This window comes from Pollicipes pollicipes, unplaced genomic scaffold (genome assembly GCF_011947565.3).
Source record: "Pollicipes pollicipes isolate AB1234 unplaced genomic scaffold, Ppol_2.1 Scaffold_4881;HRSCAF=5763_pilon_pilon_pilon, whole genome shotgun sequence".
NCBI classification, from domain to species: Eukaryota; Metazoa; Arthropoda; class Thecostraca; order Pollicipedomorpha; family Pollicipedidae; genus Pollicipes; species Pollicipes pollicipes.
In genome coordinates this window covers 48,608,235-48,678,780 of record NW_023596576.1, presented here as the reverse complement: position 1 = coordinate 48,678,780, position 70,546 = coordinate 48,608,235, and the positions used below count along the sequence as shown (strand labels likewise).

Here is a 70,546-nt window from a genome sequence, read left to right as displayed (position 1 = left end):
GAAGGTGTCACACCGTCTGCAGCGGAATAGCCAGGAACATGCCGATGCCTTTCAAGAAAGCTGTAGAAAAATAGTTGAAATGACTCCAAGAGCAAGGCATCAATCATCAAAGTACGTGACAGCCAAGCGACTGGTGTGCTCCTTTTATTTCGTCATGGCACCAGTTAAACAATCGGACGGATTAGTGGTAATTGTCATGAATTATAACGCTCTGAATCGTCGTCAATCGTCGTCGTGTCGTCAGAGAAAAGTGATGAAGAAACACGATGCAATATAATGAAGAGTCCCTGTGGGAGGCCGTTCCTTAGATAATGGGTGTCAGAAGCGGTGGAGCCGCATCTCACACGACATGATATCGTGCCAGAAAGCAATCCAATGAGAAAATGAGCAAAATAAATGGTCTCTTAACCCCAGCTGATGGAGCGTGAAAATAAATGCAGGTATAAAGTAAATGTTGTAGGCACGGCTAATATGCGGGAAAACGGCAGTCGTATGACGTAGAAGTTTAAAGCAGCGTCGAGGGTTAGTCTCAAGTCGTGCGATATCTTCTGTTGTACTTACATTGCGCCAAAATCTGCATAGCTTTCTGAAATAAGACTGTCATTTTCCACTAGCCATGCTATTCGCTTGACCACAGTCAGCTCAATAAACTTTCTCAGGCAAATCGTATGCCAGTGGAGAGATAATTTGAGGGATTTTGCGTGTACTTAACCGGCTTAGGGAGGGGAATAACGAACGTGTTTTCCGTGCCTCGGAAAAGACGTGGTCCAGAGCCAGATCATCAAACACAGCAGAATGAAGGTGAGCATGTTGTCCGAAAGATAACGGAAAAAGAATGGTATAATTGATGAATTGCCTGCCGAGGTGTTGCGGGCAGTGTTAAGTTGCCTGGGGAGTTCCCTATCGGAAAGGGTAACTTATATTTCTGCATTGTCGAAAACAAGCAGTTAGGGTAAGAAAGGAAAAACGGACTTCCACAAGATCCAGAAATTCTGCTTGGTACTTCCGGATCCCGCTTGGTAATTTACGGAAGAGCCAAACTGAGCAAGGTTCTCAGCAAGATTATTGGTGATATGAGGCGTTGCCAAAATAATCGGTGATTGATGCGTGAAGTGGACAATGAAAAGAAGGGTTTGCCGGAGAGTGCTGGAACCAGTCCCCCATAGTTGGCTCACGGGAGTAGCAGAAGTGAACTGCTGAATAAACTGTCAATAATGACTTTTGGCATTCCTTACAATTCGCCGTGCTTCGAGCATGTCCAATCACATCGGGCAGGGCTGTTGTTGCCATTGAGGCTGAACGACTTGCCCACCTGCTGAGACTATATGGCGTCGCCTGCCTCTCACCCTGGCAGGAATGGCGGGCACCGCGGGGAATCGAGCCTCTGGTTTCCCAGACGCGTGAACTACTACACTATCGGCGCCACTTTCGGCAAGATGTGTTTCGCCGTAATGCCTCTGAAAGAAGAGGAAGGCGCGTTTCCGACGTGCAATAACATTTTTTCCTTTAATGGTACTGTCCCACGGTACTGGGACGCGCCGCGATGCAGGTTAAGTCAGTAGGATTGTCGAGGTCGCTGCAGCATGAATAATATGGGCAATAAGGTTAACACTCTGCTCTGGTGATTCGTAACGATCGTGGTTGACCGAACAAAGTTCCTGAAACTCGGCCCAGGCTGCTTTTAGTGAATTCCAGCGAGATATGAATCACGAAGCTGCTTCAGCGGCTGGATCAAAAGCGGTGCAAAGTTTCGAACTGGGAACTGGTCACTGTCGTGCATATCTCCCTCAGCAGCCCAATCAAAGAGTCTCCATTGAGGGAGAGCACGGTGACACGTCGGTGGTGGCTTCTGTGCCCCCGCGTGAGTGGTGGTAAAGATATTTCCCTTTGTTTAGCATAACTACGTTTTGAGGCAATAAAATCGTTAACCAAATGTTCTCCGCGATTGACAGCCTGAGTGCCGTTACTCCAAGCTGGGCTGTGGTCGTTGAAATCGCCGAGGATAAGAAAGGGTTGCGGAAGTGTGTAACTAGGTGGTGAAATTGCCGTGAGAGCTCCACTTTATCATAACTGGGGGATGTACAAACATCACACATCGGTGTTGGGGCTACGAGGTTCCACAGAATATGCAACAGCTTGGAGAGGTGTGGTGAGTGAAAGGTGCATGTGTGTGATTTCATTTTTGATATACAGCGCCACAGCGCCTTGGCGACGTTCACCGCCTGTCTCGTCACCATGACATGAGGAATGGTTTGGCATTTAAAGTTGTGTGGACGTTTGTACGAAACCCTGTCTCCTGTACGGCGATGAGGATGGGAGGTAATACTGCAAAGTGTTTTTATTTCAGACCGTTTTGTAATAAGAATGTGGCAATTTCACTGTAAGACTCAGGGCATTCAATGGTGAATGGACCCGTCTTCACCGGTTGCTGGGAATCAGCCGAACGGAACGTACCGTGGCCGACCCATCGCCACCCTCACTGGCGGACGAGACCGGCGGTCTTCGTCCGGGTGTGTTACGGCAGGTGTTGTCATTGGGACTTAACGCACTCAGCCACTGAACCTGTATGACGTCGCCTGCCTCTCACCCTGATAGGAAGCGCGGGCACCGCGGGGAATCGAATCCCGTACCTCTGGTTTCCCAGACGCAGGTGTTGTGCTGGGAAACGCGAAGGAAGGGCCGTTCGTGTAGTGGCCAGAGGGACCCGGCTGCCGACCGTTCGTGGCTGGAGAGCTCGGATGCAGGGCAGTCTGAGCCGCTTGCGAACCATGCGTAGCTGGCGGGCTGGAACGCCAGCCGGCCTGGGGCGGGAGGGTGTGGAGGGCTGCGCGTGCGAACGCGCCTGGCCAGGGGTGGCTCGAGGGAACAGGTTTGCTGGGTTTGTGTGTTAGATGTGACCGAAACAGTGTTGAGTGGAGCGATAATTTTGAGCGGAGGTACTGGGAAATCGGTGCTGTCTGTGAGCCACATGCCGCAACTTTTACTCTTATTGCTTGCATGTATGCTTTTGTGGAAGGAGAAAAGCATGTTTGCCTCCACAGTGCGTCGTGCCGGGAGATAAAAGACACCAGTCTTGGCCTTTTCGGAGGAGATCTATTTTATCCTTTTCGCGTGTCGGGCGCTGAGAACAGTTGGCACTGTGATCGGCAGTCCCACAGCTGAGGAATTTTGGGGGGCGATGTGAGCGCAGACTGCTCCTCGGGAGTGAGTGGTCTTGCCGCACGTTAGGCATCGCGCTCTGCTTGCAGAACTTGCGGTCGTGTTCAAACCCTTGACATTTGAAGTAACTGAATGGATTGGGTATGAATACCCTGACTTTATATCAGAGGTAGCCAGCTGTGAGAACCTCTGGGAGGCGGGTGGTTCCAAGAGTCAAAACAAGTAAGCTGGTGTCCTGACGCAGTCCATTTCGGAACGTGGTCAGCCGTCGGAACATGACAAAAATTTCAGCTCTGAGGTCCGCCAGAATCTCCTCCTCCCTTATGAAACGGAGCTTAGGTGCAAAGACATGACCTTTGGTGGTGGTTCCCGCGAAGTGAGAAAAATTGACTTTCTTGCTGCAAAATTCGGTGTTTTGGAGAAGAGCCTTGGTCTGAGCAGGAAAAGTTGTTTTGATCACTAGTGACCCAGCAGCTGGCGCCTCAATTTTAAGATTGCATGGACCAAAGATAGCTTGAATTTGCTTTGATGGCCAGATGACGTTGATTTTTGCGAAGGAGACATTCTTGTCACATGATTGCCCGACAGCGAAAGAATCGAGTGGATCGAGAATGGGTTCAGAGGCGTGGCGATCACCGTCGATGGTCGAGCAGTGTCAGCATCAGCAGGCACCGCAGGGGTCGAAGTCTAAGGAGGGTCAGGACCAAGGCCGTTGCACGGAGATGGGTGCTGTGCAGACACCGCTGCGGAAGCGTGGGTACCAGTGGAACGGGCCTGGGGCGTGCGTGTGTCCTCATGTGACGTAGCAGTGAAAGTAGGGCCGACGACACTTCCGTTGTCTACATCGAGGGAGGCATCAATTTCAGAGGTGGGGTTCGAACCAGCGTCAGTGTCGCTGTCTCGCGCTTACCACGCCTCTCGACAATGAAGAGCATGAAGGGGTGAACGAAAACTGAATAAAAAATGTGTGATTTAAGAATGATGACCGAAACGCGGCGAAAACGACGACGGAAAAGAAGCTCCTTGGCCAGCAGCCGCTACAGGAGTGAACCCTCAGCGTATGATGGTGGTCTAGCAGTCCGGGTTTTGGTACAGAACGGGTCAACTATGCATCCTGATGTGTTATCCAAACAGAGATGATAAGCGTATGCACGCTTGCTTCGTTGCGCTAGTGAAAAACAAACAAAAAATTAATTATCTGTCTTTTGCAGTTTAAATCACGGCGTAGTCAGCGCTCTCACAGCTGAGGCACTTCTCGGCAGACGTGCAGGCAGAGTTTGTCGCCGCACTCGAGACACTTGCCCTTTGTTTGCAATGTATGCTGCCGTGGCCAAGGCCTTGAGATTTGAAGCATCGCAGTGTGTTAGGTATGGATGCCCTGGCCTCACAGCGGAGATGTCCGGTGTGCAGATACTCTGGAAGCCGCGCCGCCTGAAAGGTCGTGACAAGCAGGCTGGTGCCTCGCTTCTGATCGTCCCTGAATGTCGTCAAAAGCCGGACATGGCCAACATGCGCATGCGTCAGGCGAGGGAGGCAGGGGCGCATCCAGTCTTGGTAAGATGGGGAGGAGACACTGGGTTGGCAACGGATGCCTTGCTGGTGACCTCCCCCTCCCCCCCCCCAAAAAAAAAATACTCTGCTTGGTCTGCTTGATTTTGAGTGGCACGTTTTTCTTCTTTTTCATGAGTTATTTTCTTTATTTGAAATAGAAGCTCTTAGCCGCCGGAAGATTAAATCCAGCTGTAATTTGAAATCAGTAAACTGAAGGAGCTAGCGCCAAAAAACTACATCTTTTGAACCTTAAACATTTTCATGTTGCAATGGTTCGGTTAACTCTTGGTAAAACATATAACACTCAACGGTTTTCCTGAATTTGTTCGGGGCTCTACAGAGATATTGACGACCCTGTACATGGAATGTCGAAATGGGTAAAAACTTTGTACTGAGATAGCCAACCCACATCTGTATGGAGATGTTCATCATTTATATACAGAGAGGAAGGGAAAAATATGGCTGTTTTAGACGCGTGCGCTCGCAGATCCTGGAAAAAGGAGTCCCGACGCCCAGCGTTGCAGTTTCCGTCGGCCGCTCGTCGGCTTTGTCACTTAGTAAAATGGAATGTCTCACATTTTAAGATATTGAGGCAAACACCATATACGACGAAATAAATTCAGGTTGCAAATATTGGCTTGCTTTTAAATGCAAAAGACTACTTAAGATAACAAAATTCCATGAATTGTTAGATAAGTTACTCAATGCGTCAACATTTCATTATTTCACGGAACGTTTGCATGATGCCAGGGTCGTTGCCAGATGGCCGCGTCAGAATTGCCACTGTAGTGGACGAGCTGACTTATCTGTGGCACCTCAGCGTGCCGGGACGTGACGCGTGTGTTTGTGCCTGCTGGCGAAACCCTGTGTACGTTTGGGTGTATGTTTTTGTCCTTCAACGTGGTGTTTTTGTATGCTCGTTTTTATCATGTTTACTTGGATTCCAATGTTCGGCTATGGCGCTATTCTTACGTTATATGATTTCTAGTCTTATGTCCATCATAACTCGTATCACTGCCCAAATTCCTGTATAACACAGCACAAACCGTGACTCACGTTCGAAACCTGCCCTCGACGCATCAAGATGGTCTAAGGCTAGCTGGCCACTGAAACCGCGAATGGTGCTGACGCACGCTAGGAACAAATAATTCGATTATCGTATTCGTTATCAGCATTAGCACTACATCGCCAATGGAGCAACGCTATTTGTGTGACGTTTGTGTGGCGTCATAAATGTCTAGGCGACTTTGAAATGGTCTGCACGAAAGAGCGTGCACATGTTCGCGGCTGTCAAGCTCAGAAATCTGAGGGACTTATGCCATAAATGGGGCATGGCTGTCAACTGCGCCTAAGGGTCTTCAAAATGGGTATTTCAGTTCAAAACCATACCCAAATGTGGAACACTCCTAATAATACTGGGTGCGGCTAACGGGCGCACGAAGCGATGACCTAATTTGAAAAGCTGCCTTTGAACGCTTTACGCATCAATTTGATTGTGTAGCAGATAGTGCGGGCCATTCATTTACCCGTGTACTTTTCAGATTGTTAATGGACACGGATTTAGAACACTTCAAATTCCTAGCGTGATGATGAATTCTCTTTTTTTGTTTCGGGCTACTATCAAGGGTTTCATTTTTTAAATCAATTAAAGGAGGGCCAAAACGGGAGCCTAAACTATCCCAAAAACCTGATTTCTCCCCGGATTTCGGCCACCTGAATTTGCGTGCTCGATTTAAAAATGAAAACAAATTGCAGGTTTGAAATTGCTTTCATGCGGAGGAATGGCTTCCCATCTCAAGTAAATGTGAGCTACCTTTTTGTGAAAAGTTTAAAATTGGGTGCAAGCCACAGAAAAAATGTCCGAGCATAACACGGTAAGGGATCACTGATTACTACCGCGGTTGACGATCGTGTCGTATAGCCGCCAAAGTCGCGATTATGCAACAAATACACTTGCCACTGTGGGGAAAGCATGCGTTCATCTGCATTTATTTGGCCGAACATTTCCCCTTTGTTTGTATGCATTCAGGGGGCTCAGAGGAGCACTGGGGGTGGGGCTCAAGGCAGCATTTGAGTGCTCAGTCCCTGCCCCCTCCCCAAAGTATATGAAGTGATGCCCCGGCTGCTTCAACTGTTAAAACTGCTTACAAGACAAGCCCTAAATTGTGCAGGTGGAATGCACGCTTGCTCATACTTAGTAAAGCAGTGCATATGTTTTGAAAAGCTTTCCGGAGCATTATTTCGTGACAGATGGTCGCTCTCGGACGCTTGGCTCTCGTCGGTCTGATCACAACTGCAACCTCGGGCGTCGACGTTCTCTCTCCTAAAGATTCAGAGCGCACAGGCTCAAAATTTTTTAAGATGGCTGGTTGCCCTAGCAATTTCTGAGGGGGATGGGAGTCCTCAGGCAGACAGGGCGGTCTGTGTCAAGGAAGTTGTTTCTCTCATTTCGATCCATCCTTTTGAGCACCAAGGAGACCCGTTACCTTCCCCGGGCAAGGGGCTTCATGGGCAGAACACTAGGGGTACATAGCCTTTCTCGGTCAGGGGCTTAAGGGCTCTTCTGTCCCAGTCTGGGGTACATTCTGGCTGTCGCTCTGGCGAAGCGGGGGTCGGGGCGGAGAGAGCTCTCCCCCTTCGGTACTGGAGTCCCTGATTGACACAGGGCCATTCCATTTTATCTTTGAATATGCATGTGTGTATGTATTTGGTCTAAAACTCAGCCATCAAATGTCGCATTCGAATTTGCGTCCAGTACATGAAGTACTGGGGTGCATTTGTCATTGAATGTGCATGTGTATATGTACTTGGTCTAAAACTCAGCCATCTGATGTCTTTTTCGCATTTGCGTCCAGTACATGAAGTCACCACAATGTAGGAAAGCTAATCGCCTTATGCCTATCAGTTAAATACAACACGAAATATGCGATACTGCCAGGAACCAAAAACAAGGTACAGACCTAAAAACACTACAAATGTGTAAATACAAAAAAGGCATGCAGGTATGAGTGTGCATCAGCCACAAGATCACCGCATCGCAAATCTCCGCCCAGCTGTTCACGTCCGTCGCAGCACGCTTGAAGGCGGACAGTGAGCGGTACTCACGTACACCTAATGTCAGCCTATTCCACGAGGACGACGCTCGGTATCGAAAGCCCTCTGCGAGCATGCCAGCCGGCGTTTTGGCAGCTCCAGCCGTCCTGCTTCCGTGGAGCGAGTGGCACGGTGGGACACCGAGGGCCTGGCGGTGAACATGCTACGCAATGCGGGGGCTCCTTCTGGTAGTCAAAACCCTTATAGGCTTCGATGACGCCCCGCACCTCGACTAACCGCTCTTCTCGGTCCCATCTCAGAGCCTGGAGTGCCGGACCAATCCTGTCCTGACGCGGTGTCACTGTCACAACCCTGACGGCAACACTCATCGCTTTCCGGATCTTGTAGTCGATTTTTGGCCGCGCTTCCCCATGCCCAGCAACAAGGCAGAGCACACGGGAATACGTGGGTTTTTGTCAAAAGTTTTAGCATGTGCTGGGATAAGTGGTGCCGCCGGCGAAAAAGATATATTAAAAGGGCGTTGCACGTCTTGACCACTTGACCAATGTACGAATCCCAGGACAGACCGGGGTCGTTGACGACACCGAGCAGCCGAGCAGAGCGAGAGGGTGACATGCGGGCGCTGGCGACAGCCGAATGAAAGCTTTCGCCCTTCTTAAATTTTTCCCTCTTCCAATAAGAATGAACTCAGTTTGTTAGGGCTCATTTTGGGAGTTCGGGGGGATCAGCTCTCCGTGGTCTCCAAAGTATGCTCAATTTGCGTCTGGAGAGCAGTGAGCTTTCGGTCACCTGCCTTCGCTCGGTCCAGTTTCTGGGTGTCTTTAGCGGACATGATGACTCGACAGTTGGGCGAGTAGCACGGCAAGCCGTTTGTCAGACGACTGAACTGGATCGGTCCGGCTGTCGATCCCTGTGGTACGCCGTGGGTGACGGACAGGGAGGGGGGGGGGGGGGGGGGGTCGCACTACCATCTCTGGTCACTTGACTCCGTGCGATGAGGCAGCTTTTGAACTACGGGGATCAAGTTCATATCATACCAGCTTGTCAAGGAGGACGCCGTGGTCGACGCTGTCGAAGGCTTTGCTCAGGTCAGCTGCTGTGATCGATGATGTCACCGCTGTGTAAATTGTGCGATGCCTAGTCGACAGCGTCGCGTACCGTATCCGCCGCAGAATGGCAGCGGTGGCAGCCATACCGTTGGCCGAACATGATACCGCTATCAGTGAGGTTCCGAGATGATTGGTTACAAGGTACTCTTTCAGTGACTTTGGGTATGTGAGACGGCAGGGAAATAGACCGAAAGTTAGACGAAACTTTGCGTCACCAGATCCGAAAATTGGCACAACAGCAGCCACTTTCCAGGATTCTGAGAACGCACATGACGCGATGGTTGTGTCAACGAGTCGCAGCAAGTGGAGTGCAAAAACAGCCAAACAGCGTTTCGCCGCTCTCAGAGGGGCACCGTCGATGCCGACCGCACCCGACGCGTTCCTAGCTCTCACGGTGCGGCCCAGCTGCGGCAGTTTGATCGGATGCGGCTTAACGCGGCCACCAGACTTCCTGAAGACTCTTTCGATGCAAGTTCTCATTGATCATTCCACTCTCAGAAGATCTTTTGATAGCCCAGCACAAGGGGCCCACTGACATCTGACGGGGTTCTGTCCCCGTCCCTGTTTAGTGGATGCGCCCTTCGCCGACTCGGGTCCTCGTGCCAACACAGGACTTCCTGTTAGGCACTGTGGGCTCCTGACCGACACAGCCTGCCTCACGTTGTCCCAGGGGCCCGACCGATGTAAATCGCGGGTTCCGGTCTCGTCCTTGCATGGGAAATGGGCCACGGCGCCCCGACTGTTGGTGGTTTTTGTCCGACATAGAGGCATCCTTGCCCCAGGGTCCCTTGATCAACACAAGGGGCCCTCATCCTAGTACTTGAGGGCCCAGGCCTGCGGTTCCGGCCCCTGAAAGCGACTCGCGATGAGCTCTTTTAGCCTTGATCAACGGTCCTAAGGGGCCCGAAGGTCCCCTCGGGACCAACAATCTCCTACGCCCTTGCTGCCATGAGCTCCTCACTCATGTGGCGGAGCTCAGGGGTGAAAATAGTGCTTCTAATGGTGCTTCTGGCAAAATGAAACGAATTGGTTACCCGTTTACCGCAGAATTCCTTGGTCTGGATCAGCGTTTTGTCTGAGCTCGCGTCTCAGTTTTGACAATCAGCGTGCCGCTAGCCTGAAGTCCAATTTGAAGGTCAGATGCGCCCCAGATCTCCAGAAGTGGCTTCGAGGGCGAGAAGACGCTGATTATGCGAAACAAGACCCTCTCACTCCTGGGTTGCACTACCACGTAGGAACTAAGTTGATCTAGGCTCTTCTTAGGGGCCTGCCTTGGCCGAACGCTTTCAGAGCACTAGCTGCCGGCGCGTCACGACAAACTCTCAGCAGAGGCGGAGTCAGAGGCCGTGGACGAGCGTGGGTCAGTAGGGTTGCGGGCTGCGAACTCGGCGTTCCTACACCCAAACGCGGGTGTCGGAGGCCAGCGAGTCGACAGGTGCGGGCGCACAGCGGTCAGTGACGGAGACGGTAGAATCAGCGCGCGCGGGTCATCGCCATATGGTCGGTGTTATCCGACGGGCAATTCATATCGCAGGCCGGGTCCGAGTCCGTGCCTGAGTTATCCCGTTTCCTTTTAGCACGTCTCTCGCCCATGGCGGACAAGAGTGCGCTTAAGAGATATGAAAAGTTGAAAACGTAATTTGGGGAACGAAGACGAAAATAAGCGAAGAAAAAAGTGGCACAGATCTCCTTGGCAGAAGGCCGCGACAGTGTCAACCCCAACCTCGACGCGCAGGAAATGTCTCGCCATACGGGTGAGGCCACGGATTTGGGTCGACAATATCTGCGATTATCAATGTGGGCGGTGCAGTGCTTTTAAGTACCGGAACATCACAACCCACGCGCTCTTGGGCTCGATGTCCCGCGGTGTCCGCCTTTCCCGTCAGGGTGAGTTTTGCGACGCCTTAAAGCCGCACCAGTTGAGTGCGTCGTAAAGCCCCAATGACACCGACTCTTGCGCTGGTGTGTCCACCACGCACTTTCGGGCACACCGCACGTTTGATGTAAAAGGGGACAGGGCGTTTTTTGAGTCTGATGAAATCCAATGTCATGTATCACATCACAGGTGACACAAGCACAATTCCATCCCAAATGGCTAGCCCGGTATAGCCTTTTCCACGTGTTAAGCGTGTCCAACACATATTCACATGTGTCACCAGCACACTTGACCTCGGCACACTTGAGTTTATCCCAAACAGTTAAGTGATAGTTAGCCTTGGACAAGCGGGTCACATCTCTCACATAGCTAGGTGACAGTGCCTTATGCGACCAAGCGAAACCTCGCCTTACCCAGTCGCCTGCCTTGACCCCGCAGGAGCGTGAGAAACTCTGAACAGCAGGGCTAAAGCGATAATTGCTGTAACACTTCGTTGAAAATGGCTCAGAAAATGCAGGAACGGTGGGTGCCGGATAGCCAAGACGCGGAGATGGTCGGGTTGGAGGGCGCCTTGGCGTCCAATGTCACCGCGCACAGACATGAAAGGGAACCGGTCCGCGCACATCATTAACCCTATTTCTGTCGGATATGCGATACCGTGTTGGCACCAAAAAAATATAGGCACGAGATAATAACAAAATGGCCCCAAAATTTCTTTGCCCACCAAATAGCAAACGCTGCTTTGATGTGTAGTGGCAGTTTACCCAGATGGATTGCTACTTTTGCGAACCGATTGTGCGAACATTCATGGTAAAGTTACGCACAGTTTAGGCTTTCGCCTGTCGACATTTGCGATGGACGCGCCAGGCCGCAGGACCATTATGTGGTTTCCGCGACGGCGGTGCTTTTCGACAGCAGCGGTATTGTTTTGCGAACTATTTGCGCCCACAAACACATCGGATGCTCTCCTCAGCTACGGGCAAACCTCTGTAGTCTTGAGCAACAGGTCGTAACATGGACTTTCCCCAAAGCGTGCCAAGGCTACAAAGCATGAGGCTAATGCAACCGCAGTTTTAGCTGTACATTAGAGTGCCCCGTTACATTCTTCAGTACTTGTCTGCTACCTTGACTGTCTGATCTCCGCCATAAATCCAGATAAAGGAGAGTATAATTTACTTTGCAGACAACAGCGGTTGCCATTTCGAACGAAAACGAACACATGCGAGGCATACACAAAATGAGGAGGGGTGAATTTTAACTGAAATGCGAGCCAGCAGAAGGCACTTCTACACTATCGCATTGCACACGTGCCGGCGCAGCGGCACCAGGTAATACTACGCGGATTTCAGTTGGGATCGAGGCCAGCCACCACATTCGAGTGATAGTTGTCACCAAACCGCGATGAAAGGCCATGGCTTCAACTTAAGACATACGGACATGAACAAACTTCAGAGCTTCAGTTCCATTTCATTATATTAAACCCCACCCAGCCAAGTCAAAGTAACAAAATCGCGCTTGCATTCTTGTCGCATCCAATTGAACCATGTTGCATACGACTGGTGTTCAAAACTGGCAACAGGAAAGTTTTCTAAACACCACCCGCGTTCAGTCTGAGCAACATGACCACCACTCACGGAGGCTTCGCAAGCCGACGCACCAGGAAACCACCAGTGTCACACAGCGGCGTTCACTCAGACTTAAAGTTCTCCCACCACCCGCTAGGTGACACCCTACTCGCGCTTCTTGATGGCGTCAGCTCGCTTTTCCCGTAGAACGGTGTCGTACTTGGACTTGGACGAATACCAGAGCATGAACGGGATGCCAAGCGAGGGCAGCGTCATGACGGCGAACACGATCCAGTCGAGCTGCAACAGACGACGCCACGTCTCAGGGATGAGGTACACCAGCTAGACCGTCACGGCTGCGTTGCGGCCAAAAGTACGTATGACATTCGCCCGTCAGATTAAGTCCGCATGACTTAATTTCGTCAGGATTGGGTACCCAGGGTATCAAATTGGTAACACCAAAAGTTAACACTGAAAAATAAATGACCTGTTCAGGAACGATATCATTCATCCACCATCCCGAAGTCCATTTTCTGCATGGATCGCCTTAGGCTTTATGTTCGCCAGCCTCGGAAACTGCGGGTGAACCCACGGACCCCCGTTCCCACGCCTATGTTGCTCAAGGATTATTCAGTTAGTACATTTACCAAAACACACACACAATGCTGTCCTGACGAACTTTGTTGATGCAAACATTTTGCATGAGCGCTTAACACCACACAAACATTTGTTTGCGGGCTTTTGCGCACGTTCTCTGGCCATGCTGAACTAAATGCCTTACGTACATTTTCTTGCGAGAAAATGCGTACGTATTCTACGCGTAAGCACCTTACCGCGCGTACTTTTGACAAAAAACCGTCAGGGCAGGTTGACAGTGTTTGCTGGCGGGATAGTGGTGCGAAGTGAAATCTCCAGGTATTCGGAATAAACTAATTGCAGTGTCTGCCAATAGCCATCACTATTGAGATGCCATTGGTCCCAACTAACGAGTCAAGGTAGAGGCCTGAACCATTGTCTCTGGGCGGCAAAGCCGCAGCAAGGGCGTCCCAGCACAGCACATTGGCCTTCTCAGACCAATTACTTTCAACCAAATACAGTGATTCAGAGGTCGCTATCATCGCACACGGCGACTGCCTCCCCGCTTCGCCCGTGGCCAGCGCCAGCCGGGCGCCGGAGGGCGCGCTAGTCGCCAGGCGGCGCCACGCACCAGGTGCGGCGAGAACTTCTTGTCGTAGTCGCGGAACGACACGATGCCGCCCTCTCCTGGCTCGCTGGTGAAGCCGATCGTCGGCTGTCGGGCAGGGGAGGGAGCGGTCGGTCGCGCGCCACGTCAGCACGGCACGGCGCGAGCGGCAGAGGCCGGGGCCGCTGCTGGCCACCGCCAGCTCAGCAGCGCGCCATCGGCACGGCTCATCGGATCACTCATCACGGCTCGTCGTCAGCACAGTCGGCACGAGCGGTGATGACGGTGAAGCGCCGGGTCAGCTAGCGTCAGGTCAGACGGGACTCGAGGTCGCCCGGCGTCTCAGTGCATTCACAGTCGATACAGTCCAGAGCAATGAACACAATTATCATGCACTTGGTAACTACAGTCTAGTGACATGAAGCGAAATAACCAATCGGTGTTTAATCATGCAGCACCAAAGGCGTGCCCTCTCTCCCCGACCCATCTCCATGGCCAGCTCGCTGGCCAGGTAGGACACCTGGGCGTGCGTTCTCTCCCCGGACCCACCTCCGTGGCCGTCTCGCTGGCCAGGTAGGACACCTGGGCGGCCGTGAAGTTGAAGTAGCCGTACTTGAGCGGTCGCACCACCAGCGTGTGCGAGGCGTTGGCGCCCGGCGCCAGCCGGTCCAGCACGAAGTGCGACTGGCCGGCGACAGTGGTGAAGTCGAGCGGTCCAAAGCTGGCGTCTTCGACCTGCACGTTCAACGCCGCCGCCGAGCCGACGTTGTACAGGGCGTACCGCACCACCACGTCCATGCCCTCCACCAGGTACTTGTTTAGGATCTGTGTGCATGGAGTGGAGGTCAGTTGTTGACATGGTGGCAGCTGTTGATGGATGATGTATCTCTGTAAGACTGGGAGCATGTGTCTTTAAACAAGTTCAGCTGCATTAATAGATATGATGACAAATTGCACCAAACTGATAGCACAAAGGCTGGGATATGCTTGCTCGAAGGCAGTGAACATATTATGCAGGTGAGATTCACCTGTAAATCTGTCAATGTCTACACATAGTCAATACTGGAAAATACAAAGTGTCAAGCCACATGAAAATATCATACAGCCGTAAAAGACATTGTGTTAAATCAAAGTACGCATATGCACACATTTAACAATCTCATCCTGATGTCAAAGTTCAAATTACATTTATGTGAAACTGTGTTAGAATATAAAGTAGAAGCTTACCAGCTTAGAAACAAGTATCCTTGCAACATTGTCCTCCTCCACTTTAAACTGATCTTCTGCTGTGACATCACCAGTTCCAGGTGCTGACAGGGCCAACAAGCCAAGGAAACACAACCACTTATGCATGATCTGAAAAGGGCATCCACAGTTCATGATGCCAATGATGCTAGCCAACTAGCCAATGATGCCTGGTCGCTTTAAGAACAGGACATGTTGAGAACAGTGAGCACATTTTACAACATTTTCTTAAAGTTTGCACAAAGGCCTGTGTCCCACCTTAAGTGTATGTAAAACTGGAATGTATTTCCCATTCATCATGACAATGACTGGGGTGAAAGAAGCCATTTCACAGATCCATTGCTTAGTTGGTTATTTGGGCTTTGGGGTGCATCAACTGCTTGATGTATTCATTGGCTAGTTGTGGGACTTTTGTGGACAGAAAACACCAGCTTTAGAACAACCTGGGCTGTCAAACAGCTTTTACCAGTATCTCCCAAATTTGCACGTGCTGTTGAAGTTAAAGATAATGAACTGTTCCCAGTTTTGCAGACATTTTTTAGATAAATTTGGTCCGAATCTTTTGAGTGGATGGATTTCTGGGATCAGCGCTCATGCTAAGCAGTGCTTGTTGTGTGAGCCCTGACCCCCACCATCCGATCGCGCAGTTCCAAGGCAACGCCAGAATTTAGTGGCGAAAGCTTTATGTGCCGCAATGCTTGGCACAGTCCGTCCTGCCCTCTGACGTCAACTGACCTTTAGCACGACCCCTGCCACCGGCTGCAGGCCATACCTGCCAAGGGCAAATAGCGAGCGCCCTAAAGCGAACCCATCCGGACGGATGAGTGGGTCGGAATGCAGGCGCTCTAACCAACTGAGCCACCCGGACGGACATTTTGAGGCAAAACAGATATAATTTTTTCCTACAAAATTTGACCTGACAAAATTTCATCAATGCAAACATCTTCTACAAAAATTTTGCACCAAACAAACATCTGCTCACAGACTTTTGGAAGCAAACTATTGTGCATATGTTCTTACCATACCAATTTGTATTACACCAATGCAAAGGCCTAAACCATTGCCTGTGGGTGGCCAAGCCATAGCAGGGGCTTCTCAGCACTGCATATTGGCATGTATCAGGCAAATACTTCCAGCCAAAGGCAATGATTCAGATGTGCCTATGTGAAGATACATAGACCTAACCAGAGCCTTGACTATGGCTAGGCATGGACAGACATGTGTGTAGATGTGGCTTACACTTCCATGCATGTATGTACTACTACATCTGCTACACCCACATCTGCACATCTTCTGCACAAATCATTATTTGTAACACAGAATACAGGCATTTGGATAGTCTTCCTTATTATGATGGGCAAGAGATTGGGAATGGAATAGCATTGTAACAGCCTGCATCCCAAAATGCAAATGCAAGTAAAAAAGCATGGCCACATGGGTAATAATGCCACAAGAAAGTGCCAAACTGTTCAAAACATAATCAGGCATGCATATGGCACCAATACCACCTTGCATCACAGGGAAGAACAAGCAAGCTGGCCTGGCCTCTAAAATAATTGCAAAAATAGCAATTTTAGCAAGGAGCTTTGAAGTCATACAAACTTTCTTTGAAATTGTCAAACTATGCTGCACTGAGGGGCATTTTTATAAAGCTTGTTTTGTAAACAGCATTATTCTGCCCTAATAAGCATGTCAACAGTTACAAGTAATCTAAGTTCCATCACATCTCATGCTTATTTCAATGTTTTCAAGGTGGAAAATGTAGGATGTGTGCCACACAACATTATGTTATGACTTTTCAAAAAGGTATTTCAAGAGGAAAATGTAGTTATGTTATCATATATTTCATTATACTATATTTTCTTTATCTCCTTACAATATAACTGTCCTTATGACATATTTGTTACCTATATGTTATAAAAATTCCATTACTGATACCATGTCTGACATATTTTGGTCAGTAAGCAGTATCTCAGAAGCAAAAATACCAGTTGCACATATAGCTGTGCATCCACTGTATACATCTGCATTGTATTTATGCAACATATGGACAAATTCATGTTCTGATAAGATCTGCAGTCAGCACCATACAGTCCCTTAGGAATGGGGTAAGTGAGTTTGCCTATATAAGGGACAGCCTGCTTGATGGGTATGATAAACTATTGCTTTAGGTCACTTATACCACACTTATCCCAGTATCAGCCAGTCAAGCAATTGGTTACTTTAACGTCATAAATGCTGATAAGGCAGACCACATTGTCAGCACATTTTTTACATATTCATATGGAGAAGACTTGACCAAGAACAAGTTCAATAGTCCTGCATTTAGAGTAAAATCTAACACGTTAAGCACCTACCAACATCATGCATTAAAACATGCAGAAGAGGGAAGGGAGCTGGAAAATAATAATTCATATAAGGAGTTCAACAGCCATTCCACACACTTCTCAACAAACGGGAACTGGCCAAGAAATTGGTATTTTAGGTGGCTGGCAGTAGTAATTCAAAACATACATGGGTACAACGCTTAAAGTCAGTGTGAGCTGCACGCAATATGAACACATCTCAACGTCAAAACGTGGTCGTAAAATCTCGCAGCAGAGCAACAAAAAACGAAAATTTCAACCCGCCCAAACTCATAATCATGACTAACGTTTCCGTTTAAGTCTAGGTCTCACCCTAAATGAAAAAATAAAACGCCGACTTATCCCTACCGCAGAATATCGAAGGAGCCACGGGAAAGGACTTCTCGGCGGAGACTTGAAGCCGGGGAAAGTGAAGCATTTATCACGCACTGATACAATTTTGGTGTGTTGACCAGGAAATCCGTTACGTTAGGAAAAGTGTGAATGCTCGGATGAGTTTAACAGGTGAAACAAAGCTATGATGTAAAAATTAGCTTAAAAATAACATAAATAATGGTTTTAAAAGATCAATGTTCTCTTTTAGGCAACACAATTTAAAGAACATCAACGTGAATTTTGTCCTGCTTAGAGGGAAGAATTCAGCGTCATTTTTCCTACTGTTTGGTAGCATGTTCTGTCATTGGAGTGTGGCCGACGTGGAAACCGTAACGCCACATAGCGAGGATAAGAAATTACTATTGTTGCGTTCAATCTACTCACTAATTTCTTATCTATTGATAAAAAACTTCTCAAAAATTTCTGATTAAAACTCTCATGACAAAAACTGATACATTTTTCGTTGATATCTATTCCATTTAATAAACAACTTGGCTTTCAAAAAACATGATGCGGCGAAAGCGGCATATTTGAAAATAGTTTTGATGCACATTGCTGGAAAATCAAAACATTATATCCGCGGCCAGGTTAGAAGTGTACGTTTCCCCCTGATTTCCGCATGAGGACATTGTTCGTACCTTATTGGCTTGCATGACCGCATCACATTTAAGTGCTAGCTAAGGGAGTATGGATATTTTTCTCAGCTCAGGGGAATGAGCTAAATGTACGGCGCATTGGTTCGAGTTTGGCAAATTGGCAATAGGGACAGCTGTGGAAGATGAGTGCAGCTCCACTTTTTGTTATGCTAGATTCAGCCTCCAAATTAAACCCCCATATCCTGAGCTTTAAGAGGGCAATGTTCTGAATTTGAGGAGAAGCAGCATTTAGCATAAATATGGGGATAATTGTAATAGGCTTTGCTTGGGTCGGCCCATTCAACTGCTTGAAATGATCTTGGAAAACTATGCTGTCATGCAGAACTAAGATGCTGTTCAAAGTTTGTATGATATTTACAACCTTTGGTGTTGCCTTGCCAAAATCCTGCCAATGGTACAAGAGATGGCTGAAAGGTCAGCCTGTTTTGAGCCTGGGTATATTTGAAATATGCTAGATGAATTAGTTCTTGTAGACCTGCTGATAGGCTTGAATTATGTCAGATGAGTTGGCTCTTCTTGACATGCAGATGTTTGGTTGTTTGTTTCCTATTATGTCATGCTCCAAATGTGTGCTACAATATTATGTTGATGCATGATGCCATAAGATAACATGGTTGTCATGTTTGAATCTGATTTGACAAACTGCTGACTGACCATTATGGATGAGCTTTAAGCCACACAATATTATGATGTATGGTACTTTCCTAGTGGAACCATGTGTACCAAGTTTATTGACTTTTGATATTTTTGTGTTTTTACCCACACAAGATTTTGGTATCCTCATGTCAATATAAGAATAGGCAGAAAGCTTGTTTTGTTACTTGCTACTGCATGTTTGAAAAACATGAAGACACCAGATTATTTTTTCAGTGGTTACTTTTTTAACCATGTGCACTTATGTACTGAAAACTGACTTTTTGGAATGGGTAGTTGTTAGAGTCAGATCAATCATATCCCACCCCTAGCAACCACAAATGCTGTGGCTATCTATTCTGTTCAGCAAAACATCAGCCAGAAAATTTTAGCAACTGAGTTTTAAATCACTCAGTGACAGAATCCCATGGATTGTGGTTACATAACTCATTATGTCCCGTTCCCACATCCTTAATATGTTCTCTAGCAAGAAGATCTTAAGGAGAACTTATTACACAGAACCCATGTCTGACCTAGTCAGCTCTCAATACATGATTTACCAATTGGAGGGACTTGATGTTTTCACAGTCACTGAATGATGGAGTCTGAGCCAGAGGAGGCGGGGCACTCCCACACTGGCCCATTGTCACGTGGCCCCTTCAGCTCGAGGAAGAGCCTTGGACGATGGTGAGTAGCAGTGACAGCAGCTGTACTAGTCATTGCCTAAAAGTTGTTACATATTCTGGTATGTTCATGACTTTTGAAATGTAATTTTTCCATACCTACTGTATTATGTCCAGGACGATTTGCCGCTGCGCCCAGAGAGCTCTCCTTGTGGTCAGCCCATACCTCTGTGTGGACTGCGCACTGGCACATGGCGCGTTCTCAGTGTGAGCACACACTCCTCTCGCTGCCGTGGACCAGTGGCCGGCGCCCCCGCTGCCGCCGTCCGCTGCCGCCCGCCCCCGCCCGCCCTCACCCGGCCGCTCTGATCTCTCGTTGCAGTCTGACGCTGCAGGCGCAGCGGGTGCCGGTCAGCTCGATCCACGACGGCCAGAGCGACGACGAGGACGAGCCGGACGAGGCCACGCCGTCGCTGGGCTCGGCCACGGCCAGCACCGTGTCGGCCATCCTGGCCGCCGGCAGGTCAGCCGCCAGCCGTCCCGGCCGTAGCCCGCCGCTCGCCACCAGCCTCAGTGGCAATGGTGACAGTGGCAATGGCAATGGCAGCGGTGTCAGGCGTTGGGGGTGGAAGGCATTTTTTAATTGGTTAGGTGCGATGGCTTTTTTATGAATAGTTTCTTGTGCAATTACCTCTTGCACTTTGCGATTGCTGCTAATGATGCATTGATGCACGTGCCCGCGCTGGATGGGTGGAAATCGAAGCTTTGCGTGGTAGGTAATTGTCACGGGACGCGAACGCGTGACCGCCTCAAAGTCGTATCGAAGAATGGGATGATATCGCCAATGGTCTTTGTGTTGGAGCGATGCATTACGTTACATCATTTCGCCGTAGAATCGTCCATTCCCTCGCACTTCGTTTGTAATGAATGATATCTCATTCTATGTATCTTGAGCCAGGCGCATGTGACGAATGCAGCAGCGTGCCTGAGTCGGTATGGTAGGGGCGCCTGGTGCGGTTGCTCGGCGTGAGGCCGCGCCTCACTCCTCTCCCTGCCGGCAGGCGCCTGGGCCGATACCCGAGCGGCGGCGACCTGGCGCCCACCGACAGGACCGGCTCCGGTCCGGACAAAGAGAACGCCGCCGGCCGCCGCGCGCCGCACCCGTACGACCTGCTGACGCCGATGCCGCGCCGTGGCGCCACCCCCTCCGCCGGACGCACTCCGCACCTCATCACGCCGTACAAGGACACGGCGACGGCGGCTGCTGCAGCCGGCCGCACGCCGCGCCAGCCGCTCGGAGTGCTCGACACGCCGTACAAGGAGGCGGCGCCGCCGCCGCCGCCGCCGGCCGCCAGCGCTGTCAAGCGGCCGTTCCTGTTCGGCGACGGCGGCGGCAGCGGCGGCGAGAAGCGGCAGCCGCTGACGCACGCGCGCTCGCAGGCGTCGCTGCCGGGCGAGCGGTCCGGGGCGGGCCTGAGCCGCGTCCTGTCCGAGGCTGGCTGCCAGGCCGACCGGTGCCGCCGCGGCTCCGCGCTGTGCCCGAGTGCCCCGACGGGCCGGCGGCGGCGGCGGCGGCAGCTGCCGGCACGCCACCCGAAGCGGCCTCCCTCCACGACGCCGTGCTCACGCCACCAGACCAGATGCTGCCGCGCGCTGCGCTGCCAGCCTCGGCGCCGTCGGTCGGGCCCTGCCGCGCGTAGCTCACCAACGATGTCGGCGACGACAACGGCAGTGACGACGGCGGCCAACGCGGCTGCCCGGCCCGGTGCCGAGGCAGCGTCTCGTCCCGCCCTGCATCGGACGGCCGTCGTTCCTGACGGGCAAACCGACGCCAGTGCGCAGGAGTCTCGTGCCGGGCCCGGGGCGCGGGGTACGCCGGCCCCATTCTCGGCCCCGGCTCCGGACGGCCGCGCCAGTTACGTGCTGCAACATTCGATGGCCGCCAGCGCCGGCTCCCGAGCCGGTGTCGGTGCTAGTGCCGCGACGCAGGGAACTCGTGTGGGGCCAGGCTCGCAGTGGTCGGCGGTGACGGCCCCGGACAGTCGGCTGAGTCACGCGCAACAGCCGCCGGCTCCGTCCGGGGGGAGCAGCCGCACCAACGCGGCGCCGTCCCAGCCCGTGGTCTCTGGCCAGAACGGTTGGGCGGACCCCGCGCCGCAGCCCAGCCGAGAGAGCAGTGCGCGGCGGCCTGTGGGCGGACCGCTCGCCGCTGCGCCGCCGCCAAGACCCAGCTCGCTGATGGCCGCGGCGGGCGTGCCGGCGCCCGGACCCACTGCGGTGACCGCGCGACCGGTCGCACTGCCCCCGGCGCCAGTCAGAACACCGCCGGCGCCCGCGGCACCCCCAGCACCCGCTCCCGTGGCCGCTGTAGCCGCCACGGCCGCGCCGGTGCCCCGGCCTGGCGACCCCGCGGCGGGCACTGGCCGCGCCCCGGCCCGCCCCGCCCGCCTCCGGGTCGGTGGCGGTGACCCCGGCGCCCACCGGGTCGGCGCCACGCTCGGCAGCCGGCGCTCGGGCGGCAGTGGTGCCCGTGAGAGCGCCAGCCGGGTCCGCCGGCCCGGGCTCGGCACGCGTCCCGCTGGCGGTCGGTCGGCCGGTGCCGGTGGAGACCGGTACTCAGACGGAGGACGCGGCTGCGGGCCATGCCGCCGCCGCCCACCGAGCTGTTCTTTCGGCAAACGACAGCTGCGCACTCTGACCGTCAACGGCAAGGACTACATCGTCATGAAGCAGATCGGCCGCGGTGGCTCCAGCAAAGTCTACCAGGTGAAGTATTGTCACTGGATATATATAATATAGATATAGATATAATAGATAGATAGATAGATAGATAGATAGATAGATGATAGATAGATAGATAGATATATATATATATATATATAATATATATATATATACATATGCGTGCGTGCGTGCGTGCGTGCGTGCGTGCGTGCGTGCGCGTGCGTGCGTGTGTGTGTGTGTGTGTGTGTGCCGTCTGGTGGACGATCCGTTTCAGTGAGGCGCGGGGGGGACACAGAGACGTAACTTGCCGTACGATAAACGAGTTGGAGGGCTCGATCACAGGCGGTATTGCCGTCATCTGGGGCGCTCCCTCTTTCCTCCGATCCGCTCCACACTCTCCCATCTCTGGTGGGTTAGTTCCACATGTATGCTTCTTCTCTGACGTCGGTCGTGGCTGGACCTGGGCATCCGACGCGGCCAAGGCTCCGTCGGCGCTCCCGGGCGCTGGCGCCACCTGCGGCCCCGCTGATGTCGCCCCCGCGCCGCTGACGTCCCCGCCGCCGTCCGCCCCGCCGCAGGTGTTCGACAGCGACATGCGCTCGCTGGCCATCAAGCAGGTGTTCCTGGAGAGCGCCGACGACGCCACGGCCAGCGGCTACAAGAACGAGATCGCGCTGCTGCGGACGCTGCAGCACTCGGACCGCGTGGTCCGCCTGTTCGACTGGTGGGTGTCCCGCCTCCCGGCATCGCCGGCGCTGACGCCGCCGCAGAGGGTCCGGTCGGATACCCCCCCCCCCCTTTCCCAGCTCTCCTTCCGTTCACGTCATCGCAGCCCGGACGCTGCGACGCTACACAGATGAGCTGGAGCAGCATACAACGGGATGGGATGGGATGAGGGTAATAGAGAGGGCGGATAACACTCAAGACGCTCGGCTTGGTAGAACCTGGGGGGGGGGGGGGTAGGGGTACCGCAACCCTGGAATGACAGATAATGCTGCTCAAGTTTTGAAGTGACAGCAGCGCGAGGTGACGTCTCGGTTTACATTTACGCTACTGCGCGCAGCGTCGAGTGCGCTATCACCTCAAAACCGGCTGTCGGTCGAAGGTCAATCTCGTGAGTCGACCGCCAGATGGTGCTGGCTGGCGGTGAGGACAGCCGGCCCGCAGGTGGTGTGGGGGGCGGGGACGGGCGGCGGTGCGGCCGCCACACCATGAACTGGCCTGTGTCGGCAGGGCGCGGCCGCACTGCGGGACTGCCCCGATGCGGATTTTGGGCTTGTTTCTGTTCCGACCAACTGGCATAGCTTGCTGACAGTTTACACAATGGCGGCGTTTATATTCGATAGTATTCATTATGTTACGGAACCTAGCTTGGAAGTGCATAAAGTAAGATATATCTGTGCTATTCCTGTGGCAATAGAAGGTCGGCTCAGGGTGGCGTAGAACCGGGATTTTAAATGACATCCGTACTAGTGTATTTGGGCTCAGAGGCCGGCGGGCCGTACTTCTTCGCCCTGCTGACCCCCGGCTGACCCCCGCTGAACCCCGGCTGACCCTCAGCGGAACCCCGGCCGACGTCCGGCTGACCCCCGGCTGACCTCTGGCTGATCCCTTGCCGGCAGCGAGCACCGCGAGGACCGACATATGCTCTACATCGTGATGGAGAAGGGCGACACGGACCTGACAGCCCTGCTCCGCTCCTACACCAAGCTCAACGAGGTGGACGCCAACATGTGCAAGTTCTTCTGGGGCGAGATGCTGCGCTGTGTTGACGTGATACACAAGGAAGGTGCGTCGCTCGCGGCGCGTTGCTTGGAAGGGTGCTGGATTACGATCTACGAGGCGTGCGGGTTTAGCGGGCTGCGGGAATAGCGGTGTATGCGTGAGATGTTGGTCTGATGAAAGCAACAATGCTGGCTGGGCGATTTTCGTTGGGAGTTGAGGTTGCTTTGTGTTGCATTGGTTAGTTAGTAAGCACGTGTTCACGCCCATGTCCGTCTTTATTTTGTATGATGCGTCCACACAATGACCATTTGCTTATACCCAATCAGTACACTGACAAAAAATATCCGCATTTAGCGCCACACGAAGGCGTGCACCCATTCATTCACGAAGCCAGTGATTGCAACCATAGAAAGCGAGGTGCCGGTTAGCGAGTGATGTTGCCAGTGGGGGCGACGGTATGCGCAAGCTGAAGAAAGACATTAGTACCATGTCCAACTGGTCGTTTTCTGTTTCGGTATGCCCATCAGTGGAACAGTCATTTCTCACGTCGTGATTGAGGGCCCGTTCGTCTCTTCGGTATGGCTTCGGACATGCGCGTGGATCAGTTTCAGTCCTGGGCGCTGCATGACCTACAGCAGTCGATGCGCCCTGAAACCCCAAATCATTATCATCATCATCAGTTTCAGTCTCGCTTTTCTGTATCTTTCGTGGGTCGTCCGCTTTGACCGCACTCCTCTGCTAGCTCTGCGCTTGTGTTGGCGGTTGTTGGACACCGACCGGGGTCTGTGTCTCAATCGTGTTGGTTGGCCCCGTTGCACTGTAATGTGGAGTGTTGAGTCGAGTCGTGTCTGACCTCCGTGAGAGGGTGGTGCTCGGATCTGGCCATCGTTGTCACCGTGCCGGTATTGGTGCCTGGCCGTGGCTGGACGGACGTCGGTGTCCGGTTCCGGTCGGCAATTTGTTCGTGTTGCCTGTCTGAAGCCAGTATGTCAAGGCAAAGTTTAACCTTACGCCAAGCTTTCGTGCGTACTTTGGATTCTGCAAATTACACATGGAGCTTACTTCTCAAAGCCGTCACGTGACCCCTGTGCGAGTGTGTGTTGGGTGTGGTTGTGTCCGGTGCGTCAGAGCCGCGACAGAGCGGCCCGGTATCTCGGCAGGCATCATCCACTCGGACCTGAAGCCGTCCAACTTCCTCATGGTGGCCGGCCGGCTAAAGCTCATCGACTTCGGCATCGCCTCGCAGATCCAGTCCGACTGCACCAGCATCATCAAGGACACCCAGGTGAGACGGTGGCAGAGACGGGGTCATTCGCAGGAGGCCCAGGCCAGGTGACATCAGCGGTGGGTGAAAACGTTCAGGGGACCCCTGGTCAGGTCACATCAGGGCCGAGTGGGAACCTTCGGGGAACCCTTGGTCAGGTGACATCAGGGGTGGGTTGGAATGTTCAGAGGAGCCCCGGTCCAAGGTCAGCACGGACAGCTGGAGAGCCACTGGTCAGGATGCGCAGGCCAGGCGGTATCGTTAAGGACAAGATGGGATCATACACCAGATGTTCGCAGGGGGACGCGTCGTCAGCAGCACACGAATGTGTACACAGCAGGAGGAATGCCGATGGGAGCGCTTCGTCGGGGATGAATAGACTGGGGAGAAAGCTGCATGCTTTACGGACACGGATGGCCGCTGGGGTTGAAGGCGGATTTCTTCTCCCAGTGATGAAGATCTTCTCCATAATGGCCTCGAAAGACAGCTGGAGAGTCATCAGGACTAAAAGTCTGGTCATTCTGTGTGAGCAGTTTTGTTTTGCAGTGTGCTTTTTAATCTTTCCTCATCTATGCGAGGCTCTGCATATGCCAAAGAAGTCAAATTGTGGATTGCAGAGGCATGTATTTTCCACACAGTTAAAAGGCCGCTCAATTTTTTTGTACACAACCTGATGCATGATCATTGGCGATATGACCGCCATAACAACAAATGAGTGAGCCTTGTTCGTGACGATACACTGCGTAACTGCAAAGCACTGGCGAGTCACGCTGTCATGCGGCAGTCGGTTGCACCGTGCCAAACAGTGGCAATATCGATGTATTGGTCGGTAATTCAGGCTCCGTCACAGCACCGGCGAGATACACCGCTCACCCCGTGCCGTTCATGCGCTCAAGGTGACCTTGGGCTTCCGATGTTCACCGGCTGTCGTATCCCGCCCGCAGGTCGGCACCTTCAACTACATGAGCCCCGAGGCGATCGAGGCGCAGCAGGTCACCCGTAACGGCTCCTCCCAGACCGCCATCAAGGTGCGTGCCGCCGCTCCGCGCCCCGCTCGTGTCACGTGCCCGCGCGGTGTTTATGTGTTCAAGCTACGAGGCACATCACGTCTCGTGTGCAGTCTCGCTGACGGTGCTGCCCACAGACCACCGCGAGGCTTTCCGAGTACCCGGGATTTACGCTGGGCTGTCCCTCGCTTGCGATGCGGGCGTGCTGACCGGGCGAGTTATGGTGCTCTGGTCGGAAACGTGTTGCAGTGGAGTACTCGGAATGCCCGCCCTCGCGTCACGCAGGCGGGACATGTGGCATGGCTAGGATGACATGAACGTCAGGCTCCTACGTCTTATAGACTGAGGAGCGCCGCAGACGGTCTGTCCGCGTATCTCAGGGGCGTGGGAACGGGCTCCGCGACATTAGCGCTACAACAAAAACTCCTAGCGCCAGCAGTGCTACGACATAATTTCTACTAGCAATGCTTATACCCACAAAGTTTGTGCTGGGAAAACTTATACTCGTCATTACTTGTGCAGTCATTACTTACATACATTACTTCTATCGCAAAAACTTATACGCGACATTATCGCTAGATGACAAAACTCATCTTTCAAGAAATTATACCCGACATTACCTCTTCCGCAAAAACGTATCCAGCCTTTGCATATGAACGGCATTGCTTTCTATTGAAAAGCTTATACGTGACAAGTGCTACAGCGAAAACCCGTGGACAAGTCTGTTGTATAATGATGACGAGTATAAACTCTTGCAGCACAAGTTTTGTCGTATGTCACTCATGTCGTGTATGAGTTTTTGCAGTAGAAATAATGATGCGTATCAATAAAGACAAACTTTTGCAGTAAATAATGACATGTATAAGCTTTTGAAACACATTATATCGTGTGGCGCTCATGCCGTGCATAAGTCTGCAGTAGACGTAATGCCGCGTATAAGTAAAGTTTGTATAAGTTTTTGCAGTGATGCGATGTCGCGTATAACTGATTTAGCAAGTCTGCCGGCAGGAGGTTTTGCCGTGGCACCAATGTCGTGTCGTGGGAGCGTGGATATCATATTCTCACTTCCCATGGGCGTGAAACGATGGGCGGGCGTGATATCTGTCCTTTTATCTTATTGGCGTGATGTCCGTCCTCACGTCTCCCGGAAGTGGTATCACCCTTCACGTCTCACGGGCGTGATGTCTATCCTCACGTCTCACGGGCGTGATGTCCGTCCTCACGTCTTACGAGCGTGATGTCCGTCTTAACGTCTCACGGGCGTGATGTCCATCCTCACGTATCACGGGCGTAATGTCCGTCCTCACGTGTTACGAGCGTGATGTCCGTGTTAAGGTCTCACGGGCGTGATGTCCATCCTCACGTCTCACGGGCGTGATGTCCATCCTTACGCCTCACGGGCGTGATGTCCATCCTCACGTCTCACGGGCGTGATGTCCGTCCTCACGTCTCACGGGCGTGATGTCCGTCCTCACGTCTCACGAGTGTGATGTCCGTCCTCACGTCTCACGGGCGTGATGTCCGTCCTCACGTCTCGCGGCCGTGATGTCCGTCCTCACGTCTCACGGGCGTGCTCCGGCGGTCCGCAGATCAGTCGCCGCTCAGATGTGTGGAGCCTCGGCTGCATCCTTTACAACTTCGTGTACGGCATCACGCCGTTCGGCAACATCAAGCAGGTGAGGCCGGCTGCGCAGTGTGCTCATCTGCCCCTCCCCCCTGCCTTTGCGCGCGTTCTCCCGGAGCGCAGGTCTCGCCCCTGTACCAGTCCACCCCTCACCCAGCCTACACGATCAACATACTGCGGACCTTAGCCGCCACATATTGCCGGGTGGTTCGCGGTCCTCGCCAGACCAACAGTTCGGCCCCGTTCGTGAACTGCTCCACCCGGCGCCGGTCAGCGAGGCGGCTGGCGCCTGCCAGTGGCCAGCGTCCGGTGTCTGGCCGGCTTGCCGTGCGACGTCGCGATCAAGGGCTGAGTGGACGGAGTCTTCCGCCGCAAACGACTTGCCAGTCAGACGATCGTGACGTCACGCCATCATGGTGGCTCCGTAGCGAAGGCAGCGGCGCCATTGCCAGTGCGGAATTATTTGCGCGGCAACTTCGTATTTGCAGCGCCTCAAGGTGCTCAGGTCAAGGTCAAATCGCTGACCTGGCCACGTGGTGCTCGCGAGCGTCCTGTCAATTTGGAAGTGACTGGAGCCATTTCGCCGCCTGCCTGTCTATTTGCGACCCTCAGTTTACAAACGGGGCTCTGGTATCTGTCTATGCTGTCACGTGTCGAACGGGCGCCAGAGGGGCGGACGTGACCGCGGTGCGGGACCGGCCGCCGCACCCAGCCAAACACGAGACGTCCGCGTCGACCCCCGGCTGCGGCGGCGGCGCCTCAGATGTCACGTGACGCTGGTAACGCTGTGTCCGCCGCAGGTTATGGGCAAGCTGATGGCGATCATCAACCCGAAGCACAGCATCGAGTTCGGTCCGCTGTCAGACTGTCACCTGCTGACCGTGCTGAGGAGCTGCCTACAGCGGGACCCGTACCGGCGGCCGAGCATCGACGAGCTGCTCAGCGACCCGTACCTGACCGGCTGTCGGTGTCAGGTGGGTGGGTGTGCTCCTCCGAACCCATACCTGACAGGCTGTCGGTGTCAGGTGGGTGGGTGTGCTCCTCCCGGCCCGTGCCTGACCGGCTGTCGGTGTCAGGTGGGTGGGTGTGCTCCTCCGGGCCCGTACCTGACCGGCTGTCGGTGTCAGGTGGGTGGATGTGCTCCTCCCGGCCCGTACCTGACCGGCTGTCGGTGTCAGGTGGGTGGGTGTGCTCCTCCGGACCCATACCTGACCGGCTGTCGGTGTCAGCTGGGTGGGTGTGCTCCTCCGGGCCCGTACCTGACCGGCTGTCGGTGTCAGGTGGGTGGATGTGCTCCTCCCGGCCCGTACCTGACCGGCTGTCGGTGTCAGGTGGGTGGGTGTGCTCCTCCGAACCCATACCTGACAGGCTGTCGGTGTCAGGTGGGTGGGTGTGCTCCTCCCGGCCCGTATCTGACCGGCTGTCGGTGTCAGGTGGGTGGATGTGCTCCTCCCGGCCCGTACCTGACCGGCTGTCGGTGTCAGGTGGGTGGGTGTGCTCCTCCGAACCCATACCTGACAGGCTGTCGGTGTCAGGTGGGTGGGTGTGCTCCTCCGGACCCATACCTGACGGGCTGTCGGTGTCAGGTGGGTGGGTGCGTTCCTCCGGAGCCCGTACCTGACGGGCTGTCGGTGTCAGGTGGGTGGGTGCGCTCCTCCGGGCCCGTACCTGACCGGCTGTCGGTGTCTGGTGTGCGCCCTAGAGAATCTAGCCTCTCAAGAACATATGACGGGTGTCAGGACTCGTGCACAAAAAAAATCGAACGAAAATGGTCGTAAGCGATAATCATCGATGGGATAAAGGTCATGGGGAAAAAAGTAAAATGGCTTGAAAGTCTACCGGAATAAAATTGGAAAAGTAAAAAATGCCCCAGTCGAACTGGAAAAGATTGCATGGGGCGAAAGTTAAGAAACAAGTCAGACTGAAAGAAGTTTAACGGTCAAAACGTCCACATGCTGTGAGTGCCCTGCTAACTTATCTATACCCACGGAAATTCCCTGCGTATTGCGAGTTCAGTTTGTTGCGTCAGTTCTGGTGCTGGACAGATATGTACGTGGTTCCCAATGTTGGTTCGTAGTTCCCGCTTCCCCCTTCTGAAAACGAGACCTCGGAGCCTTGGTTCCGGTCAGTTGGTTTATGAACCCCATCCCCTGCCTCATGGTCCTCACTGGTTTATTCGCAAATGCAAATATGGGTTCCTCCACAAACACCAAAGTCTGCGCTGTTGAGTGTAATAACGGAAGTCGCAATCTTCAGCGTGGCCTTCCATCCATTCTGATTTACAAGGGGTCGTTCAATGACTAGTAGCTGCAATGTGTCGCCCGGGCTCATCGGGGACTCGGCGTGGATAGGCATCTGGGTCACAGGGGCGTCTGCTGGGTGACGGAGACGTCTGCTGGCTCACGGAGACGTCTGCTGGGCCACACCCGCCTGCTCGGGTCGCGTCAGGTCCGGGACGTGCGACTTGGCCGCGCTCCGGCCGCGCCGTAGCCGGCCGCCCATGACCCGCCCACCCCTGCTGTCTCCGCAGTGCCAGCGGTGAGGGCCGGCGTCGCCACCTCGGCCAGTCGAGTCAGCGCCGCCGGGCGAGAGCGGATCTTGCCGCACCTGTACAAAGCCGGCCCGCCTCTGGCGCGTGGGCGCAGAGGCAGCGGTGAGACCTTGTTGATGCTGTCCAGGCTGGCCCGCGCGGCCGACCAGAACGTTATTGTGCGGCACATGATCTGGGAGTTGGCCGGGCTCGCTTCACTCTAGTGCATGTAGCCAGCCGTGGTCTGTATAATACTGTGTGGCTTCGCCAGTAGTGTGCATCCATCGTCTGTCAGTGTGTAACTCGAATGCCTACGTGCTTACGCCTAACAAAACAGCGCTGCGATCAGAGCAGAGACTGCACTGCGCTGTATCTTTATCAATAAACGCTGGAAACTGCGTCGATACTGCTTTTTTGTCACCATCCAGCAGACTGTTGGCTCGATAATGTTACGAAACATATTGACATGCGATACTTGTACGTGTGTTGTGCTCATGGCCGTCGTTGCGGCTGCATGGGGCGTCTGCGCCGGCAGTGGGTGGGCGAACGTTCAGTCTTCGCTACGGATACCTTCGACAAAGTCTGCCGTCCAATATGAAATCGTGTGCGTGGCGTGCAGCGCTCGCAAACACTCGTGTCTGGCGGGTCCGCGCTTTCTCCCACGGCTCGTCGACACGAGCGTCCCAACAGCGGACTCGTCCATGCCCGGCGTCGGGTTCAGTAATGCCATGTCCATGCTGGGTGTCTCAGACAGCGTACCCCAGCGTCGTGCTGCCGTCGCGGCCGGGGAGGGGTCGCTGCCGGCTCGGTCACGACCCTCATCGCGCAGGCCAGTCCCACCTCCACTCCATCCGCGCGCGCCGCCGGTCTGCCTGCCGGCGCGGCCGCTCGGCCGCTCGCACCGCCTCAAACGCCGGCACCGCTAGAGAACGCCTCGTGTATTCCCGCACTCGCCGCGGCCGCGCCCGCCGCCGGCGCCCGCTCACTGGGCGCCGCTGATGCGGTGATGCTCACGCAGCCGGATGCCGTTGATGAGGATGAAGCCCTCGGCGTCCTTTGGGTCGTAGTCGCCCTGCACGTCCATCGACACCAGCTGCTCGTTGTACAGGCTGACCGGCGCGTCCCGGCTCAGGATTTGCACTGGAACAGCGCAGTACGGCTGGGGTGTGGCGCAGACACGGGTCAGAGGCCGTCCGCCACGGTCGGGGCGCTGGGCTCATGTGTAGCTGCTCGCTCGTGTGAGGCGCACGGCACGGTAGCCGTGCTGAAGCAGTGCCGACGAAATGAAAGGTGCGGGCTTGCGAAGCAACCAAGAAACCTGGTCGTCTCTGGTTGCCCAACATGAAGATTCCAAGAAGCCCATTTCTGTGGCGGCGGCTCCGCCGCGGTCTGTTCTAAGCGTTTTGTAAGTATTACATGTCATCCGGTGGATGGCGATGTGTTCGCCAGCAGACCGATATCTCATTCTTCACTCACTAGTTTTTCATTTATCCTTCAATATGCTCACCTCGACAGCCGTGACTACATCGCAGAGAGAACTTACATGAAAATGCACGAGAGAAAAGCTCGTTAAAACTACGGCGTTCTGAACTACCGAACCGCGTTCTCTGGGTCGGCGAACGGGTCGTCACCGCCCTCTGACCTGAGCCCTTGTAGAGTTTGCAGCGGACGGTGCCGGTGACCGGCGTCTGGGAGGCCCGCACACAGTCAAACAGATAGAGGCCTTCGGGGCTGAACCAGAACCCTGCCGGCAAACAGAGCCGTCGCTTCCGTCAGCGACCGCGGACGACGCGACCGTCGGTCACGGGCGCCCCGCTGGCCGGGGCTGTCCTGGTCACGGGTGCCCCGTTGGCCGGGGCTGTTAGTGGTCACGGGCGCCCCGCTGGCCGGGGCTGTCCTGCTCGCGGACGCCCCATTGGCTGGGGTTGTCATGGTCACGGGCGACAGCTGGTCACACGTCCAGGGTACAAACCACGCGGTGCTAAGCGATGCTTGGGTATACAACGCGAGCCGGACCGGCCGATAGGGGGCGCCCCGCCGCAGCTGGGAGGGGACGTGACTGGGTCGTCCGACGTCCCAGACAGTCCGATGGAGGACAGTCCGATGGAGAAAACCTGTCTCGATGAAATCTTGAGTCAACACGGACGTGGGAATTCTGATTAGCTAACAAGTGGCCACTGACACGGCTGGGGCACGCGAGCGCTGTGTTTGTCAGTGGGACGTGTTGATGTTAGGACTAACGTGGCGCGATGAAACGCTCCACAAATATTTCTGTAATCACTTGAGAAAGCATAGTGAGTGAGCAATTTTCCGTTTGCTAGGAAGTAAAAAAGCCTGTATGTAGGAAAACCTTGATAACTCAGATACCACACAGTGCAGATGCTTTATCGCAGAACTGCGGTATAATCACATATGGCGACTGCGATGACGTTTGTGTGACATGTTTGCTGACATCTACCACGTGCGTCGTTCTGCGGTGGCGCCCACCCTCACCGCAGTAGACGAGCTTGGCCAGCTTGGACGCCAGATCCTCCTTGAAGTGGAGCACCTCCCGGTCCATGGTGAACGTCTCCAGGTCCAGGTGAGCCTGGTACAGGATCTCACCGCCCGGACACTCGTAAACGCCGCGGCTCTGCCGACAGATGGGCCCGTTATCGGGGATGTCGGCACCCGGGTACCCTTTCACTCGCAAACTCCGCGACTCTGCAAAGAGATATGCCCAGGAGATAGGACTCCGTCAACTGGACACCTAAACTCCGCTTCTCTGAAATTTGACGCATCCGGAAAAGAGGGCGTCTCCTCCCATATGTTTACCACCCAAACCGTGCCTTCGCTTCAAAAGCCATGATACGCTCGTAACATACAATGCATTCACACCCGGACGTCTGGACGTCAGTGTAAGTCCGTGACGCCGACACGTACCTGTGACCTCTCCCCCCAAAGATCGTCAACCTCGGACGGACCGACATATGTGGTGCCGGGCATACCCGACCTGGCGTTTAAGGTGTTCCCCTCCCCCCCCCCCAGGCCGACGCCTCCCGCCTGACTGGTCGACACCTACGCTGGGCTGACCTTGAGCCCGACGAATCTGTTCTCGACGATGTCGATCCGGCCGACGCCGTGCTGGCCGCCGACCGTGTTCAGGTACTCCAGCATCTGGCGCGGCTCGGTGTACTCGGTGCCCGTCGTGTGGTCGGTCACGCACACCGGCACGCCTGGTGATGTAGCCTGGTCAGGCCCGTGACCCCACGCTCATGCTGGATAGTCGCGCCACAGGACGAGGCGCGGATGTCCCCACATTCCTACGATAGATATTAGGTCGCAATATTTCTCGCGCACATTTCATAAACATTTGACCGCAATGTTCCTGTCAGTTACCTGCCGGGCTCCCGTACACAAGAGAAGACGGTCTGTGTCAGTCGTCTTAACATCTCACGCGGAATTTGACGGCACATTTGAGATGTCCTTCATCCCCGCGCACGAACCCCACTCGACCCGGTGCCGAGCACCTCTCCCGAATCCGACGCCCTCCGGCGCCTGACCGTGCTCGAAGCGGACGCTGAGCTGGTGGGGCGCGTCGGGCGCCTTCTCCGGGTCGCAGGTCATCTGGTAAAGGTCGGCCGGAGCCGGCGTGCTCGGCTTCTCCAGCACGCCAGACTCGTAGCTGCCGGCCGGACGCCGGGGAACAGGTCACGCGCACGGCAGGCATGTATATATCGGGTTATAAGAAACATTTTAGGAACTTAATTTGGCTGTTGGCCATCTCTTTCGGCTGAGGCATCTGTCAAAGTGCGTTGGGTTTTGTTCCTCTCCGTTGGTCATTGCTTTCTGACGTAGTGGAGATCGATCATATTCATTGCCATGGCTGATTTTCCTCTGAATTCAGTAACGTCCGTTTCCCGTGTTGTAGACGTCTACGCAACACTAAAGCCAATGAAAAGAAATGAAAAGGTCTTTTCATCCAAACAAAACACCGGGTGGAGACCAAAAATAGCAATGCCGAGCACAATACGGACAGCAATGCGTGAAAAAAGAATAAACTCCTTTGACAACATTGTTCCACTGTCCTTCAGTTCACGCCGCAGGACAGCTTGGCATACGCTCGGGTTACCTCATCAATTCCGCCCGAGATATACTGATGCACTGAATGTTTTACTGTACAGTGACCAGACGTTTGGCTGGCTCATCGCGACCGCCGACGCTCGAGTCATCGTGACATAACGTCCTCAGCTGCTGCAACCCTCGATACATAGCCTCACGATTATTCTTATGCTATACACAATGCCACGAACAGTCGAGGCATTCACTCAGCAGAAGCCTTTCTGTGATCGCCTGGAAAGCTGACCTGACACGGACCCAGCTACCCTGATGTGATCTGACCCACTGACCTGATGTGGAGGAGGTTGGCGTCCATCGACCACGGCTGTTTGGGTGTGACGGGCAGTGGGATGCCGTTCTGCTTGGCGTACTCGAAGAGGTCGGTGCGCCCCTGGAACCTGTTGTAGAACTCTGGCATTCGCCACGGCGCCAGAATCTGTGGGACGAGCGGACGGAGACGTCAGGAGGGTGGGACGAGATCTGAGAGAGACGTCAGGAGGATGGTACGGAGACCGGAGAAAGATGTCAGGAGGACAGCACGGACACCGGAGAGAGACGTCAGGAGGACAGCACTGAGACCGAAGAGAGACGTCAGAAGGGCGGTACCGAGATCGGGGAGAGACGTCAGGAGGACAGTACGGAAACCGGAGAGAGACGTCGGGAGGACAGCACCGAGACCGGAGAAAGACGCCAGGAGGACAGCACCGAGACTGATGAGAGACGTCAGAAGGACGGTACTGAGATCGGAGAGGAACGTCAGGAGGACGGTACGGAGACCGGAGAGGGACGTCAGCAGGGGAGGACGGTACCGAGACCGGAGAGGGACGTCAGGAGGACAGTGCGAAGATCGGAGAGAGACATCAGCAGGACGGTACGGAGACCGGAGATAGACGTCAGGAAGACGGTATTGAGACCGGAGAGAGACGTCAGGAGGATAGTACGGAGACCGGAGAGAAGTCAGGGGGATGGTTCGGAGACCGGAGAGAGACGTCGGGAGGACAGTGCGGAGATCGGAGAGAGACCTTAGGAGGACGGTACCGAGGCCGGAGAGAGACGTCAGGACAGTATCGAGGCTGGAGAGAGACGTCAGGAGGATGGTACGGAGACCGGAGAGAGACGTCAGGAGTACGGTACCGAGACCGGAGACAGACGTCGGGAGGACGATATCGAGATCAGAGAGAGAGGCGTCAGGGGGACTAGAGGAGACCGAAGCGTGACTGGGGGGCAGGCGGACTCCGATCAAACGGCAGCGATGTAGCTACGCTACAGGCTTAACGGCTTGGCGCGACCCAGACCCGATCATCACTGATGTTATCTATACCACTCCGCGCGTACTCTCCACGTCAGTCAAGTACATCAAGTGTTTCGGTGTCTGTGCTTTTTATTTGTTTTCTTTAAGTTGCTGTCAATATGCGCAGCCAAACGCGTCGTTAGATCAGACAGAAGTACACTAACGCAGCATACGTCCGTCACAAACAGGTCGTTTGCCGCGACGCGACGCCGGCGCTGGTCGCCGCTGTTTGTTTGCGGCAGGGTGCAGGAGCCCTTCGCCGTAACGCCCCGCCCTCGCCACACCACTGCGCCACGTGTTTTGCTGCAGAACTGCAGTATAATCATATATCGTGGCAGCTGTGATGTTTGTATGATGTGCTGCTAACGTCGGACACATGCGTTGTTCTGCAGTGCAACCCAGGCTTACCGCAGTAGACTTAGTAAAATACGGGGCGTGGTGTTAGGAATAATGGTAGTTAATAAAGCTCAATGGTGCTTATGCAACCAGTATCAATAATTACATTAATAATAACAGTGATGAAATACAGGCCGTAGCCCATGGCACGCGGGGAAGCACCGGGTGAATCGGCGCAGGCGGGGCCGCCCGGCCTGTTCCAGCGGTGGTACACCACGGGAAGACCAGCCCGCGACGCGGAAGCTCTCGCAGCTGTCGCACCTTGTGTGCGTAAACCAAATACTGACTTCACCCAAACTCTGTCAGGAGCTCAGACGCGGGATAAAACGGTTGATTTCTTCGGGTGACCCGAACTAAGTCATGAAGCAGGACACTGTAGATTAAGTTCTAAAAAGGTGTGATGCATGTAAAATCGCGAGCACAACGAACGTCCCAATAAATCAACCAACTCCTTTCATGCCATCGAACACTAACCAGACAATTAAAGGTGCTCATTCCCCATTCATAAACACACTCGACGTACCCGCCCGCTCGCGTCGTAGCCGGAGCCCACGTGGAGCCCGCCGCCACTGACCTTGATCTGCGGTGCGAGGGCGGTCACGCCCAGCTCGAAGCGGACCTGGTCGTTGCCTTTGCCGGTGGCACCGTGGCTGATGAATGAGGCGCCGTTGACGATGGCCGCTCGCACGATTCCTGTCGGGTGTGGAACCGCTTGCCACATTCGGAACACGATAACGAAAACATCGCCGTGACATGCCACACGTCGAGAACGCGGACTGCACCCGTCACCACGGACTGTCGCGTTGCCTGGGAAAGTAATCAGCGCTTCAAATTCAAGCTGCTTTAGCCACTCCCTTTCCGTTAAAAGCGGCCGAACGGCACGGCGCGGACTGGCCGGCCGCCAACGCCGCCGCCTCGCCCCCCCCCCCCCCCCCCCTCCCGTACCCTGGACTATGCACGGCCGAGCTATTGAGGTCCCCAGCAGGTAGCGCTTCTCGTAGATGAGGCCGCACTGCACGGCCGGCCAGATGAAGTCGGTGACGAAGCTGTCCCGTTGGTCATCCACGATCACCTGCGTGGTCGGCGTCAGGGGCTGGTCAGGGACCGCGCCGGGGATATCTCGCCAGGGACCGTGGCGAGATTAATCCAGCAGGCACGGTGGTATCCGTATGGGCCCCGGAGAAGCTAGTGTCACTGTAGAAACTGGGGGAGAGGAACAGAGCTTCCGCCAAAAGCTACAGCTTTTGCTATGGTAATCGACACGGACGCAACGTATCGCGTCAGAAACTCGTGGTGGTTGAGTTATATCGGAAAGTTGGGACTGTTGACGCACTAATAATTGTTCATTCGGTGGCGCTAAAAGAATAAATTCAGCATCATTTTTAAAGATAAATTTATTGCTAATTCAAAATTTATTACAAAATTTGTCATCGAATTTATCATTAAATTTCGGCGGTGTTAAGCCAACTTCTCTGCGTGCAAACTGAAAAGACTACAGACGAATAAGTGCGTGCCATCCATAAAGCCTGCTGCTATATAAAACAGGAATTCCGGGTTATGGAGCCAAACATAAGTTATGCAGAAAAACTCAATGCCCGACGTCATCGTCTGCTTTAAGTCTACCGAGCAAACCTTGGCGGCGCCGAGTTTGGATGCCTTGGCCTTGGCGGCGACGAAGTCCTCCTCCTGACCGATGTTAGCCAGGTACGCTACCACTTGGTAGCCCTGCTCTCGTAGCCACACGAGGATGCACGAGGTATCAAGACCACCTGAATAGGCCAGGACTACCGTCTGCTGCTGCCGGCTTTCCCTGAGCGGCGCCATCTTGTCCGGCAGGTCGCGGCGTCAGCTAAGGTCAGGGGTCACGTTCGTCGAGCGCGCGCGGCCGCCTCCGTCGGCTCCGAGAGCGGAATGTGCTCGGCGGCCGGGCGTCGCTCGTGTAGACATTGGACTTGAGAGCACGTGCTCGCCGCTGGGGAGGGGCGTTCCCGGCGTAGACGCCCCTCAGATGGCGGACCTCGTGGCCGTGACGTCACGCATGAGTGCCGCTGGGCTGCGCAGATGTCATGCACGGTCCATCGCCGCCGATCTGTACGCGGTAGCGGCGGCCGTCGCTCCGAACAGTGTCGTTTGAGGCGTAACGACCTTCATTTCCTTGCGCGGCGGTGGGCAGGTGGCAGGCAGGGACCTCTTCGGGCCACCTGTTGCCTTCTTAAAGCAGACCCGTGCTTTGTGTCATGCGGGAGTTCTGGAACGAGAGCCAGGCGCGGGCGTGGGATAGTGGGGGTCGAGACGACCCATGCAGATGCTGCAATCAACTATCAGTGTTCACGATGCACCGCGGCGACAGCTGGCTCCGACGGGGCCTGGTCTGCTGGTTTGCACTGGTTTGCACCGGCTCAGGCCACAGCCCGACGCCAAACGCTCCGGAAATCGGGGGTGGCCCCATGCGCCTCCGTGAACTGAATGCTCGCAATCGCAAATGCAAATGCAAACAGTTATAAACGCACGTGCCGAACGCGTATACAGAGCCTGGGCTGTTAATTTACGTAATTAAAATGCTTAAACGTCATGAGCTGATACGCTGCTATACAGTTACGTGTGCACTATCAGATGTGACTGTCCTTGACGTCGTCCTGACAGGCCTCCGCGTTGTCCAACCTCCGGACGAGCCACCCGGCCACGTCTGTCTGGCGGCGGTGGTCTGACCGGCGCCTCAGGACCTGGTCGGACCCACGTCATGCGGGCCGGCGCGACCGCGACAGGCGATGTGCTTCGTGAACTTAAACATGTTTGTGACGGGTGCTGATGTTACAGCGACGGGACGATCCGTGGAGACTGTCGCCACCCGTCCGCGGTGCCTTGTCGGAGAGGGCGGCCCGTGGCTCACTGCTGTTGCCAGGCCGCCCCCAGCGGGGCACGAGGTCCTCGCGCCTGCTGCTGGCAGATCGTCCACAGGGGCCATGAGGTCGTCATGCCTGCTGTTGCCAGATCACCCCCAGGGGACATAAGGTTCTCGTGTCTGCACTGACTTCACAAAGCTTCTTCTTCGGGGGACCACTGCGCCCTCTCATCACGCCGGAGGCAGTCGTTTCAGCGACACGCTCAGAGTTTTGCTTCTTCGCGTCCGTAGACGCGGAGTCTGGCCACTGGACTGACAGTTCGGGCTCTGCTGGACGGTACGTTCAGAGGTCGCCTCTTCGCGTCCGTAGACGCGGCGTCTGGCCACTGGACGTCCGGGCTCGTCAGTCCGGGCTCCGCTGGACGAAGACTGCCAGCGCGTCACAGTCATCCTCACCCCGCCGAAGGCCCCTTCAATTTCCTCAGAATATCCAATGGCGTCGTCGCTACCGGGCATGAATTTATCTCAGCAACGTTGTCAAAGCGCCTGACGACATGCTGGTTCTTGACAAGGGCTGCGTAGCCCGTGATGAGTGAGTCCGGGACACGCTGCGGTGCCTCCGGGGGCATCAGGTCGCTATGGAGAGGACCAGACCGCCCCTAGTGGAAGCAGAAGTAGACCATCATGGATATCAAACATCCAGTTGTGGCTTCAAAGTATACTGGAGGTCTTCAGGCTAAGATTATCTTTACCCAGGCCATCCGATACCCATAACCCGCCCGCCACCCATTCCTAATCAGTTATATCTTCTCTTTGCCCATCCGTTTGCATTTTTCAGCGCAAGTTCTGAATTTAAAGAAGGCTTCAGAAAACATCGAAGCAAAACTTATCCTTTTCCGTCGATGATTCTAATAATAGTGTGAATGGAACAGCTGCGTAGCCAGAGTCTTGGTAGGGGGAGGCTTAAGGTGACAAAGGGCCCTCTGATGGCGACCCGCCCCTCCCCCCCGCCTCAAATAATCAAATCACCGTGTATGATTGATTTGAATTCAAAGGTACGATTCCCTTCCTTTTATTACTCTTTTTGTTTTTTTCCCCCCAGACAGATGACGAAAGTCACCGGACTAAGCTATTCGGCCCGCATTTTGAAGTAAATAAACTGAAGGAACCATGCTTTAAATGGCTTCATTTTCGTTAAGCTTCATAACGTTGTGGCAAAGTCATTGGTGCACGGTGAGTTGAGCGCCCGTTCCATCCTGGCGATTAGATGCTTTAAATCGTTCATTTTACCGCTGACAAGGATCTGCGTGCCATCCGTGGTTTGGATGACAGTGACGTCATGAGACTGGCAAAGGCTAAGCCGCTGGCAGACCGGATGAAATAGATGCAGCTCAGAGAGCTGCCCTGAAAAACGCCGCTTGAGCTGTTTCCTTATTGGGACGGAAGCGGCGAGCCGGCCGATCCCCGCACCTGACTCTGTGTGTGGCCGACCAGTTAACTTCGGAGCCAAACCGCATCAACACCATGCGGAGAAAGTTTTCAAGTAGTTTTTCTTAAGGTATTACATTGAAGCATATGAAAAGGCTTAACAGGACAAGACGAGAAGTTTCCCATCTTTCCATGGCCTGCATTGCGTTGTCAGTGATGGTGTGAAACGCTGATTCCGTTAAAATCTTTTGACGGCAGCTGTGTTGGGCGTCAGACAACAATCTTGTTGTTTCGGGATAGAAGGATGGCTGTTTATGGACTGCTCGTTCGACCACTTTCATAATGGCAGGTGGAATATATGTAGGATGTGTGTCAGCTGGGTTCTTGGACGCTTTTCCTTGGGTATTGGTGTGACGAGTGCGTGTTTCCATGCAAGGGGAACAATACCGGTGACCAGGCTAACGTTGTCATCGTCAAGTAGCATAGGACTCTGAGATCATAGGACAAGTGATCTGAGAGTTACATTCAGCATGACCACATCAATCGGTTACACCTCTAAGGGAGTGTTCTACATCTATATGGAGTTTTAAACTGAAACAGCCATCTTGAAGACCTCTCGGTGCTGTCCACAGCCCTATCTTTCTTCAGACCTAAGCCCGTCTAGTATCTGAGCTACACGCCCGCGAAAATGGGGAGAGCTTTTCGGGAAGAGTATTTCAAAGTCATCTTGGCATTCATGGTGTCACAATAACGCCATCCAAATTCTGTCATTGCATCCATTATGCTGCGGTGAAGCCCAAAACACAGAACGGTTGAGGCGTTCGTGTTTGGCGTTCGTTAGCACAATTTCAAGATGTAACGGCCGACAATGAGCTCTAAATCAATGTTGTGCGAGGCACGATGACGCAATCAAACCATGACGCATTGACGAGCATATTTACTCAACAGAAAATTGTGCTGTCTAGGGCAGTTTTTTCACTTAAAAGTATGCCTATAGTTGCACGTAAGCGTGTTTCGTCATATCTGATGCTTGCTCCAATATCTTCAAATGTGAAACATTCCCTTTAATCGTGCTTTATGTAACACGGCTCAGGCGTGTCGGCTCTGGTGCTGTCGCAGCCGGTACGCTGGCAGCTGTAGTGGGCCCACTGCGACATAGCAGTCGTTTAGGGCATCCGGCGCGATGGTGAGCGTTTCACACTGCTGCTGCTTACGTGGCCTATCACGGGCCGGAGCACTCGCCACAGAGCGCTGCGATCGCCCCAGGCTGTCTCCCGCCCCTACAGCGGTCGCCAGTCGCGGACAGCGGCGCGGCACAGTTGGTTCGCGCGCTTGTACTCGAGGCGATTGTTTGCCGCCAGGACCGCGCGGCAGCCCCCGCAGCAGCTGCTGGGGTTCCGTGGTCACAGTCTGTGGTTTCTGCTGCTTGGTGCGCATGTGTCGGAGCGGCACTACAGTTTCCAACTGCTGCAGGAATAATTGCCGGGATTCGTGCCACTTCATGTCAGGGTTTGTCAACGCAGCGACGAGGCCCATGTGGATGCTCTTGTTATCAAGACGCATGGTGATGCGCGTGAAATCGTGAGGGTCGCCGTAATGACGCCGCGTCACTCCGCTCCTGCGCGCGAGATCGGCACGGTTGGTAGTGGTTACATCCAGCAGAGTTCACTGGGCGATAGGTGTGATGGACACTGCTGGTCACATGCGTGGCGTACGTGGAGAATGTCCGGAGCAGGATGTGATCTCCGGTGCTATGTCGAACTCTCAACAAACAGCTGTCGAGATCCCCAGCTATCACCTCGTGGATAACTGACCAGCATGAACTGCAACCTAGTATTCTAGATCGTCAAAATCAACAGCTATCTGTCGCACGCTGCTGTTAAGCACGCGGTTCACATTTGTTGCTAGTACTGACTGATGTTTGTTGAGGTGTACTAATAGCCAAACAAGATCTAACTCAGGTGTTTGCGAACCAGCATTGTCACACTCCCTATCTATCTTCGGGTAGTTTCTAATCGCTTAGTCAAAAGGCCCTCTGACTGACATTTGGGGGCCGGGGTCTGAAGGCTGGGGCCCCTTGATGCGGCTTTCGGTGAGCCCTTCGTGTCCTTCGGGCCTCAAATCGAGCCCTTGATCGTCGGTCCCGAAGGGAGGGGGGGGGGGACACGTGAACCCTGTGCCTCCCCCTTCCTGCACCGTTGGAATGGAATCAGTTATGACTAAAAGAAGCGCAAGCAGCAGGTTGGGTGGTATTTCCTGAAGTATCTGCCTGACATTTTGTTAACGCCTTACCCATATGCTGGGCTATCTTCACCCGTGCTTGTATGAAGAAATTGTTACGCGCTGTACCCATGATCTACCCCCAATGATCCAGAATCTAAGAATACCAATCATTAGATCCATGAGCTGTGCCCAGTCTGACACGTTACGTATGTGATCTGGGCACCCGTGGGTACCTAACCCGTGAAGGCCTCTAAAGCAGACGCATCCAAAATGAGGATAATCGCAGCTTTTCGACTACCTCCAACATCGCACAGCTGTGCCGTTTTATCGCAATGACTCAGCAGCTAGCGGGCTTCAGTTCTGACATCGTGGTCACTGCCGAACCCCTGAGGCATTTCGTAAAGGATAACGAGTGTTTTTGGACACCAGGGCACCAGGGCACGACATCGCCTTCAACAGCGGCGCCAGGTCTGGCCCACTCTGACCCGGCACTGCCGACCGAGCTTCAGACGAATGCCACGTGACACAAGGGGCCAGGATCCGCCATACTGCGGGAGCATGGGGTCACAGCCTGCTGTGACCTCTCGGTTCTCGGTTCCGCTGGCGGGCTGTGTGGGATGGAGCTCAATTGCTGGTGAGGCGGAGACCCGGTACCCGGGTATCGAGCCGGAACTGCTGGCTTCAGTGTGAGTGCTGTCGATGCCGCGTTTTGAGTTCTTCAGCTTACCTCTGCCTGTGACGGATGTACGTTGTACGGGCAAACGCAGTTGGAGTCTGGGGCGCAACAATCACCACACGTGATTGGTCATTGGGAGATCGGTACGTGAATGCTTACTTCATCTCAACAAAGCATCCCGTGTCCTCAATCCCTGATCGGTTCATCAGCCTGAGTGTTTTATGGGATAGGTAGGCGCTGGTATTGTGGCCCGGATACAATGCATATCTATTGACGCATAGCCCCGCGGTGCTATCAATAGACGCGTGCAATCGTGAAATATCCTAGCAAAATAGAAAAGAAGTGCGCGTGAATGAGCAAATACGCGAGCACAGAACATGCAGCAGATTAAATATTTTTGTATGATGTGCTAACATGTACAGTATGACATCAAATATTACCTTACCAGATTACAATTTTGATAGGTTGCTAAGCAAAGTTTTATTTGGCGATGCAATTTAAACATTTTGTTCTCATAGCATACATATGAATATATCTCACCTTTCATCTGGATAAAGTCTAAAAGCTGTATCACGGTGGGATAAAAATATCGTAATTGCTGTTGTGTAACTGCTATGTAATATCCCACTCAAATCACCCGACGCGCTTGTTAAGGTGTCTGCCGTTTGGAAAGCTGCCTGGTGTAATACGGAGCTCGAATAAATGTGTCAGAGGGTCATCGATATATATACATGACCATGAAAAAACTTGCATGTGGTCAGTTTGCAGCAATCTAAGACCGATGTCAATGCGGTCAAGGCAACCACCAAGGCCTCGCGAAATATGTTTATTTGCACACCAGACATCAACAACTACACAGACAAGACGCTTGGATGTGACAAATGATCTCCATGAAACGATCGCAAAAACAACAAAAACCAGCCACGAATTTGCACTGAAAACATTGGCGCGATTCACACCTCCGCGATGCGACATGCAATTTACAAGCGCTTGGTTCTCTTGGATTTCGTGAGAATATTCCTGCAACATACCTTATTCTCTCCATTGCACAAACCCGGCAAGAAACGTTCGCGAGAAAACTTTGAACGACCAAACAACAGTGGTGGTTTGGACACATCTAAGAGATCATACAAGTATGTACAACGATGACGGAAAGTGATAGCATTTGCCAACCGTCAAAAACCGGGAAGATTCAGTACATAATTTGTGAATGCTATGGAGCGAAAGAGCATTTCATATAAACACAGTTATTGCCGCGTTTCACGAAGAGAGGTTACAGCACGCCTACTGGACCATAGCCCTAAAACGCATCACTGCTCTCGGTGGGCAGCGTCCAAGTCAAGTCAACTCACTGCTGACAGGGCTACCGTTCCCCTACTGCTCGGCGCGTGCCGCACACAACCCCTGACACTGGTGCCGGCGGTAACCCAGAGTCGGTACCGACGAACGCCACGCTTGCTGCCCCGCCCGGCCAGCCGGCGCTGCCGACACGGGGACCTGACACGGGAGGGGAGCCGGCCTGGTCCGGCCCTACGTAGAGGGGGGGGGGGGGCCGACCGGGCCGGGTCTCCTTGAGGGGAACCGACCCGAGCCAGACGCAGCGCACCGGCAGCCGGCCCACAGGATTGAAATCCCTGACGCGGATACCGCTGTGCAATGTGTTGAATGCGTGTGACGTGTGCTGTGGGCCGGGACAGTGATGGTTGTGACGTGTGCTGTGGACCCGGGATCACAGTGATGGTTGTGATGTGTGCTGTGGACCTGGGATCACGGTGATGGTCGTGCGGACGCCAGCAAGACTCTGTAGCCAGCAATGGTCCTTTGCATCGCATAGCAAGTGCCGTCCGCTGATGATAAACATTGCAGGGTGGCGAACGTAGACGATGAGACGAGGTCATCGAATGACATCATGGGGCGCGAGGACTTCGCACGTTTATGTTTGAGGCCTCGGCTAAAGGAATCTAGGTGCGAGAACGTCAGATAGAGCGAAATTCTCGGAAATCTCGGCTTCCACTTTGAGACCCTCACGACCAGCGCGTAAGACATGGGCGCTATCTGACTGAAACCCGCTTTGATCCCGCTACGCTTAGGTTCGGACTCAAACCACAATGAATTTGTAAAATAGTCTGTTTAAGACGAGGTCATCGCCTACCGTGGCATTGAAGCCTAGTTCAGTCGGGTTCTACTTCTATTAACAAATTTAAGCCATCCTATAGAAACACGTTGCGAAACATCTTGCAGTACGAGTCGGTACACATGGTGACGCGTGTCAAGTGCATGCTTCGGCCCAAAATTGGAGCCTCTGCCCACCATGCTTCGCGGTGAACGACCACGTGTACCTTTGGGACAGTGGCTTGACTTGCACGAACACGGCGCGTCAGAACACCACTATAACGTACAAAATTAATCCAGCCCTGCCACCTTGGCGGCCGCTCGTCCCAGCGCGCGCGCCCGCCGGCGCCATTCAGCTCTTGAACATGTCACATAGCAGCTTCTCCATGGGTGTGTTGCCGATGGTCCTGCGGAAGAAGATGGCTTCGACGCGGGCGGGTGGCACGGCCTTCAACAGCGGCAGCATCAGCAGGACGCGGCCGAAGCGGGCCGGCTGGCCCAGGTGCTGGCCGCGCGTGTGCTGGCCCAGCATCACTTGCGCCTGATCCTGCAGGTTCTCCACCTGTGCCGGTCCTTCAGGCCGCGTGTCTCTGGAGGGGCACGGGATGAGGTCAGACAGAGACACGGGAGGGAGTGCTGCACCCTGTGTGGTAAACATGGGATGACCGCCGGACAGTGTTGCGGAAGCCGGAAACATTTTCTGTCGTTCTGGAAGTGACATAATTCACTTATGACCGCGTCCCATCAAAGACGACATGTATGGGCGAACGTCTCAACTAAAAAAAGGTGACCAGCGGCATCGCATGCTTTATTGGACATGTATACGAATTGACCTCAGCCGAAAGAATTGCAAGAGCCATGCACGTCATAGCTTCTTCCCGGCTTGTTCAACAATTGGTCGCCACACCGAACGCGGCCAGCCCTTCCACCTTCCACATCCCATCTGAATCTCACTTCACGACGCCCACTTCGACCTCTTCCTCCCCCCTCCCCCCGCTTCTGACCGTCAGCACTGACCTGACTTGAAGAGCACGACCGCTTGAGGCAGGCGAACTCGGCCGGGTCGACGGCGAGCAGTTTGTACTTGGCGCAGATGTCGGCCAGCCGGCGCACGTCGGCCGCCACGGGACCGGCCTTGCCGTCCGGCGCGTGCTGGAGGTGGTCCGCGACACTGAACAGCGGCGGCGTCTCCAGCGGCAGGCACCACTGGATGGCGCACAGCAGGAATAGCTCTGACCATGCCTCCTCCAGCAGGATACCTGGGCAGGTGGGTTCGTGCCGTCAAGGTACGCGGAAAAAGCGCGTGGTCGTCATGGATCCGTCTGCTGCCCCCCCCCCCCCTCCCCTCCCTCCCTAGATGCGGTGAGGTGGAGGGGAGCTGTACAATGAACTCATCTCCAGAGGGATAATCCGTGCGACAAGTACTGGTGAGGGATAACTCTGACGTTATCACCTCCAGCATGATTACCTGGCGGTAAGGGCTGGTGAACATCCGAGCCGCATCACTGCCGGCCATCCTCTCCCCACTCACCTGATCTCTGACAGTGGGGCTGGTGTACATCCGAGCCACGCCACTGCCGGCCGCCCATCTCCCCACTCACCTGATCTCTGACAGTGGGGGCTGGTGTACATCCGAGCCACGCCACTGCCGGCCACCCTCTCCCCACTCACCTGATCTCTGACAGTGGGGGCTGGTTGTACATCCGAGCCACGCCACTGCCGGCCGCCCTCTCCCCACTCACCTGATGTCTGACGGTGAGGGCTGGTGTACATCTGAGCCACGCCACTGCCGGCCACCCTCCCTCCACTCACCTGATGTCTGACGGTGAGGGCTGGTGTACATCCGAGCCACGCCACTGCGGCCGCCCTCTCCCCACTCACCTGATCTCTTACGGTGAGGGCTGGTGTACATCCGAGCCACACCACTGCCGGCCACCCTCCCTCCACTCACCTGATCTCTGACGGTAAAGGCTGGTGAACATCCGAGCCGCATTACTGCCGGCCACCCTCTCCCCACTCACCTGATCTCCGACGGTGAGGGCTGGTGAACATCCGAGCCACGCCACTGCCGGCCGCCCTCCCCCCACTCAGCTGATGTCTGACGGTGAGGGCTGGTGAACATCCGAGCCGCACCACTGCCGGCCCGCCCTCTCTCCGCTCACCTGATCTCTGATGGTGAGGGCTGGTGTACATCCCAGCCATGCCACTGCCGGCCACCCTCTCTCCGCTCACCTGATCTCCGACGGTGAGGGCTGGTGTACATCCGAGCCACGCCACTGCTGGTCGCCCTCTCCCCGCTCACCTGATCTCTGAACGAGAGGCTGGCGAACGACGGCAGGTTCTTGGCCCACTTGATGGCCATGAAGAGGAGGCGGGCCGAGTTCTCGTAGATGGTCTCCTGCGGCGGGCTGCAGAAGGAGGGCCGCTCCAGGTAGGCGGCGGGTGGAGCGGCGGCCAGCCGGCCGACAGCGGCAGCGTGGGCGGCACCAGTGGACACGGCTCCTCTGGCTTCGGCTCCGGGCTCGGTGGCTTGTCTGACGGCAGGAGACAGCAGGTCAGCATGAGCAGAAGGTGGGTCAATAGTGATAGACGACGGACCAGCATCCAGTAGGGAACGGATCAGCACCAGTAGAGGGTGGGTCAGCATCGGCAGGAAACGGTTCAGTATCACCAGAGTGGGAGTCAGAAGTGACAGAGGACGGATTAGCACCGGCACGGAACGGTTCACATTAGCAAGAGGGTGGCTTAGCAGCGACAGCGAATAATTTAGCTACGTTTGAGCTTTTCCACCCTTAGTCATTCATTGCTTTAAAGGGCTGCGAGAATTGTGCGAGGGCAAGTGGCTTAGAAATACTGCAACGACTGTGACCACCTGTACCGAGTCCTACGTCACAGGAGAACCTCACGTGAGGGGGCGCGCGCTCGGGTGGGACTTCCGCTAGGGTGGCTGTCAGTCTGACTCACGGCAGGCCGCCGCAGGATGCTCCCCGTAAGACGGGGCCCTGCCTTACCGGCAGCTGACAGGAGTCAGAACAAAGCAGCGAGTGGAGAAACGGGGACGGATCTGACGAAGGACGTGGTGGTGAGGATATCATCAGGCAAGTAATCAGCAGATAACCTTGCAGAAACAGATGGCACGTCTAGCATTCATCATCTGGCCCCTTAGAACATGTCAGCGGAGACAGGTGCAATCAGCAAGGACGGAGGTACGGACACGTCAACAGACACAGTGCGCGTTGGGTGAGACAGTCATCCAATCACCCCAGTGCCGACGCGGTCCGCATAGGTGGCGCTCGTGCTAGAACAGAGGGCGCTCCCAGTCAACTGAGCCCGAGTCTGGTGCCCGGACCTACACTGGTTTGTGAGCACTGACAACCAAGGCTGGTGAAGTTGGTGGACCTTGAAGGGCGAGGCAGCGATCGCTGACCGAGTAGTCAGAAATGATGCCTCACTCGTCGGAACCCGGTATTGGGATGCATCATTTAATAAGAGCAGTCCTAATAGCCTTATTCGTCGTTGAAAAAGACAAGGAAAAAAGAGCGATGCATTAATTTTCAGTTTCAAGCCTTTGCCAAAACCATTATGAGCAGAGAAAATAAAACCACCGGCGTATCCCACTTTTTTAAAACAGTGGTCGCAGTTCCAACAGGTCACCATCATTCCGAAGATTATGCAAAGAACAATTGCCAGACATTAATGCGATGCAGCGTACCTATAGCTAAGGATAAAAGTGTTACAAAATACCCCACACACGAACATTTCAAGTCGATACGCATCATGTATGCATGCAAACCATTTCAAAAACACAAGCATCACGGATACAAGCAAACGATTTCAAATAAACACGCATCACGGATTAAGACGCCAATCACATTCGCATAATCAGTCATGAGGAGCCCTGGTCGTCGAGGTCCGGTCGCCAACTTCTTATAAAAAATCGATAAATGATGATGATGATGCGCGTCTACTTGAAATAGTTTGAAATGTATACATGCGATACGTGTTTACTCGAAACGATTTGTGCGTAAGCGATTTTGATAACATTTTATAGCTCTTATATTTTATATCGTTACAGCTTTTATATTTTTCATCCTTAGATACATACCGAATTGCAATAATGGTCGACAACTGCTTCCTGTATAATTCCGGGAATGCCCGTGGCCTATTGAAACTGTGGTTTGCTATTTCCAAAAAAAGTGAAGAGTCGAGTATGGCCGGCAAGCAGGCTTGAATTCACGTTTCAAAGTGGTTTTGACAAAAGCCTGCAGACAAACTTTCATGCAGCTCTCCTTTTCTCTTGGGTTTTCAGCAAGGAATAAGACCATTATCACTGTTCTTATGTATGCTGTTTTCTGCAGCTGTACTAAACAACTTGCGCATGTTTCCTTGCTGTAAAGCTAGCTTAGCCGCCGTTTTTTCAAGGTTTCTGGCTGTCAACTTACTTCTATGCACCGCTGTTTGAAAGCGGTTGTTACGATAACGGTAAAGGCCAAAACATAAAACAGGTCAGACAAGGATAATGTTTTGCAAAACAAAGTAGTTATAACAGCGTAACAAAATTGCAAAATCGCCATGAGTAATAACATAATTAGGCTCATTAGGGCCGATGTCTGCGTTGAAACCAAACATGCTTTGTAGCCAGCGTAGAGTTTGCTTAGTTCCAAATTTGTGTAGGTCCAGAGTAGGCGCTAAGTGAACCGCGTTGACAGACACAAGCATTGAGACCACTTAAATCAAAAGTTAATTAACGACGGACATTCTCATTCTGGCGCTCCTGATTGTGCAGCAAATGGAACAATGGATGTATGGTTATCTTATAATCAAACGTCCTTTGCTCCTCCGACGTGACCTTCGCTTTGATCGTGGGACGGTTAATCTCCTGAGCTACCGTCACGCAATCGACTCCACTGGAACCGATTCCGTCCCTTTAGAAAATGTTGTCGGACTGCGCCGCGGTATCCCTCAGCCGTCCGCTCAGAGGCCGCGTCCGGACGCGCGCCATCTCGGAGCTGGCGGCCGCGGGCGCCGCCGCCGCCCGCCCCCGGCCGGACAGGCTCCTCCCCGAGTACCGTGCTGGTCGGCGGGGGCGCCGGCGTCGGTCGGCTCCCGGCGCACGCTCATGTCGAGCCCGGCCGGCTGGCTGGAGCTGGGCGGCGCGCCGGCCAGCGCCGGGCTCGGCGACGCCAGCGACATCGGCACGCTGCTGCTGGGGTGCATGAAGCCGCCGCTCATGTAGTGCTGGTGCGCCATCATCGACATCGGCGGTCTGGCGGGCGGGGGTCAGCGGTGGGACCAACCGGCATCGACATCGACGGTCTGGGAGGGGGGGGGGGGTGACAGTGGGGGACCAGCTGGCATCGATTCCACACATTGCGAACCGAATTACACGTCACAGGGAAGAATAAGATCGCCAAGTTCTAACGGAAAAGGAGATAGACGCATCATCCGGAACACATCGCTCTCCGGCTACTTATTCCGAATTCAAAACGAGACTCAGAGCAAATTCATCCCGCAAACGGCACGCGCCGCTCGTCGAACAGAATAACGTGACGGCGAGCCAGGCGCGGCGGCGCCGCCGTCATGCTCACGTGAAGACGCCGACGGCAACGGCAGCCTCTCTCATGGCGCGATCGTGGTCCATCTCGGCCAGCACCTCCGGCCGGATGGTGGCCGTGTTCCTCGGCTGGCGCTCATTCTGCACGGCTGAAACACAGATTGGCACGGTCAGACAGGACACCTGAACCACCGGACAGGGCGGGCTTGGACGGCCTAACCACCGGGCGGGGCGGGCTTAGACGGCCTAACCACCGGGCGGGGCGGGCTTAGACGGCCAAACCACCGGGCGGGGCGGGCTTAGACGGGCGAACCACCGGGCAAGGCGGACTTAGATGGCCTAACCACCGGGCAGGGTGGGCTTGGACGGCTGAACCACCGGGCAGTGTGGGGGCCTAGACGGCTGAACCACCGGGCAGGGTGGGCTTGGACGTCCTAACCACCGGGCAGGGTGGGCCTAGACGGCTGAACCACCGGGTACGGTGTGCTTAGACGGGCGAACCACCGGGCAGGGCGGGCTTAGACGGGCGAACCACCGGGCAGGACGGGCTGAGACGACCAAACCACTGAGCGAGGCGGGCTTAGACGGCTGTGACGGGAATGGACGTGTGGTTTGAGCAGTCAGGATGAGTCGCTCCCATGAGTCGAACACCGTATCTCTTTGTGAGCCTCGCTTCGCTTCCCATTGCTCATTTCACACCCCATCGTGAAGCTCGACCATCCCAAAAATCTCAAAAAATGCAAATGCAATTGCGTGACATTGATGTGTTTGTAAACATATGGTTTCTTGCTTTTTCTCCCTCCTCTTCTTATTTTACTGGAGCTGCACAGGTTCGTGAATGACTTACCGTCCTTGTTCATACCCATGATGAGGCATTTTCTCAGCCGGCACGCCTGGCACTGGTTTCGGTGGGCCTTGTCTACCACACACTTCCCCGTCCCCGCTTGGCATCTGCAGTAAAACAGAATCGTGACTACAAACAAAATAAGAAAATACTGGACTTAGCTCACTTGGATAGTCAGTGGTGGTTCCATGCACCAGGCAGTCCGCTTTTGGGCGATGGTAGACACGCCATATTTTGCAAACAATTATTTAGTTAAGGACCACATGAACACAGTGCATGAACGCAGGAACACATGGTGCATGAAGGCACGCAGGAGCGTCAATGGATTGGTACAGCTGCTTTGTAACGGTTATTGTTTCATGAAGGGCCAGAGGGTGAGTGAATATAAATAAGAATAGATAAATGAGCAGAGAACTACCGGCGTCTGTTGCGCTGTAAGCTATTGAGCCTAGCATTGCAGAGAGCGTATACGTCTCATTTCTACGCAATTTCAGTGGCCTTTGAAGGAGCTCTCAAGACGACCCAGCGAGGCATATCATCGCGGTGCGCACCACTCCAGCCACCGACCTGTAAATGAGTCTGCGGCGAACGCTGCGCTTGAAGAAGCCGCTGCAGCCGTTGCAGGCCATGATACCGTAGTGCTTGCCGCTGCTGGTGTCGCCGCAGACGACGCAGCAGAGGCCGGGCGATCCGCGCCGGCCGGTGGAGTACGGCGCCATCGGCGGCTCCTCCCGGCCCGCCTGCACGGCGCCGCCGAACGCGGCCGAGGCGAACGGCAGCGGTAGCGGCGGCGCCAGCACGGGGGCCGGGCTCGGCGGCGTCGGCGGCCGGCCGACTGCTGCCGCGCCTGCCGGGCGACAGGCGCCGCCGTCACAGGGGTACGGCGAACAGAGCGCGGCAGGGACGGGGCTGACAGAGGTCAGGCGCCGCTGTCTCAGAGGTGCGGCGAACAGAGCGCGACAAGGGCGGAGCTGACAGAGGTCAGGCGCCGCTGTCTCAGAGGTGCGGGGAACAGAGCGTGGGAGGGGCGGAGCTGACAGAGGTCAGGCGCCGCTGTCTCAGAGGTGCGGCGAACAGAGCGCGGCAGGGGCGGAGCTGACAGAGGTCAGGCACCACCGTCTCAGAGGCGCGGCGAACAGAGCGCGACAAGGGCGGAGCTGACAGAGGTCAGGCGCCACCGTCTCAGAGGTGCGGCGAACAGAGCGCGGCAGGGGGGAGCTGGCAGAGGTCAGGCACCGCCGTTTCAGGGGTAAGGGGCGTGACGGACGGAGCACTGCGGGGCAAGCGGGCGGTCAGGCGTCGCCGTCTCAGGGGCACGGTCCAAATCACCTATTTTTTACAAACTCACGGGCACAAATCAGGCGGCGGACGACCTACGCTACACACTGCGCTACCGAGACTGCTTTCACCCCCACTGAATATTTTCTGTCGGAGGCAGTGTATGCTACGCACGGATGGCTGTGCAGGCACGACGCACATTTTCGTTTTTAGCTGCTTAAAATCATCAACAAGATGGTGCATTTAGAATGGACCTAATGTTTCTCAATCCTGATCAGCCTTTATCATTTCTTTCGAGCAGTCTGATTTCGTTTCTTTAAAGACGATTCATTGGTAGATCAAAGCCATATCAACGACTAGCGCAGCTATCCTTCGGGTTCGTTTGTTTTGGAATGGCAGAGACAGAACGGCAGGCCAATTCTCTAAGTACTGAAAGCAAAAATGCGTAAGACACCGATGCTTTACGTCAAAAACTTTTCTTTCATAATCCTAATCATAATCCAATCATCTGCCTCCGTGGTCCTGGGGAAAGATGCCGGACTCGTAATCCAGCTGCACGGGGTACGAGTCCCAGAGTGGGCGCATTGTTTGACCCGACTGAAACGGAAAGGCCAGCTGGCAACTGGCCAACGAGGCTCAACCCAGACCCGAGGCGGCCGTGTCGCAGCATTGTGCGGCACGTAAAACCCTCCGCATTCCTGTCCGGCGAAAGGGCGGAGGCAAAATTAGCTGTTGAACTGGACGGCACGCTTGGGTGGTGGGCTCGGGGTACACGCAACAAGCTATGCTTAGCAGGTACTCTGAATCCGAAATCACCCATACAAGCCATTCGGAATAAATTTATTTTTTTTAAAATGATGATTTCGTATACAGCTGACACTCTGTTTTAATTATGTAACCCGAAACGTTCCATCATCAAATGCGTATTTGAGTTCGAACGTTTTAATGCATGAGAAGAAAGTCGTGCGAAGGCTTCTCCGAAAAAAAAGTTTGTCACAATAACAAGTCGTTTATCCTCATGCTGGTCGTGGTGCGTAGTGAGTCCAAGCAGCAGCTTACCGGATGCAAATGTTGTATCATTGGAATATAAAACTGTTGTTCTGGCAACAAATTTGGAGCAAATGCGCCCCATATCTCCAACACCGACTCCTATCCCTCAGTCTCCCAACGAATGGCACCGCCAATGCGCAATTCCTACCGTCACCCCACGTTGCGAACGATGTTTCTACGCAGGGGTGGAGTGGGGAATACGGTATGACAGATGTGGCAGCGGCCATACAAACTCTCAATGCTATCAGTAACATTACTGAAGTTTTAAACTCTTCCATTGAAGGATATCCACTCCAGAAGCCATACAGCACCAACATTTTTCAGCACATTTCACCCGTGCATGCAGATCATTATTTTTGTCGCAAAAAATATTTCGTCACATTGAACTAATACCAAACATACTCTATTTTGATGATGGGTATATCGGAGTTCAAAGGGAGGAATATTACTGAGAAGTTTTTCCTATTGTCATTACTTTAATGCTTTGTATATCATATTGGTTACATCTAGGAGAAATGGAAATTAAAGAGGCTTAACATTTTTTTAAGGGAATGCTCCACATTTGAGGCTAATGAAGCGAACATCAGATGTGACGGAACGAGCTCACCTCTAGCTATTGATATGCTCATAATTGGAAAGTCTACCGTAAACAATACAATTTATATATTTAGAAAATATGCTCCTCACTACGTCGTTGTTGATTGCGTCATGGAACATGTCTGTGACAGCACCAGCCGTAGTTATTTTCGATTTCCCGAGAGGTGGCCCACGGCGGCGCTGGATGTATACTGAGTCTAATGCCGTTAGGTGCTTGTGTTTTGTCCACTTCTCGTGGTGCTCTTGCTGTTTATCCGTGAGTTTAAGGTGGTTACTTGTATTCACATACTCAGGCTATTGTGACATGTATTATGCTCACGTGTTGTATTCACACACACACACACACACACACACACACACACACACACACACACACACACACACACACACACACACACACACACACACACACACACACAAGTAATTAGCGCTATTCTTAAGTCATTTGATTGCAAATGTTATTCCGTAATAGCTAGGAAGGATGCATAACTTCTTTCTTGCGTGGTACTAAACCTTATTTGTGTTAGTCATCCGGCCCTCTCATCCTCTTTCTCGTTTCATCCTGCATCCTCCCGACATCCCGTTTGTGTGGAGCAGGTTACGCGCGCCATCCACGAGTGGACCGAGAGGTCCCCTGAAGGGGGACCCCGACTGGACGCCCGGCGCATACCCCGCAGAGGGGTCCCTGCGCGGGCTAAAGCTGTGCGGTTGTCCCCCTCCCCCTCCCCCCCCCCGGCGTATGTAGTCTTGGCCCACCGTTATCCACTCTCCTTCGTCCCATAGCTCTGAAATGCTCATTACTGGTCGGAATGGCTCTAATCTAGGAAACGAACGAACCAAATCGTATGGAAACGTCCTCACGAGTCCAAGGTATGAACCACTTGGCGTTTGTGTATTTCTTGACCTTGAACGCCGCGAGGCTAGTGGAATGGGATAATTTGAATGGCGTTATTATGGCGTCATAGATGTTTGGTTAACCTTGCAATAAGCTGCACGAAGTCACATCTTCGCGGGCGTGTAGCTGAGAAGCTAGAATGTTTTAGGCCCTGAGAAGGGTAGGCCTAGTGAACTGCACCGAATGATCTTCACGATAGATCTTTCAGTTCAAAACCCCATACAAATGTGTGAGCACTCCCTTAACCTTTACCAGACTCGGTCGTTTCGCCACGCTTCACAACTCATGAAGAGCATTCTCCTCCTGATTCACGCATGGCGTGCTGGGCGCATTGCCTTTCTTGAGTTGCTAGACATGTGCATGCAAACTGTGTGAATAGCCTATGTTGCTGTGTGAATAGCTAATGTTGCAAATAGCAATGTTGCAATATTATCATGACTTAACCTTCAACACTTTACTAACAGAACAGTCAACAGGCAGACCTCGACAACCCGACGATTTCATTTTTAAGTTGGGCAGTGAAAGGTACAGCTTGCAAGCCGTAATACAAATGAGTCTGTGACGCAGGCCTTTGGTTCGGCAACTTTAGTTCGGCGACGTTATGAAAAGGTCTTCAAAGTAAAACAATTCAAGTTGGATGAGATTCTTCCGAAATAAAGGTCAGGAGTGCCCCAAAGATACGTAGTGAGCATATTGACCAAAGGTTTGCAAACGAACAGCGATCCGGAGAATCGGTCTTCTCGGTACAACAACCTGTCTAACTGAAGTTTCAGTCTAATTAATTCAAGACAGATTCGTTGATTGACTTTTGAACGGATCGTCGCGCCGTGCGTCAAATGCTTGTGGCGAGGGGTAGCACTGTCTTGCATCGGTTGGGGCGGAGCCAATATAGTTGACCACACCTACCCCGAAGTCCTGACACAACCCTGGGTTTCAGCCACTTGGATTTGCGTCTCCACTGCCAAAATTAAGATTAAGAAAAAAATATTTGGCCGGTTCTAAAATTGGTTTGATGTTGGTGAATGACCTCCCATTGGAAGCCAATGCGATTGTGTTAATGATGACGTACGATGCTAATCATATTTATAACGATGGGTTGGGGTACCTTGTGTACCAGCAGCTGAGACACTGGCTACATTTCATTGGCCCAGCATTCCCTTTTTGCTCATATGCATTGGGGAAGAGAGCCCAGAAGAGCAACGAGGGGCTCAAGGTCAGTATTGCGGGGCTCAGGTCTTCTCTTTTAAAATGTACAAAGTGACACCCCTGCTTCAAGTACGTGCTAAATGCACAGATACGCGAAGGATGGACGGAACCAGGAAAGACAAACCGTCCGAAAGGCTTAAAGCGTAGTTATTGTATGAGCCTCTGAAAAGTTCGACGCAGGTGAATACTTTTATGTTATTTTCGAGCATGTGTTAAATAAGCGGCCGTTTTTTGCCACGACGGGAACAATGGTGGATACTTTTAAGAAACTGAAATCTGAAATTGCATGGATATGGCGGTGGTATGCTATAGACCATGACGGAAATACAAGATCACCGTAAAGCACAACTTCATCCTCAGCCAATTATCAGATAATAAAAGCAACAGAGCGTTTTAGTATGCGTGGCGCTGCACGACAGCCAACTGAATATCTGTCAATCTTTGCATCGTTTATGGAATCACCACCGAAGCTCTGTTCTTTCAGTGGTCGGTGAAAGAGCGGAGCTGGACAGTTTCCAAGTCAGTTCTGACTGATCTGGAAACTTTTATACCTCGCCTGCTTCGTCGTTTTTCATAACGCGGACGGATAGGGGCGTGAGTCGTTGCGATCCCTCTGGACTTTTCAAAATAAGAAAGATAAACCTTAGCTGAAAACACCAGTAAATTCGCCTTAATAACATCTCCTGACCGGTACTGATTTTTATGTGGCTTAGTCATGAATCTGCCTCATCATGTCATGTCAAAGGCTAGATTGCCCCGAAAATCAAACTTTTTCGCCGTTACAACCTACCGCATTCGAGATTATGTCTTGTAAAGACAGAAACGCTATCCAGCGGTATTTCTTGTTCAATTCTGAGTACAATGGTGTATTATTTTATGTGCTTTGACCGGATTTTTATTATGTACGCCCCCGTTGATGCAACAATGTCGGCCAGCCGCGCGCGTTCCGCGGTACCGTTGGTTGCCGCCCGTCTCCCGCGCCGGCCGTGGATCGCCGTGCAGTGTACCTCAAAAACCGCCGCTGCTCCCAAACCAGAAAGGCTATGGCCGCGTATTTTGTGTTTAACATTTGCAGGGGATTCCCTATATACTGTGCTGAAAATTTGGACGCGATTGCATAATACACCGGAAAGGTATTCTCGAAAAACCTTAGCGGGGTTGCATCGACTCCCCCCCCCCCTCCCCCCTACCAAGCGTTAAGGGAGTACGTGTCACAATGCATGGTGGCGCGGCACTAGACCGTGGTCCGGCAAAGATGGCCCCTGATTGTTGCTTTGGTCAGTTTCCGGTGCACTATTTTGGGAGTGACCAACATGAAAATCACCACTAAGTCGTCGGCCAACCAATGAACGATTAGCACGATTTTTCGTTGTGCGAAACGGGTATCGAATGTAGGTCCGCTTCTCCCCTAAATTACTATCTGGCCCAATCGTGAAGATGACTGCCTCAATGGTGCACTGGTGCACAATGGTGCACAATGGTGCAATGCACGTCATCGCCATGGCAGCTCATTCAGTGAAAAGTGCACTCTTGACGCGTCTGAGCATTTGTGTTACTGGTTCCATCCCGTTGAATTGAATCACATTCGGCGATATTTCAGGTTGAGATAACGCAACGCAATCCACAGAACCAATCAAATGCAATGGTCTTTCGGTGTGTGCTATAGCTTTGCTCTGCGTACAAAGGCTCGACCCTTCATCGCAGCAAGCCATCTGCCGCCCCGAGACGTCACCCCGGCCCCACAAATACGCTTAAGCCTCCGGCTATTCGTTTCATTCCTCGCCATTGTGCCGAAGCGCGCGGATAAGCCGGGCTGTAAGCCAATTCCGGCCGGAGCCGCGGCCGTGTCCGGCCAAACCCCATCGACCGCGGCGACCGCCAGAATGGCGCGCCGTCGGCGGCTGGCGCGCTTTTCCGTGGCGCCAGTAAATCCCCGGGACTGAATGTCGCTCCCCAGGGCGCGGGAGCATTACTCTTTTGATGAATCCGCGCCCGGTTTGAGTGTCTCTCCCGACGCGGCGGTGATCCCTAATCTGGCCGCGGCCACCTGCGTCTCGCCGCCGCCGACGGGCGATCGACGGCGCCGACGGCCGAGTCGCGCCGGCCGAGGGCGACCGCTGGCGGACGCGTGCGGCGGTGCGGGGCCGCGGGCGTCCGACCGCCAGGTCACCGGGAGCACACCTTCGCACCGACCGACAGGTCACCGGAAGCACACCTTCGCACCGACCGACAGGTCACCGGGAGCACACCTTCGCACCGACCGACAGGTCACCGGGAGCACACCTTCGCACCGACCGCCAGGTCACCGGGAGCACACCTTCGCACCGACCGCCAGGTCACCGGGAGCACACCTTCGCACCGACCGACAGGTCACCGGGAGCACACCTTCGCACCGACCGACAGGTCGGCGGGAGCGAGTCTCGCAGAGCTGTCGCCGTCAGCCTGGGTGTGTCGGCGAGCAACGGAAAACGCCATGTGTTGAATGATTATCCGAGTCATGTGTCGATTCTGAGATGCCCAACGTAGAAATGCCTTGGTGAATATTCGTTCATTCATCGAAATCGGTCATTCACTCTGAAGTAATATACACATGATGAACAATACTGTCTTTTGTATACCTTTTGTCAGCTTGATCGAATCAAAAGACGTGCGTGCACTAGAGAGGCGATCCGTTCGGTCGACTCGAGGTCAACGTGCGAAAACCCCTTCAAGTGTACCCAGGCGCGTCCCAATATCACCAAACTCATTAGTTTCTTCAACTCAGAACATGTTTGATGATGAAGCATGTTCCGACTCGTTTTCAATGCATAATTTCCTGCCATGAGTGTGCGACCTATGATGAGCTGAACAAATGGATCCCAGTTTGCCAGTCCTTGTTCGTCCACTACATGCATCAGCGCACCGGCCGGCCACCTCCAGCACGGCGTCGGAGTTTTCTTGCGATAGTTTTTTGCCAAATAGTTCGTAACACGTCAAGCCTATCCATGTGAAATTCACCTTTTATAGCACGGTGTTACTTACCAAAATCAGGCTCAATCGTTGGTAGTTGTTATCCGAAATGGTAATCTCGCCAAACAAAGCAAGTCTGGAACAGGCATTCCTCATCGCGTCTCCGCCTCGTTCAGCCTAGAGCTGGGGAGTACCCCGCCTCCGGCCACTCCGGCCACTCGTCCGCCGCCCGACCGGCCGCCGATCGCGGCGGTGCCACGGCCACCGCCGTCGCCGCCGCCGCGTCAGCAGCGCGCGCCGCTGCGGCCGCGGGCAATCGGGGCGCTCTCTGATCAGCCGCCGCCGGCACGTCACGTGACCGGACGGCCGCCGCCGGCGCCGCTCGTCACTGAGTCGCACGTCCGGCGTGCTCTATCTCCGGTAATGCCACTCTGCCAGCGCCAGCGCCGATCGGAAATTAATTGCGCCCTGGGGCGCTTCGACGGCTTTTAATCAAGCCCAAATGGTATCCGGGAAAGATTGGGGGGTGTTATATGCTAATAGAAATGCTAATGAAATCTGGCAAATAGCATTAGACCATTTAATTTCAGTTGGCGCCGGGGAGTAATAGACTGGAATGCTGCTGGAGTGGTGGCGGGGCCTGCTAACAGGTTCATTGTGTGCACGTGACGTTAACCGGCGGGAAAGTTTGAACCCGACCCAAGTTGCATAACTTACGATGTCAGACGAATGTGTTTCAGTAGTAGACTCCTGGTCATAGCCTACAACAAAAACAGAATGCCGTCACTGACGATATTTCCTTCAGGTTTGACATCTTAGAGCTTCACAAATAACTAACAAAATAAATAGAGGGGAAAAATACATTTCAAACCCATTCCTATGCGGTTTATTCTTGCAAATGCCTTTTGATACCAGATTCTAACAAATCAGATAATGCAGCAAAGTCGGCAAAAAACGTTTCATGAAAGGAAATTGCTCTTGGCCTCAATCAAGGATACGAGCTTCTGGTGAGCATTCCATTTGATACCGGCGAGGTTTGAATACCGCTCACTTTCAGTAATAATCCGTACGTGGAATTCCTGTGCAGTGTTTCCATATGAACCGGATCGGAAATGTAGCACGTGCTCGGGCGAAAAATCGTCACTGTTTGCGGAGGATTTACCTGAGTGCACGAATGTTTTGATCTGGTGGCCAACAGATGCCAGTGAAATGGTTGAGACCGCACACGTACCTTACCTTCATCTACACGTAGAGCGGTATATTTATTTGCAGTTTATTTCACATTCGAGCAACTGCCCGCCTCGTTGATGCCAGACTGAGGCAGCAGACGACTACACCTGATGGCGCATCACGATCCCAAACATGGTGGTAAAAACAGTGCCGCGCGCCATTTCTGGAGACCGCCAGTTTATTGGTCTGCTGGCGGTGTCTATGTTCTCCGATCCGATATAATCAGCGGAAGCTGCCGACGTCAGCACTGCCAGGCGGTATAAAGTAACGAGAGTGCACGGGGCACGACCAGTCAGGATGCTTGCAAAACATGAACTACACGCAAGCATATGATTTAACACCGGAGACGAGATTATTTCCCACAGTCGAAAAAGTAGTCTGTGTAGTTGAGAGAAACTCCTGCAGATGCCGTAATGTATTTTGACAAATTAAGCGAGGCAGATATGTCGGGAGTGTCACCGTTCTGCCGTCCAAAGGCAAAATCGCATATGTTTATTTTTAGCCATTTTGAGTGCTTGATGTCATTTGATTCCTCTTCCCATGCTAAATTCAGTAGTTTAAAGGATTGGTTGAATTTCCACAAACTTCTAGCCTTTTCTCTAACTAAAAGCTTGTAAAATTTTTAGCTAATGGCTTAAATAGCCGAATTCAGTTTCATAAGACCAATCAAATGACATCGAAAACGCAACATGACCGAACATAGGCATATGGGGTTTTGCTTTGGACGGCAACGTTCGTCCTATCCAGGACCGAACGGAAAATGATTTGGCATAGCTTCTAAGCCTGGCTTTGTTTCCTCGCTGCGCTCAGTCCATATCTGAGAAATCCAAAGAATCTGAACAGTCAAGAATTAAGAAGCAACTCAATAAATCAGTCAACCAATCAAGAGTCGCTCAAGAAACAACGATTTAGCACAACCATCAGCGACGATCGTTGCACACTAATTTGCGCAGACAATACCAACAATCACGCCTTTTATCGCAGTTACTGTGCTTACTTCTTCGCCAAGTATCTGACTGCCAGGGCATCCTTCGATTGGCAAGTTAGCAGCCTCAAGAGCCATCCGTCGTGACCAAGAAAATAAGCGCTTTCGTTGGCCACCGCGGCCATCCGTGTTGACCAAGGACAAGGATTGGCCAAGGACAAGGATTAGCCAAGGACAAGGATTGGCCAAGGACAAGGATTGGTCCCACGTCTCGTCCGCCAGAAGAAGCAGGGTATCAATGTCTCGGGTATATACTAACACCTGTGTGCGAGCTTTGGTTTCGTGTCGACTGCACTGTAAATACCGTATCTGATCTCTAAACCCAGCCAAACATAACCCGATAACTAGATACGAGAAGGCGGTGTGTTGTTATCACTAAACGCACGGACGCAGCAAAAGGGTGAGCCACGCATGGGACGATCGGTTGGCGAAACATCGGATCCGCGCCTCCATACACCGCTCACCGCGCCTCCATACACCGCTCCGGAGCGCCTCCATACACCGCTCCGGAGCGCCTCCATACACCGCTCACCGCGCCTCCATACACCGCTCACCGCGGCCTCCATACACCGCTCACCGCGCCTCCCATTACACCGCTCACCGCGCCTCCATACCACCGCTCACCGCGCCTCCAATACACCCGCTCACCGCGCCCATACACCGCGCACCGAGCCTCCAGTGACACCGCTCACCGCGCCTCCACTACACGCTCAACCGCGCCTCCATACACCGCCCCATCACGCGGCCCATCACCGCCCTCACCGCGCCTCCATACACCGCTTCACCCGCGCCCTCCATTACAACCGCTCACCGCCGCCTCACATACACCGCTCACCGCGCTCCTACACGTCACCGCGGCCTCCATACACCGCTCACCGCGCCTCCATACACCGCTCACCGCGCCTCCATACACCGCTCACCGCGCCTCCATACACCGGTCACCGCGCCTCCATACACCGCTCCGGCGGCCCTCCATACACCGCTCACCGCACCTCCATACACCGCTCACCGGCGCCTCCATACACCGCTCACCGCGCCTCCATACCCCGCTCACCGCTCCATACACCGCTCACCGCGCCTCCATACACCGCTCACCGCGCCTCCATACACCGCTCCGGAGCGCCTCCATACACCGCTCACCGCGCCTCCATACACCGCTCCGGAGCGCCTCCATACACCGCTCACCGCGCCTCCAATACACCGCTCACCGCGCCTCCATACACCGCTCACCGCGCCTCCATACACGCTCACCGCGCCTCCATACCACCGCTCACCGCACCTCCATACACCGCTCACCGCGCCTCATACACCGCTCACCGCGCTCCATACACCGCTCACCGCCGCCTTCCATACACCGCCCTCCATACACCGCTCACCGCCTCCATACACCCGCTCACCGCGCCTCCATACACCCTCCCGCGCTCCATACCCCGCTCACGCGCACCTCCATACACCGCTCCCCGCCTCCATACACCGCTCACCGCGCCTCCATACCGCTCCGGAGCGCCCTCGGCAGGGCGTTCCGCCCACTGTGCATGCATAGAGTAGGAAGATCTGACCCCCGAGACGGGGGAGGAGGGGGGCATTGCATGGGCCGCTCTCCCCCGCTCCGATTCTGCGGGGTGGGGCGGGAGAGGTCGGGGGGAGGGGGGGGGGGCAGAGAGAGCCCTCCAGCGCGTCATGGTTTGGCGCGTTAATTCGCCACGGCGCCTAATTGACAAATGGGCCCGTATGCTGTCACCGTGGCCTGATTCGGTTAGGCCCGCTGCGCCGGCCGGAATGTTGATGGCGGCGCGGCGGGCGGCCCCGAGCGGCGCCAGCCCGGCCGGGAACTGCGCTGATGCCATTACTGGCGGCAGGACTGGGCTGCCGGCCTGGTCCGCACCGTCCTGGTCCCGTCTGGTCTGGTCTGGTCTGATCTGGCCTGGTCTGGTCTGGCCTGGCCTGGTCTGGTCTGGTATGGGTCGATCCGGCCTGGTCTGGTCTGGTCTGGTCTGGTATCTTGTTTAGTCAGGTCCACGGTGCAAGGAACGCTGGTCAACAGAAGGATGGACTGGCTTACAGACGGCCTGGCACCGAAACTGCATCGGAGAACGGGTAATGCGCGAGCCAACGGTGAGTGGCGAACCAACGCACGGGCCGACTGACAATGGGCGGTCAAACAGGCAGACAGACGGACGGATAGGCGTACGGACGGCAGTGAGAACGAGCCGACGAACAGGCGAGGGGACGGCAGGCATACGCCACGTGTATATTCCGCGGCTGTGGCTGAAGTGCGATGACGGCCGCGTCGAGTCAGCAAATCGCCGATGAGGAAACGTCAGACCACTGGTTATCGAGCTAGACGTCTGGGGAGCGACAGCTCGCCGCCTCTGGGTGAAGAGACACCACTTGGTGAGCCATGTGTACATCATAAAAGACCACCCAGTGTGTCGTACGTGGCAAATTTCCCCGCTTTTGGTTTGTAGTTTGACTTAGCCGTTTGTGTATGCTAGGATAAGTGTGCATAATATACCCGCCATGTGTATGTTATATATATACATATCGCCGCCTCCGTAGTCTTGGGGAAAGATGCTGGACTCGTAATCCAGCGGCACTGGGTACGAGTCCCAGAGTGGGCGCATTGTTTGACCCGACTGAAAAGGAAAGGCCAGCCGGCAGCTGGCCAACAAGGTTCAACCCAGACCCGAGGCGGCCGTGTCGCAGCATTGTGCGGCACGTAAAACCCTCCGCATCCCTGTCTGGCGAAAGGGCGGAGGCAAAATTAGCTGTTGAACTGGACGGCACGCTTGGGTGGTGGGTTCGGGATACACGCAACAAGCTATGCTTAGCAGGTACTCTGAATTCGAAATCACCCTTACAAACCATTCGGAATAAATTTATTTTTAAAAAAAATACCGTACGCAACGACAAGTGCACATGTGCACTCACGATAGTCAATATAACCCAAAAGACAACTGCATATTGTATGACTCACATCATGCTTGCTTCCAGTGTAATGCTTGCGCTTGCCCCACTCCCATACTCACGTGCTCTGCCCAGCGTGTCGCCACGTTTGACCTGCTGAATTTGCTTGCCGACGTATGCCCCCCAAGTCGGACAGCTGACACACGGTTCACAAGCTGCTACAGATCAATCCCCCATTTTTGCTTCCGTAGTCAAAACTGGCAATTAGCATAAATCTGCATAATGGAATTTTGACGGCGCCTTTCACCGCAGCGGAGCGGGCGCCACGTCCCACCAATCAATTGTAGCCGGTACGCTGTTTCATTACAGCGGGAATCCTCCAGCATTAATTCCTGTTTTGATGTGATTTGATAGCGGATTTATGGGATTACCAGCAATCAGAGGCTGGCAAAGAAACACTGCACGCGGGCGTCGACGGGGCGGCCGAGCCGCGCCGCCGCCTGCCGACCTCGAGCCGCAGCTCTCGGCTGCGGGGGGGGGGACGTACCAGGGGCTGTGACGACTTGAAGATCCACGCAACTTCCATACGGATAACTCACACATATAATGCTTACACTGTACACTGTGTAAATAAAGCGGTCCTGGATGCGTTTATAAGTAATCACATGTTGGTTGGCCGGTAGGGTAGTTTGATGCCAGTTTAAAAGTCTTCGCGGCCTTTCCGTCGGCCACAGTCGGGCGCGGCTGGTCGGTCGGGCCCGCTACTGGGCCAGAGCCTCATGTTTCGTTGGAAAGTGGTCCAGAACGCAGTCATGTCAGGGAAAACAAATGTGATGTCCAACTGTCAAACGAGAGATATTATGTTGAGATGCATGCGTCGAACTGAATCAACTGAATGGTAGTCCACATCGGTAAATGGTCATCGGATCATTTCTGTGGAGTTTAAACCAATGTCCTTTGTTTGATGGAAACGCTATGTCGTCGCAGTACGTCTGGCTGGCGAATGTCTTTGTTTCTGCCGTACAGACACGACCCCATTGCATTTGGACTGGTGTTGGACACAGCAGCTGTGTAACAACCGGCCTATATCAGTACAAGGCCGCGGAGCTGCCGTTGGCCTTGAGTGTGCTCACGTGGCCACCTTAACGCAGCAGTTTCTTGAAATCTGGAGAAACTGTCAGACGCTGCCGGGTGGCGGGACATCCTGTCGGACCAAAACACCGCTGTTTTGGGGCGGGCGATTCGGTGAAGGTGCGATGTGAATGCCGTCGAGCTAAAACGCCAATCACGTGTGGGTGCATCCGACGTCATCAGAGAGTGTACGGACTTTGTAAAGGTACACAAGACATGAAAAAGCATACAAAACATAAGGTGCAAAAGCAAGCAAAACAATGCATGCTGGCGTGCATTGTTTTGTGACGCAGAAGTCACGCAGAGACGTCCAGTTTAATAAGTTATAGCAAAGCTCAAGGCGTTCCTTGAGTTAAATGTCGGGAATCAGATGCTGGGCCGCTACCCCGTCTTAAAGTTTTTACTCTAGCGCATCAGACGATGAAATAACATGGGGTTATAACGATTAACCAAGCTCTCCACGACATGGTAGTTTCGGAGGAAGATGCACCACTCTTCACCGGTCGTCAGCGCCCGCGGAGCTGGAGAATGTTAACCTACGCAATACGGGCATTGCAACGGTGATGAACTGGCGTGTCAACGGACATAAAATGTATGACCTTGTGTTCAGTGTTTGTGACCTAAGGTTTTGAACTGCAGCTGAAAGACAACAGAGGCAGGCTTTACTACGTCTGGAGTACATATCCCATCTCCGGTGGCGTACCAGCATTATTTTACCAGAGTGCAGCTGCGGATTGCATCTTGGATCGCTGGAAAAACGGAGAATGGACAAATAGTGACGTGATATTTCGCGTAGGCACACAGATCAGAACAGAGATGAACCAGGATGTATGATCGATTAAAGCCGAATCAGGTGCATCTTTCCTGGGCATTAGAGGGCAATAACAACAATGCTGTTCAGCCAGGACGCGGGGCGCTGCGCAGCTTTGTGAAAAAGGTTTGTTCGGCTTGCCATGAAACGCACGAAGTTCGTTTCCTTGTTTGCCTTTTTGTCATTTCCTGATGGTTCTGGAGACAGCGCTAACCGAGCATCAACGGGTCTCTTTTACCTCCATATTGGGCATTAAAAATTGAGGTAGACAAATACTAGCACAAACATAGATAGCCGTGACCACCACATCGTAAATGCTTTATTTGCGTCCGTTTCCTGGGGGAAGAGGCTGAACCTGTTGCCCAACAACACTGGATACGAGTTTCAGAGGAGACGCATTATTTTGACCCGATTGACACACAAAGGTCACCTGAAAACCGGACAGCGAGGGCGAGCCGGAGCCCAGTGCGCCGTGCAGTAGCATTGTACGGGTCTTAGAACTCCACAGTCCTGTGCGGCAGAATGGAGGAGGCAACTGGTCCATTGAACTGGACGGCACAGTTGTCTTTGTGCGTCCAGGTACAAGCAGCGAGCTTTGTACCGAGTGCTGTTAATTTGTGTTCTAACATGTACCCCAGGCACTTTGAGCTTAGCTAAGTACTCCGCACTCGAAGTGACCAATGCAAGCCGTTCTGAATAAATATGAAATAAACAAAAACGAGCCTAGAGCGTTCTAGTCCTGAACGTAGAGCGGTTTGCATACACCTTACTTGCTATATGGGTTATCACACTATTCCGTACATGCTTAAGTAAAAGACAAGAGAAGTGACTCGCGATCAGGGATAACACCAACAGCACGCGGCCGTGGATAGCATCAACAGCACGCGGTCAGGGATGACATCAAAAGCGCGCGGTCAGGGATGACATCAACAGCACGCGGTCAGGGATGACATCAACGGCACGCGGTTAGGGATGACATCAACAGAACGCTGTCAGGGATTGCTGAACGGCCCGCGGCCAGGGATGGCGACACCAGAAGCCAGCGGTCTGCCCGCACAGATGATCGTTGATGGCCGATGATTGATTGATGGTAGAATGCCATGCCATGCAGACTTTGACGCAACAGGACCGAAAGTTTTCTTTCGCGGAGCTAAAATAAAGCCGAGCATTGCGACAAACATAAATAACATGGCCACGTCCACTCAAACGCACACTTTCAAGCATTCCTTGTTTTTTCTGATCGCCCTTAAACGTGAAACATTATTTGCAGTTGCACCGTGTCAGAAGAGGACTTCCTTGTAATCCTGGTCCAAAGTCTCAGCCCTCAGCGAAGCCGTCTGTTTAGACATCTGGACACCGCATTCTGTGGATTTGTGTTCTTGACCGTTTCTGCAGTTGTTTTTTCTATATTTTTGGTTTTCATCAGGCGAAATTCAACGCTACGCCGGTGGAATTCGATGTTATCCAGGACGGCTTCTGACCAATCTATAAGGTCGGAGTAAGAATCCCGTCCGTAGTTGTGAGTGTTGTGATTTGCGGCATACTTGTGAGTGCAATGATCCCACTTTACATTTACCATTTTGAAACTGAATCTACGGCATGTAGAGAGCAGAGATAAGGAAAAAGCCACATATTGATACTATTTTAGGTTGTCATTTCTGAAACGCGTTTTGCCCGAGCGTGCAATAAACACAGGCATTTGTGGGGAAATTGATCTAAACGATCTGAGCAATGCATCGGTGTAATAGGCTGCGCACGCACACAATGAAGCTCATCATCATCACTATCATTTACATCATAATCAGCACTATCCCTCACAAGCTTTAGTTGAGTTTATCTGCGATAAATGTCCACGTAATAAGCTGGAATTAGTTAGATCTTCATTTTGAAACACACTTCACCCTTTTCAGCGTTTACGGACGCAGGTTTGACGGATCTATGCTGAGCAGATGAGTGTGAGTTTGTGAAAGAAGATGCGACAATTACTGATCACGTGGGGTAATGGTTTTCGTTGCCGAGTAGCGCAGGCAGCTCTCTTGTATCACGGCCGGACATTTGAGGAAGGGTAAAATGGCAACGACTTATGCCAATGATCCTCGAGTTTGGCTAATTTACCGGTTTCGGTGCTAACATTGTAACAGGTTCTTCGTGTTGGCACACTGTCGGAAAGTAAACGTATTCTGGGGAACTATGAAGGCGAGTGTTCACTATTTCTCAATTTAGAAGCCATAGGTTGAACTGCAGTACACATCTTGGTTTTCTTATTCACAAACCATGAACGTGAGATTATGATGTTTTCTCCTTTCAAATTAATGGAGCAGTTATCAGTCTATGCGGATAGAAAGCATGCACGGCCAGGAATTAAAACATTTTGTTTAGTGTGGTTGGCGGACTTCAGCTGTCGTCAGCCAAAACGCTGCACCCGTCATCTCTGGGAACACTCCAAGCCAGATGCCAGCTCAACTATGTCTGCAATTCGTGATGTTAGTGTTGGACATTTGCTGATCAAGTACCGATCTTTTAGCGATGCGATGAGGAAGCTGTAATTTAGTTTTATAAAGCAGTAGTTAGATTGTTGCAATTTGTCTGTCTCTGGCCGTAACAGGTCTAAACAAGTTATTCGCTATCCAAACTCAATTCCTTGCTCGCTTCATCCATACATTTTTATTACGTGTTGCCATGCGAAATGTGTCCGCAGGGTTTACACAAGGCTGACCTCACCAAATTGGGAACCATTTCCGTCCAAATCGGCAACACCTTAAATCTTTAAATGGAAATGGTCACCTTAAAGATGTTTTATTATTGTGTATTTCCTACCATTAACACATTTTTTAGACAATTTTGCAAACTCTAAACCGCTCAAAAATAACAAATTCCGGCCGAAACTTAAGGTGTAATTTCATTTCCTAAGAGGATGCCATTTTGAAAATGTCACTACAGGCTTATTTAACCTACCTAGCCCACGCTAAGCTAGGACTTGTAGAGCTCTTGCAACGTATAAGGAAAATTCCTAGTGAGAAGACCGACACCACATGGATCACCACGTATGCCGCAACTTTTTGGGACTGTACCCACGGAATTTGCTTTCGAAAAGCCTATGTCTTTAATCCACCGGAGTTACTAAAGCAACGATCAACAGCACTTTGGGGATTATCATATACATTTTGTTTTTGGAAACCGCTCGCCTCATGCTCTACGCTACGCACAATGCCAGCGCATTTGGCACGGATATTCGGCACTTTGATTCATAATTACGTAATGCACTCTCAGCTATGTCAATACAAACAGCTAATTTGGATCGGTCTACTGGTTTTATAAGCCTGTTTTCGGAATCAAAACGATGCAATTGTATGTGAAAGAATTATTTCGGACTGCCATCGGTTTCATATGGAATGAATACTATAACAGTTGACTGAACGGCTGAACAGAATTTCCTGACACCTGCACGGCTATACCGCAAAATCGTCAGGACCCTGGGCCTTTCGCGACACATTCGATGTCCAATACGGACAAGGAGACGACCGCTAGGCATTACACGCCGCTTCAATTCGTTCGATTAAAAAAAGAATGCGTACGAATGCTCATCCCATGAAGTTATAATAGCCAGCTCTAAATCATTATCCATTCATGTTGCCCTAAGACATCTTTCATCAGAGCACGGCGTCCACAGCTTTATGAGACCAGATATATCTGATTTTAGTATTTCATTTGCCTTTTGTTGTCTTAAGTCCAGGAAAGTCCACCCCCGCCTCCTTTCCAGTTTCTCCAGGGACG

The 70,546-nt window shown here is 53.4% G+C and overlaps 4 protein-coding genes across 4 annotated transcripts; 1 reads left to right on the top strand and 3 right to left on the bottom strand.

Moving 5' to 3' along the window:
* Positions 1-11,905: 11,905 nt before the first annotated feature.
* Positions 11,906-17,525, bottom strand: LOC119101309 (translocon-associated protein subunit beta). The gene is made up of 5 exons (XM_037224600.1): positions 17,457-17,525; positions 14,725-14,853; positions 14,047-14,322; positions 13,522-13,605; positions 11,906-12,614 (listed from the first exon to the last, which is right to left on the bottom strand). The coding sequence occupies exons 2-5, from the start codon at positions 14,848-14,850 to the stop codon at positions 12,480-12,482; spliced, it is 621 nt and encodes a 206-aa protein (XP_037080495.1). The 5' UTR covers positions 14,851-14,853; positions 17,457-17,525; the 3' UTR covers positions 11,906-12,479.
* Positions 17,526-22,083: 4,558 nt separating this feature from the next.
* On the top strand, positions 22,084-30,654 carry LOC119101466 (dual specificity protein kinase TTK). Its single transcript, XM_037224806.1, has 8 exons — positions 22,084-22,161; positions 22,698-22,843; positions 23,742-23,908; positions 25,005-25,129; positions 26,053-26,136; positions 27,705-27,791; positions 28,540-28,713; positions 30,270-30,654. Exons 1-8 carry the CDS (start codon positions 22,120-22,122, stop codon positions 30,279-30,281), a joined length of 837 nt encoding a protein of 278 aa, XP_037080701.1. The 5' UTR covers positions 22,084-22,119; the 3' UTR covers positions 30,282-30,654.
* A 533-nt stretch (positions 30,655-31,187) lies between these two features.
* LOC119101464 (argininosuccinate synthase) lies at positions 31,188-38,037 on the bottom strand. The gene is made up of 9 exons (XM_037224804.1): positions 37,687-38,037; positions 37,000-37,126; positions 36,629-36,747; positions 34,658-34,803; positions 33,812-33,933; positions 33,342-33,484; positions 32,763-32,901; positions 31,912-32,013; positions 31,188-31,409 (listed from the first exon to the last, which is right to left on the bottom strand). Exons 1-9 carry the CDS (start codon positions 37,876-37,878, stop codon positions 31,252-31,254), a joined length of 1,248 nt encoding a protein of 415 aa, XP_037080699.1. The 5' UTR covers positions 37,879-38,037; the 3' UTR covers positions 31,188-31,251.
* A 7,650-nt stretch (positions 38,038-45,687) lies between these two features.
* On the bottom strand, positions 45,688-52,459 carry LOC119101592 (photoreceptor-specific nuclear receptor-like). Its single transcript, XM_037224942.1, is given in 8 exon segments — positions 45,688-45,908; positions 45,911-45,925; positions 46,353-46,373; positions 46,376-46,594; positions 47,634-47,733; positions 50,938-51,038; positions 51,737-51,840; positions 52,301-52,459. Coding segments are annotated over 8 exon segments (933 nt in total). The 5' UTR covers positions 52,453-52,459.
* Positions 52,460-70,546: the final 18,087 nt, after the last annotated feature.

Bases quoted from the DNA above. Each gene is read 5' to 3' on its own strand.
- LOC119101309 (XM_037224600.1), bottom strand. From the start codon at position 14,850: ATGCATAAGTGGTTGTGTTTCCTTGGCTTGTTGGCCCTGTCAGCACCT. The intron at 14,323-14,724 runs GTAAGCTTCTAC...CCATGCACACAG, and splicing joins GGATACTTGTTTCTAAGCTG to ATCCTAAACAAGTACCTGGT. The intron at 13,606-14,046 runs GTGGGTCCGGGG...CCTGCCCGACAG, and splicing joins CCAGCGAGACGGCCACGGAG to CCGACGATCGGCTTCACCAG.
- LOC119101466 (XM_037224806.1), top strand. From the start codon at position 22,120: ATGAAGCAGATCGGCCGCGGTGGCTCCAGCAAAGTCTACCAG. The intron at 22,844-23,741 runs GTGGGTGTCCCG...CCTTGCCGGCAG, and splicing joins GTGGTCCGCCTGTTCGACTG to CGAGCACCGCGAGGACCGAC. The intron at 27,792-28,539 runs GTGAGGCCGGCT...TGTCCGCCGCAG, and splicing joins CGTTCGGCAACATCAAGCAG to GTTATGGGCAAGCTGATGGC.
- LOC119101464 (XM_037224804.1), bottom strand. From the start codon at position 37,878: ATGGCGCCGCTCAGGGAAAGCCGGCAGCAGCAGACGGTAGTCCTGGCC. The intron at 37,127-37,686 runs GTTTGCTCGGTA...CCGACCACGCAG, and splicing joins CCAAACTCGGCGCCGCCAAG to GTGATCGTGGATGACCAACG. The intron at 33,485-33,811 runs GTCAGGCGCCGG...CTACATCACCAG, and splicing joins CAGCGTCCGCTTCGAGCACG to GCGTGCCGGTGTGCGTGACC.